The 72089-nt window shown below is 42.8% G+C and overlaps 3 protein-coding genes across 3 annotated transcripts in view; 2 read left to right on the top strand and 1 right to left on the bottom strand.

Moving 5' to 3' along the window:
* Positions 1-645: 645 nt before the first annotated feature.
* On the top strand, positions 646-7493 carry LOC120031446 (NF-kappa-B inhibitor delta-like). Its single transcript, XM_038977210.1, has 11 exons — positions 646-775; positions 3867-4028; positions 4158-4399; positions 4539-4756; positions 4938-5043; positions 5187-5333; positions 5446-5497; positions 5620-5786; positions 6083-6199; positions 6436-6600; positions 6694-7493. The coding sequence occupies exons 1-11, from the start codon at positions 760-762 to the stop codon at positions 6763-6765; spliced, it is 1464 nt and encodes a 487-aa protein (XP_038833138.1). The 5' UTR covers positions 646-759; the 3' UTR covers positions 6766-7493.
* Positions 7494-14258: 6765 nt separating this feature from the next.
* On the bottom strand, positions 14259-40324 carry LOC120031363 (FXYD domain-containing ion transport regulator 6-like). Its single transcript, XM_038977080.1, has 8 exons — positions 40067-40324; positions 28382-28438; positions 25565-25585; positions 25062-25085; positions 24422-24496; positions 22450-22486; positions 14709-14749; positions 14259-14586 (listed from the first exon to the last, which is right to left on the bottom strand). The coding sequence occupies exons 2-8, from the start codon at positions 28431-28433 to the stop codon at positions 14576-14578; spliced, it is 261 nt and encodes an 86-aa protein (XP_038833008.1). The 5' UTR covers positions 28434-28438; positions 40067-40324; the 3' UTR covers positions 14259-14575.
* A 31291-nt stretch (positions 40325-71615) lies between these two features.
* The window catches only part of LOC120031507 (zonadhesin-like), a 758-nt gene continuing 284 nt past the window's right edge, over positions 71616-72089 (top strand). The window contains exons 1-2 of the mRNA XM_038977287.1: positions 71616-71806; positions 72015-72089. The exon at positions 72015-72089 is cut by the window's right edge and continues 284 nt beyond it. Of these exons, the coding sequence (XP_038833215.1) occupies positions 71765-71806; positions 72015-72089 (117 nt within the window). The 5' untranslated portion in view covers positions 71616-71764. The remainder of the gene's footprint in view (positions 71807-72014) is intronic.

Genomic DNA, 72089 nt, shown 5'->3' on the forward strand with positions numbered 1-72089 from the left:
CCATCTTGGATTCAAGTCAGCCATATCATCTATGTTTTTTTAAGGCAGTAAATGAGGCTGAATGGACTGTTTCGCTGCCAAACAAGGCTCCGCTCATAGCCAGTTGTAGCAGTGGGAAGATGTTGGGACTGCTGTTGGGACAGCTTTATGTAGGCCGTTTGTGATCACAGTTTGTCACCGTTAAACGGCAATTAATGTATTGTTTAGTGTTGTGTTGTGTAGTGGCTTTACTGGCATGCATACCACTTTTTGCCCCACCAAGATTCACATGTTAAAATCACCACTGACACACACAAAACACATACAAACAAATTAGAAGGTAACCTGGTAGCCAAAATCATCCCCACACTTTGAATCAGAATATACATTGTTAATTCAGAAAATATTCTGGAAAGTCAGTTGGTTAACATAACAAATATTATCTCTGTCTACACCCTCCTCTTCCCTCCCTCCCTCCCTCACCCTCCATCTCTGAGCAAGTGGAGCGTTGCGCTGCGCTTTGATGTGGTACTCTTGCGCACCCAATGTTCACAGACTATAGTGGGCGTGGTGTTGGAAATGGAGATGGCGTCACCGGCAACGTGTTATGTGTGTACATAGTAGCAAGATTACAACGAGCCTGTGACAGAAGAGACACACAAATCTGACACTTACAGCAGGACCAGGAACCGCTGCGAATTCAAACCCTGAAGAAGAGACATCAAATATTTTGGACCAAGAGGAGCTGACAAGGTGCTACAAAGAAAAAGGGATTCTGACATGCACTGGCAGAAATGTGAGTGTTTGTTATGTTGATGATGAATATGACATTGACTCGCAGGCTACTAATAAGCCTAGATACGAATATTGTGATCATATAGCGGATGTTGTGTCATTGACAATCAAAAGCTATTTTTTACATTCTCTTGCTGCTCAGTTTTGAACATCCATTCCTAATGTCTAAGTTACATCATTGTTTTGATTAATAAGTGGCAAGTAGCCTACAAGTCAGGACTAACATTCAAAAGAAATGAGGGTTGTTATAAAGTGGGTAGGCCTATATCATATCATACAATTGAGTGCATCAAACTAATGTGAGATTGTTAAAAACGTTAATATTAAGAAGTTAAGTCAACATTTACAAGCAATGATGAAAACAATAGCCTACTTTTGCGTATTGAAAACAGACAGCGGGGAAACCCTCTCAACCCTCGCCCATATTCGTAACATCTCAGTTCACCTTTTAACCGTGGGTGTGAAGGGGGAATCCGGATAGGCTATTTTACACACGCAATAATGAACTTGATTTTGCGCAGAGTGCCACTGCCGGCGACGGACATAGTGTAGCATACTAGTCAATCCTATGCAATATATTAGTCTACACAGTGCCACACTCATTGAGGAAGTTCAATTCGTTTTCTCTGCTCGGCACCGTATCATATTGAGCCAGAAAACAGAAAGGTCGTCGGAATCCCCGCCGCCCACGCGCATGACTAAATGGCCAGGGGTTTCCGCGATTTAAATATTACATCGCAACAGCGTTCAGACACGGTATCCCAGGCAGCCCTGTCTCCTTGTCATGGATCGTTTAACTAACGTCCCAACTTTGACAACTGTAAAAATCGACATTTGAAGATGTTTAGTGCAATAGGCTGATGTAAATATCTTTCTACACTGATATAATTATTTGTCTGCCTAATGATGTACTGTAACTCTAGGTTCAAATGGACTTGTAGAGTACTACGTGCATTATTCTATACCCAAACTCAAGTAGCAATATGCTTTATAGAGCACTACATCACTATGTAGGTAATATTACAGACTACAGCTAGGACCTTTGTTGCCTGCTTGGTGACAAAGAACATCTATTGAGGACAGTTCTCCTTCTCTCTGGGTGTTTTAAAATAAATACTGGCTTTGGACATGGACAGTAGACTGCATTTAAGGGTTAATACCCGACTGTAGCCTATCCTGTATCTGTAGGGGGGTTATTCTATCCCCCAAGATGCACTACTAGTCAAATATTTGCATGAGATTATTTTTGGGTAGGCACACCTGCTGTCTACAGTATGCACCACTGGCAATAGCTGCCCTTCCGTGTGTAGATCACCCTTTCTCTCTCACCCCTGTGAGGCATCCCCTCTATTAGTATTCATCCCTCCTACACTGTGGTGAATGTTGAGAAATGACGTAGGGGGATTCACTGACGTAGGGGGATTCACTTTACAGTATCTGATGTATGGTATGAAGATGAACTCATTAGATACATTGGAATAAGGTCTTAAGATGGTCACAACCCATTTTCAGTTTCATTTTACCAATATGTCATAGTTTGGCAGATTGATTCTTATTTGGCCTATAACAGTAGTAGCAATATATTTTTAATAATAATATAATACAATAGGAGTCTCTTACAGTAATGTTTATAATCATTGTTATAAGGTATGAAAATTGCGCATGTAATTGATGTAATGTTTAATTTTAGTTTAGCTACAAGACCTTGGCATCTCCCGTCTTATTTTTAGTTATGCAAGTGCCAGTAGTCTGTCATGTATTCCTTACTCAGCAAGACATTTATCTGAGGAAAGAGAAAATAAATGATGGAAAAAATTGAGAGACAAGTAAAACTCAGGTCCAAGAGAAGAGAGAGACAAGGAACAGAACGTTAATAACTTCTGGAGTTTCCACAATTGCAGAACAAAAAGGCAGTTCCTCCTTTGTATCCATTTGAGTGGCTTCAAGTGATACCAAACTTTCCTCGTTGTGAGAGGGATACGAAAAGTGAAAATGCAACACACCCCTCAACCAGGCATTCACTATACTCTCGCTCTCAAGTCAGCGATTTTGACGTTCTACTAAAACTGTGTTGATGGCACTACAAAAGTGTGTTTTTATCACTCCTTCCTATGTTCACTGAATCCCCTTGAGGAATAGATGAGACTCCTGTAGCATTCAAATATGTTATTGCAACTAGACCAAAAACTCAGGCTCACCCCCCAAAAAGCCCCCTTTCTATGGCTTGATTGTATTCCAAGAAAAAGACAGGTGATGTGAGATATCTGCGAGAAACAATCTACTCCATGACCACATTTATGAATCATCATGCTAATAGTCAGACACTATGTTATGGCTCCCAGACACACAGCAGAGCAGACATGGCCCACGTTTATATGTTCACTCTTCACTTCTGGGTTGTAACGTGCTCTCGGCACACACAGCAGTGACAGGAAGGTGTTGTGGTTTACCACAGCCAGCGTAACGGAGCTAGACAGGAAAGAGTCACAGAAAATGTGTACTGGCAAGCCTCCACATGGTAGTGGTTCTATTGAATCTATCTGTTAGTTCTGACCTCACAGCCTGTTTTCCTAATGGAATAGGTTCCTCAGAGCTTTCTCTCTACCTGTTTATGCTCCTCAGTGGAAATGTCGCTTTGTCTTTCACGTGCGGGGTGATGACTTCGAGGAAAACTACCCTGTTTTGCTGCACACGAGCAATATCAAGCTGGAAACCTCAGATACCTATATTTTTCACCACTATCTCTCTTTCCTCTGGCTGCTGAATGGAACAGAAAGTGATGGGGAAAAAGAGTAAACATGATATCATAGATGAATCATGGGAAATCACAGAGCTGGAGAATGGCCTCTTTTTGCCAATCCTTTCAATCCAAAAACTAAAGAATGAAGCGTTATCCAAAATTACCACATTACTTCATATTATGTCATAACACTATACCAACAGCCTTAGCTGTGTCGCTCTGTAGTAATACATTTCTGATAAGAATAGTAGACCATTGTAGAAAAGCACCCCAATAGAGAAAAAATGTCACGGTCGACTTCATGACTATCCACCAAAGATCTTTCATTGCAACATCATCTTTGTCTCCACAGCACCGAAGGAGAAGCCGTGTTACACTCTTCCCACAGTGAAGAAACTCCTGGAGCAGAAGAGGAAGAGGGAAACCTCCTCGACGGCAACAACCAGTACCGGTGTCTCCACTGCCACTGTCCTCTCCCAACAGGTGTCAACACCAGAGAAGTCTACCTCAACAAGTGAGTACTGCTTGAATCACCCATGTAAGCCCTTTGCAACCCAACCAGACCTGGGTCAAATACATTGTCAAATGATTCAAATACTTTTCCATTGACATTGACAGATGGGTTAACTTGTGACCCTCCCAGGTGTAGCCAGCAGCTACTCAGATATGGCAGTGGGGTATGAGAGATGGGGTCCTATGGATGAGCACCAAGCCCTCTCGGCCATACAGGAAGGTCCATTCTCCCCTATGGGGAACAATTACTTCTCCAGCCCATCCTCCTCAATGGACTACAGCCATACTCCGGCCTACAGCCCTCAGATGGCCTCCAGCTACAACACACAGCAGATTCAGGACTACCCAGACACCAGGATGCCTCAGCATTATGTAAGGAGGACTGGTTTCTCAAACAGAAGCAATTTGACATTACATCATCATTTTGACTACTTGTTGTTCACGTGCTATTAAGTACATGAACAGTATGTGCTATAGCATTTCTGATGATAGCAATATTTTTACTTTACAGACGGAGTGTCCAGTGACCGAGGCTGTGTCTAGTTTGGTTCCTTCTGGGCCCCTGCAGACCGCTGTCTTCCCCTGGTCGTCGGGGGCCCTGGGTCCCACAGAACCTGTCCAGCAGGTGTTTAGTGGCCAGATGGATGTCACTAAGCTGGAGGAAGCCAGGATGTTCCTCAGAGGGATGGACTACAGTAGAACCACCTGGCAGGATGACGACGGAGACACGTAAGTGTGTGTGTATCATCAGCTTGTGACCTGATTTTGAGAAAGTAGACATGACTAAGTTTGAGAAAATGTTAAGAGAAACTTGGCAAATTAAAGTGTCTTATGTCTCATGAGATTTTACAACATTTTCGACTGTAGGTGTCACCTGAAACCAATTTGTCACGTTGTCTCGTCTTGTCAGGATTCTGCATATTTATACAGCCAAGGGCCTGAGGGAGTATGCATTCGCTGCAGCAGAGAGGCTTGCTGAGCTGGGAAGGCTAGACTCCAAGGAACACAAGGGGAAGGTATGCACCAAGAAGACACTTCTTCTTTAGAGAACACAGGATTGAGTTCAACCCAAATATGCTTCCTCTAAAATAAATGTGTGGATGCCATACATATTGAGCCTTAGTTTAATAGCATTAACCCCCCCTATCCTGTATCCCAGACTGCTTTGCTGGTGGCGGTGACTGCTAACCATCCGGAAATCGTCCAGGATCTGTTGTCTTTAGGGGCGGATATAAATGCCTGTGATGTCAAAGGTCAAACAGCACTTCATCTTGCTGCCACCTATGGCTTCCCCAGGGTTATGCAGGTAAACCAGCAGCACTGCTTTCAACCAAAGTGATCATCTGTTAGGGCTCAATCTAGATAAATAACAGAATGATGTGAATAACCATTTTCAATCTTTGGATCTGTATTTGTAGGTTATTCTCTCCATTGGGCCTGGAGTGAACCTGGAGGCTCGCAATTTTGAAGGTAACATCCAGTCAAATGAGAAGAGCACAACCATTACTCAAAAGACATCTGACAAATGATATAGTAAGACAACAGAATAAGTAACAACAATAGAATAAACTATTTTCCCACTCCTGTCTCAGGTCTGACTCCTCTGCACTGTGCAGCCATCTCCCACAGTGGCACCTTGAAGACTCTCTCCTCCCTCTCCTCCACAGGGCTGGGTGATGCCAGCCTCCATGCCCTGGCAGAGGAGAAGCTCTCCTGGCTGCAGATGCTACTCAACACCGGAGCCTCCCTGACCAGCCAGGTACTGAATGCAATACGTAAATGTAACGCACCAGAGTTAGTATTTTAGAGCCAGTGTTCTACAAGAGGTGCCAGTACTCAATAAGTAGAAAACACCATCTATACCTCCGTCCTCCCAAGGGAATGGCATGGTTCATTTTGGTAGAAAATAAATCAAATCTGGAGCTATTAGTCAGCTTTTTGTCTACCCAACCTCACACCTGCAAAAATCTATGATGGGTTTTGAATATTTTCCTCACTTTCGGCGCATTGCGGTTTCCTTTGGAGGCTTCATACAGTGTTTTCCTCTGTTTCCAGGAAATCAAAAGTAACAAGACTGTTCTTCACCTGGCTGTGAAGGAGGGGAACATCCAGCTGGTTCGCCATCTGCTGAAGACCCCCCTAGACAACATGAGGGACTTTGTCAACATGAAGGTCAGTGCTGCTGTGAGATTGTCCGCTCTTCAAAGGTGTAGAGAAACTGACCTGTGTCCTGAGACTCCATGAAAAGAGAAAGGAGAGGTATAACTTCTTCAGCAGTGTGTGAAAAGGTGAAAGGAAAAGAGTGAAAAGAAAGGGAGACTCATCGACAGTGTGTGCATATCTAATTATTGCCTTAGTGTTGGTCAATACTCACAGCTTCATGATTCCCTTTAACTCCTCACCGGCAGGCCCACGGTCATACCGCCCTGCACATGGCTGCTGGTCTCCATGGCAGCCCACACCAGGAGGAGATGCTGAGGCTGCTGCTGAGCAGAGGGGCCGACCCCAGAATCCGCAACCTGGAGAACGACCAGCCTGCACACCTGCTGCAGAGTGGACCCCACGGGGAACAGGTGAGCAGTCATACAGACAGAGAGACTGCAAATGGCCATTTTGTTTCATTCATATAATCTCAGCTCACCTATTCCTGTCCCGTCTGTTTTCAGCTCAAGCTCATCCTGAAGAAGCGAAGTGCTTCCTCTCGTCGACGTGTAATGTCCTTACAGGACCAAGAGTGACCCGGACTAGTTTTTATGTCCCTGTGTATCCCTCCACCTCTTTTCAGAGGAAGTACTGAAGGTCTGTACTGTAGGTTGAATCCAGACATCTGTACTTCCAACAGGGAGGGATTCTAGCGTATCTTCATGTGAGGATTTTCAAACACTGCGAATCTCTAATATATGCTAGAGCATTCACTTTGAAACTATATGTTTGATTGACATGATTTTGGTCCCTATCTGAATTCAGTTAGCAATGACGTTTATGTATTTTTCTAGCTTAATGGGCGGCTATTGTTTTTGTTTAATGGATAGCTAGCAATGAGCAGTGGTAACAGGTGGTATTCCAGTCCCCCCTGACATTACTGTCACTCAGTACAACCTTGATTTCTATGAAATCGTTTACATTATATTCAAAGACTTCCCAGACTCATTGTGTGAGTACCCTCCCAGCCGGGAAGCCCTCCTTAGAGGTATATCTGAGGAGGGTTTCTGGGCTACCACCCCCACTCATTCTCTTGTCAAAACTTCCCACCATGGTCAGAAATCATATTGGTTTGTTGAAAGGTGGTTGTTGTTTCACTAAGCATGTGACACAGTGTACCATTGTGCTCATGCTTTCAATGTCTTTTATAACTTAACTAGGTATTTTCTTTTTATATTTGATATATTCACAGCACTCATTGAATAGCTAATATTTTGTCATTGGTGGAAAAAGTACTCAAAAGTCATACTTGAGTAAAAGTAAAGATACCTTAATAGAAAATGACTCAACTAAAAGTGAAAGTCACCCAGTAAAATATTACTTCAGTAAAAGTGTAAAAGTATTTGGTTTTAAATATACTTAAGTACCATAAGTAAATGGAATTGCTGAAATGTACTTAAGTATCAAAAGTAAAAGTATTCATATTTTCAAATCCTTATATTATGCAAACCAGACAGCACAATATATATATATATATTTTTAATTTACAGATAGCCAGGGGCACACTACAACACTCATTTGTGTTAAGTGAGTCCGCCAGATCAGAGGCAGTAGGGATGACCAGGGATGTTCTTTTGATACGTGCGTGAATTGGACCATTTCCCTGTCAAAATGTAACAAGTACGTTTGGTTGTCAGAGATAATGTATGGAGTAAAAAGTACATTATTTTCTTTAGGAATGTAGTGAAGTAAAAGTAAAAGTAGTCAAAAATATGAATAGTAAAGTAAAGTACAGATACCCCAAAAACATAGTACTTTAAAGTAGTTTTACTTTAAGTACTTTACACCCTGTATATTGTCTCATTCATACTATGACTTATGGAAAGAACATTTTACATTTACTGTGTAAAGGGAATATGTTGATATTGACCACACATGCTATATAATATTATATAACATATCAACAGTGTATACAATGTAGTACCATTAGTATTTATTTCTTAAAGGGCATTATAGGAGGAGTATTTCAGTTATGACTCGTTTCACCTTAAAGTAATCAGGTATTTTCAAACATGACTCATGATTGAAAATACCACAACATGTTTTGTTGTGACAAGAAAACATCCATCACTTACTCATATACCTTTTATGACTGTTTAAAAAAAATAAATCTCCAATGAGGTAGCATGCATGTGCCCTTTGAAATATTGTTGTAGTGAATATGCTACTTCATCATTGTAAGTGGCATAGAAAATACAATAAAATAAAACATCTCATTGTAGATATGACACAACATTTCCCCAGACTTGAATGTGATTTCCTCTAGTTTTGGAACCTGGGCAGTCTAGTAACATACAGAGATGTCTTTATGTGTTCCTAGGTCTAAATCATAGGTGAGTTAACATGAGGGAGAATAACTAATGTTATCGTTCAAAAATGGTACTAGAGAATCTGGTGATTTTGGCTGCTTGGGTCTACTTTGACAGTTTGTAACAGTGTAAAACTGCTGTTACTTTTCACTGAATGTATCCTTCTGATTAACTGAATTGCCTAAACTTTACGCTGGAATTAAATCTGTTCTTCAAAAACTCTATTTGTTATCTATTTTACACTCTATTTTAATCCACATGTATGTATTGATAAAGGTTCAGATCAAAAGATATGGGAAATAACTGTAAACAATAAATCAAATAAGACCATTGTATACAGGGTGATTTTTATTGCAGCAGCTGTCTTATTGGTTAGCTCTGGTGAGAATCACGCCACTGGCTCAGTATCAGGCATTACTAGTGCTGCATACCGGTAAATAAAAATATCTGAAGATAACAGACATTGTACTTGCAGCAAGTTAGAAACAGCTCTAAATAATGATAATACAGACATTTTATTTGCAGGTAGTTACTGTGCCTTCTTATCTTAATGTATTGACCTTTTCATTAAGCTTAAACTCATACACTTTTAAAATGCCCACTCCTTCAACCCAAGGTAATACCTTTTTAGTGCTTTGAATGATTCTACTCGTGCAATCTAATTTAAAATGCAATAGGAGAAAGAAAAAGGCCATTGACATACTGTACTGGTGGCACCCTCTTACAGAACCCAGAGAATGATAGGAGACTTCATTCCTGCTTCTGTTTCAAATTGCTGTAAAATGAACATCTGACATGGGGGTGACATTCTTCTCATTGCCACCTAGAACACAACCACCCACGACAATCCACTTAATGCCATCAGAAATGACAGCAGATAGATCCTGAGCCAACCATCAGTAAAACACAGTGGGATAATGGAGTTGGTTTGATATCTTAATTCATGCTTGAGGTTATTAATACAGGTTCAATGTGAAATCATAAATGTAAAAGACCTCTCTCTCACGACTGGATAATACAGTTGTAGATTTCTAAAGTGCATTGAGAGTACTATACAGTAAAACGAGACATGCAATCAACTTTCTTGGGTGTGCATGAAGTCAAAGCAAGGAACAGAGAGAGCACAGCATTCAGTTCTGTTTCAACACTACCCATATCATGATATAGATTTACAGTGCACCTGAAAGCTGATCTTGGGCCAGGTATGTTTTTTTGCTTTTAGGTGCTTTTGGTGCAGATTGGGGTAAGGATAAACCCCAAATCAGCACTGAAGGCTACTTTACATTCTCTCCTGGGCAAGGTAGATTGATAGCACCTAATACACAAGTCACAAAGACGGTTAAGAGTAACATCTTCATCTTGGCTTGGCTTGATATACATTTTATTTAAATCAAGAATGACAATTCAGTCATTCTTCTGGTCAGCTTGGGCTGGGTGTGCACCATACTTGATGTTCCAATGGGTGCTGGTGTGTGTCAGCCATAAATGTGAGAGTGTGTTATTGTGTGTGTTGGCCTCTCTGCAGCACCTCCCATGGTGACTCTCCCTCGCCTCCATGCACACTTCATCTATACTGTTTGAGGAGGCACTGCAACACAAGATAGAGGACAGAGTGTGTTATTTTTCTCTCTCTCTCCCTCCCTACCTCCCTCCCATGGCGGCTTACCCTCTGTCTTTGGTATTTGGGTGCCTGCTGGATTAGAGCTGAAGACGAGAAGACAAGAAAAGACAATTATTCACTATAACACAAGGAGAGAAAGGGAATTAAAGGAAGCAATCCTGGATAGTTTAAACAGTTCAGTTCACCTCAAAGCTTTGTGGAAACAACCACAACGTAACCAAGATCATGTGTGTTCTGACCAAAGAGAAGGTATTTTAGAGGGATTAGGTCAACTGTATCCATGCACAGAAGGGGCTGGGGCCACAAAGCTTTGACGATCACAGGATTCAATTTGGGGCAAAATGCAGAGATTTGTCAGGATCTTCCCAATCGGTGTCCTCTCTCAAAGGGTAGGGGAGAGGGAGAGACTGGGTCGGCATGCCATTGGCTGTAAACATACACTCTTTGAGGCCATCCACCCACACTGCCAACCCATGCAACAACGGCCCCCATTCTCAACCAGGGGCCCCAAAAAAGTCCTAATGCAGGACATTTCCTTAATATTGTTCGGTTGACAAGAACACTTTATTTTCAAAAATGTCAAAGATGGCACAGAGTTAGACTACTAGACTATCTTGAGACATTTGACTGTAATATGCTGCTCTGTATAAGGGTGATTGCTTAATTAGTTGAATGGCTGGGCAGTGTTGTTGGATTTAGGGAGGGAGGGCGGGACTGTAATATCTTAACCAATAGGCAGCATTCAGACATGGGCTCCACTGTGGGAGAGGAGAGACGGGGAAACAACAGACATGGTAACAGTAAAATAGTATTAGTAAAGCCATCCTGTATTTGGTGGGGACTCCTCTTCCAAAGTCTGATGCATTCCACATGCACAGGCGGAGCAACTGCCAAGCCATGTGCAAACTCTTACTTGGAAGACGATTTTGAGCATGTGAGTTTTTTACCTGTTGAAAGGGATGAAAAGTTACAGTAACCTTCAGAGAGTTACGGGTGAGCATGTGACAGACTAGCCGGTGTGTGTGCAAGTATACTTACTAAGAGCTATTAGGATACCAGACACAAACAAGATCACACCAATGATGACCCCTGTAGTTCGAAGTGTCTCATAATCTGAAACCACAAAAAAAATCTATAATCATGACCATTAGTAGTAGTAACATGGTACAACTCACATGCCATGTATTGGGCCGACTCAAATAACAAATGAATCCATTCTAATGAATTCACTCACCATATTCAAAGTCACTTTGATCATGAAACATCGATTCTGTACAGAAAACACAAATTATTAATCAGAATCATCCACATTAGGCCTAATAACAAGGTTCTAACATTATGTAATGTAAGTTATAAAAGACGGCAGAATCTTGCAGTGCTGGAGAAGTGAACAGCCAAAAACCCGAGTCCAAGCTCATGGGGACGCCCTTTTGGGATGGGAGTCGGTTCAGCACCATGGACAGCAGAACTAGACCGGTTTTGGGAAAACGTCGAAATATGAGTAGCCTAATGTGGACAGATTTTGCTCTCGTATTAATCACTGATTCTAAGTTGGCATACTAATGATAGCGTTGAAAGCAATTGCAATTTGAGTTAGTGCGTTATTTTTGCTTAATGTGATCACACGAATAGACCAACTGGAAATAAAATCAAAGCGCTACACCAACAGGAATATTTTATGCGTAAATCTTCCAGTTTACTAGGCGTTTTCTTAAGACGACCACATATGTCTCAGTGCTGCTTGACTGCGGAGCGCTGATCAATGCAGGGTCTTTGCTCAGCAGAAAAAGACCGCCCACAGCAAGTGGGTTAGAAGCGCACGAGAGGCGTTCAGTGCAACGCGATTTACAAGACAATCAATCAAGTTGCATGTATCGATTATCCATATCGGATGTGTTCAAAAATAGAACAATCCTAATAATTGTTAGTACAATATTTGATTTTATACACTAAATTTCTGTCCACACCGCTGGTGCTGAACTGTTCTCCAATATCTTCAGATGAGAGCTCCCAGCCATAGTTCAAGTAAATATGCTATCTCTTGACTTTAACGAGCAGTAGGCTATAAGATCATCTTGGCAGCACTTATTACACAGAGCGTCGACAATGCGGATTTATGTTGCTGAACCCCCACTTTATGTAATGGCTAAGTTGGCGCTTTCAACTTCTCCCCAACGCACTACCCCTCCCCTCTTGCACCCTGATGGGCAAGCCAACACAACCATTCACAAATGATAAGAAAACTATTAATTTACAAAAAAGACGGTGAGTATTACGTAATTAGAAAAATAATAAGCAATATGTTCATATATTAAATGGAAATGGAGCAAAACATGGGAAAAGTAGCCTAGCCTGTAATGGCGCTCTAGCAGCAATGCACCAATTGTTCATCAATTCCATGAATTAGAAATTGATGGGATGAGTCTAGGAGCAAGCTTAGCCGAAATAATTGATTTGCAAGAACAGCTTGAGCAAAGAACCTGTACCTAAAACACTGAACTGAAGAACAACAAAAACATTATGAAACTCACTATGTAGTTTCAATTGTTTTGTTCTTTTTGAATTTAAAGATGCTCTAGCATAGGCTACATTCAGTAGAAGACAAACCTCCTTCAGTTGCCATGACTGCAGTGTGGATATACTGGGTCTTTGTCTGCTGAGTCTCTCTTGCGCCCCGATGCAGGTTTTCAGGTCAGCGGACAGAAAATGGGAAGACGCGCACTTTTGAGGTGTGTGGAGTAGGATTGGAAGAAAATAAAGAAAACTGCGGCTCAATAAAGTAAATTGCACCAACACTTAGAAGGCATGAGGGGGGTCCTCTGGTGGTGATGCACAGGCACTGCATTCGGTTATAGGCTGTTCAATACTGCAGCCTCAGTCTACTGAGGTATCCCCCAAAGACCGTGTGAAGTTGAAAAAAAATGTGCCTGCCAATGCGGATGGTTTTCTACTGCACTCGAGTAGCCTACTATCAATATGCCCGAGGAGGCTGGGAAACTGCGAGAGGAGGAATGCGCTAACAGGTCTCTCCTGTAATGCGGCAAGAGGGGAGAAGATATTCCTAGCAACAGAGCAACAAAGGAGAGGCTGTGCACAAAGGAATTCCCGTCTTCTCATCTATATAAAAATACACAGAGTAAATGTATAGTAAAGAAAACATCTGCAAGTCCCTGTTGGTGTTATAGGCAGAAAATGCATGTAATCTTTTATGCAATAATTTTACTCTAGTTTAATGAGCTACATTATTTCACAAGGAATGCCTTAGTTAGCCTATATTTGAGTGACCAAGTGAATTTAGGAGAATTCTTATCATTTCAAATGGGAATTATGATTTCAAGTATTTTCCTAATGGGATGATAAAAAGGTTTAACTTATGCAGTAAACCCCCCTCTTCTTTCGATTGTGGCCACTTTCCTAGATGGAGGAAATACATCTGTCACTATTGAAAAGCTGTCTTTGACAGGTCCTCTCCCTCATCCATCCTGCAGCTAGATCCTCTTTGGCCAAGAATATACCAATAACCATAACTGAGTTATTTTCATGCTAAAATTATAGTTTTTTGTTTAACAAAAGTGGCCTATCAGATTAGCATGCAACAATGGTTATAGACAATAGGCTGCAGCATGTTTGATGTTGCTGCACTTGTCAGGAGGTTGAATGAATTCATCTACTATTGCCTGCAGAAAGGTGCAACATCAGCAAAACGGGTGTGCTGAATATCCATTAGAACTGCGCTACTGGGGAAAGACTGTGCCAGTAGCAGTGACTGACATCTATGCCAGTGACTGACAGGGAGACCATCTATGCCAGTGACTGACAGGGAGACCATCTATGCCAGTGACTGACAGGGAGACCATCTATGCCAGTGACTGACAGGGAGACCATCTATGCCTGTGACTGACAGGGAGACCATCTATGCCAGTGACTGACAGGGAGACCATCTATGCCAGTGACTGACAGGGAGACCATCTATGCCAGTGACTGACAGGTAGACCATCTATACCAGTGACTGACAGGGAGACCATCTATGCCAGTGACTGACAGGGAGACCATCTATGCCAGTGACTGATTGTGGGAAAAGTCAGAACACAACAAACAATTACCCATCTACATCACTTTATTTAACAGTGTGGAAATATTACAATTTAAAATAGTCATAAATAGTCAACTTCTAACTTACAAAATCGCGTGTTCATGTGTGTCTATCACATATGACAGAAGGTTTTATAGCCGACCCTACTGCATCAACCAATTATGCCCTCAGAATACATTCATTCATATAGAAAAAAGAGAAAATAAAAAACATGTCAAGAGAACATATCAGCAGATTTAAAAAAGGAGCCTTGTGCTCTCTGGGAGATAGCCATAGTTAGTCCTCCACTGTCCAATGCTGCAGCCTGGTGGCGAGACGTTACATCACTGGGGACCTGAGAGCAGAATGGTAAACATGATGAGATGTATTGGTTTCATAAATAAAATGATACATACAAAATCAGACGTTTGATAAAGACCAATATGCCATTGAAGACAAAGATATAGATGATTTTACCTGTCACAGCCCCTGCCTCTGCCTCAGGTACCCCAGCAGGCCTAAGAGAGGAAAATTGAAAACAAACAGGTAAACCACTAGAGCAAAATCACTACTTGGACAGTGATTAAAAAGTATACAATACCTAACCAAGCCATCTAAACCCTAAAACATAGGGGGAAAATGTATTAAAACTCGAACTGAGTACTGAAGCTTCTGTCTAACTGTTAAGAATATTCTAAAAAGCTCCTCTTACGGGTCTAGAGATTACAGGCCTTACAATGAACTCAGTCAAGGGTTGGGGTCCAAACACTTCAGCCCTCAAATTAAGTGGCCACTTCTGATGAGGTATCATGACGTCTGACGAGTATACACTTGCAGGGCAAGGGGCGAGGGAGGAGAAGGTGCCAAGATGGCGGCTTGAACAGACGCTTTTTTACCGAGCTCCGTACCAAACTTCAGAAAGATTGTGAAAAAAAAAACTAGTTTACAGTCATTACTATTTTTATTTGTTCAAGATATAACACCTTTCCTGTTACTGGAATAATAATTGGATAATTTATTTCGGCATGTCCAAGCAAAGTCGTGACAAAAAAAGAAAGGAAGAAGTTAGCCGTTCTATTGCTAATCAACAAGAGAGAAACGTGCTTATAGACAACTGCCATAACTACGCTTGCCCTATGGATACTATCATGCTTTCGAAAGCTGTTGAAGATGACGAATTCCCCTCTTTACCGGTTACTCTGTGCAAACCTCCACCCTCCAAAAAACCCAACATGAACTCTGACATCGTGGCTACCCTCTCCTTACTCATCAACTCCAGGTCTGACGCCATTGAGAAAATGGTTGGCGCGAACACCATGGTTATCGAAGGCATGAAAAAGACTGGAGTTTGCATGTGGTGAAATCAAGGATGTGAAAACGAGTGGCAAAAGTTGAAAAAAGTGTGGAAAAGAATAACAATGTCTACCATAGACGTCTCACTGATCTGGAACAATACACAAGAAGATGGAACCTGAGACTCTACGGCTTGCCAGAGGTGGAGAATGAAGATGTGCGAGGAGAGGCCATCCGCATCTGCCAAGAAGTTATGCCTGCAGAGAAGAACAAAGTTGGTGATACCATCGACGTTGTGCATCGCCTCGGCAAGAAGCAACAGCAAAACGATTCAAAACCAAGGGGTATCATCATCCTCTTCACTGCCAGATTCTACCGGGATGCTGTCTGGAAAGCTGCTAGGAAGAACGCCTTCCTTCAGAGCCATGGTATGCGTTTCGCCGAGCATCTCAGCCCAGAGGACATAGAAAGAAGGAACAAGTTGTGGCCAAGGATCAAGATAGCACGAAATAAGGGAAAGGCTGCTTACTTCGTCGGAGGACGAGGCTTCATCAACGGTTCAGAAATCCATATTCCTCCCTAAAATCTCACCAGAAGGAACAGGTTGATGGTTTCAGCCATGGTATTCTCATTTTCCTTATGTTGTTTACCTAACAAGCATCAGGTGACTATTTTTCAGGAATACTCAGGTACCTCAATGTATTAGTTTGTTCTTGTATGACCAGAAGGCCTATTTTGTTTACAAACTTACGAAGGATATTGAAAGCTGTATTTATTTTTTATGTATACAGTAATTAAGATACTGTTTTAAAGGGCATACAGTTCTGCTCTGACTTTACACGGTTACTGTCCCATTTAGTTATTAATACTTATTTCCAAAAAAAGATCTTAGGAACGTGTATATATAAAACATTTTTATTCAAGTATTTTATAATCAGTTTTCATATGCACTTAAAATAGTAGGTACCCTTTTATTTAAATTATTATTTTATATTTTATTTCTCAGAATAGTTCCTGATTACACTAAAGAGGGTTTTTTGTCTCTCTTACTACAAGAACCCTTGGTTTGGTCTTGAACATAATTTTCAGTTGAGTTGAATTTCAAAGCCGGATAACTTCTAGTTCAAAGTTTATGGAATAAGATATTTTCACTTTAAATTGACTTATATGGTGCAGATCTCGGTTCCTTATCGTTTATGTTCACTGCTCCTACGTCTTTGACTCATCCTACTACAGTTTATACTTGTATATAATCTTTGTTGTTTTGTCTTTGTCTTTAGTTTCTCTTAATGCTAGAGGGTTACGAAACAATGTGAAGCGCAAGGCCTTATTTTTATTTGCTAAACAATTTCGAACAGATTTTTGCTTTCTTCAAGAGTCTCACTCAATTTCGACTGATGCCAACTTTTGAAGGTCACAGTGGGGCAACGATATTTGGCTTTCCCATGGATCTGAACGGTCCGCTGGCGTCACTACAATGAAAAATACCTTTGGTGGTAATATTCTACACTCGGAATGTGACCACTTGGGTCACTTTATTTGTCTTGTGATCAGTTACAATGACATTACGCTCATTACTGTAAACTTCTACAGGTACAACACCAAACATGAGAATGATGAATTGCTTGAATCTATAGAGAAACATATACTTCATTGGTTATCTAAATTTCCCAATTCGTTATTATTGATTGGAGGGGACTTTAACATTACAATAGATAATTGATAGACGGCCCCCAGGTAGACCAACCAATCAGAATTTGGGTTCAATACTTTTTATGGAAAAGTTTGATCTTATTGATATATGGAGAGAGAGGTTTCCGGCCGACAGATCATTCACTTGGAGTAACAAAACAGGTTCCAGACAATCCAGAATAGATTTTTGGCTTATATCCAAATGTATTGATAGTGAGTGTGTTACTACAAATATCTGTACTACTCCCCTCACAGACCATAGGGCCATTTACATTGATACTAACCTTGGTAGAGCATCCTACTGGAAGCTAAATAGCTCATTATTAAATAATGATATAGTTAAATTTGAGGTTAAAGATCTGCTCTCACACTTTTGGGAAAGGGCTTGTGAAGAAAAATCTTATTGCAAGAACTGGGAGCTCTTTAAATTTGAGGTGTCCAAATACCTTAGAAAATATGGTAGTAATCTTGCTAAGACCAGAAGAGCTGAAGAGGAAAAGGTGATCGTTAAGATAACTTCCCTTTCTCAGAGGTCCCCAGCCGCCCTCTCGGGGGAGGAGAAGATGGAACTAATTGAGTTACAAAATAAACTGGATAATATATATAGATTAAATAAAATAGATAATATATAGATTAAATCAACTGGATAATATATAGAGATTAAATCAACTGGATAATATATATAGATTAAAAGCAGAAGGAGCCTTTATTAGATCTAGGAAAAAATGGATTGAGGAGGGAGAACAGAATTCATCCTATTTCTTTAGACTTGAGAAATTTCACTCTAAAAATAACACTATCCATAAATTAAACATTGATGGTGTTATTACAGATGACCCAAAAATTATCTCTAAATACTGTAGCAATTTTTACAGAAAATTGTATAGCTCTACGTACTGTCAGGAATCCACAGATATGTTTTTTAACTCACTGAATAATGTTCACTCTATCAGTGATATAGAATCTAAACAGTGTGATGAACCCATCAAAGTTGAAGAGATTATAGAGTCTATCAAACATCTATAGAACAATAAATCACCAGGTGTTGATGGAATTACATCAGAATTTTACAAATTATTTCCTGAACAAATAGCTCCCTTCCTATTTGAAGTCTTTTTAGAGAGTATTAAAAACAATGTTCTCCCTCCTACAATGAGTCAGGGGTTAATAACACTGATACCTAAGCCTAAAAAAGAAGTGCTGCTCATCGATAACTGGCGTCCAATTTGTCTTCTTAATAATGACTATAAGATATTAGCCTTACTACTTGCAAAAATAATTAAAGAAGTTCTGCATGCAATCATTGATGAAACACAGTCTGGCTTCATGAGGAACAGACATATTTCTAACAATGTCAGACTAGTATTAGACATACTTGACTACTCAGACCTAATAACTGAGGATAGCTTCATATTATTTTTAGATTTTTATAAGGCATTTGACACAGTAGAGCATCAGTTTCTCTTCCACTCCCTTGAGAGACTTGGCTTTGGGGATTTTTTTCTGTAAGGCTATTAAGACTCTCTATGCAAATGGTAACAGCTCTATCAAATTGAAATATGGCACCTCAACTAGATTTGAGTTAAAGAGAGGAATTAGGCAAGGTTGTCCTATCTCCCCGTATCTGTTTTTATTAATCACCCAACTTCTTACAAATTCTTTAAAAAAAATAGTCCTGTACAAGGTATTTCCATAGCTGGTAAAGAAATTATTATAAGCCAGCTGGCTGATGATACTACACTTTTTCTGAAAGACGCTAACCAAATTCCCATATCGATCAATGTGATACAATCCTTTTCCAAAGCGTCTGGTCTATACCTTAACATTAATAAATGTGAACTCATAGCTGTCAAAGATTGTGTGACACCTTTATATTATGGTATTTCAGTTAAAGAAGAACTTACATATTTAGGCATAACCATTACAAAGGATCAGAAGTCTAGAGGCTTACTAAATTTTAACCCTCTTATTAAAAATACCCAGAAGAAGCTAAATCAATGGCTACAGAGGGACTTATCTTTAAAAGGTAGAGTCCTAATAACCAAGGCCAAAGGTATCTCTAGACTAACATATGGCGCTCTATCTTTATATCTTGACAGTAAAATAAGCAAGGAGATAGACCAGATGCTTTTCAACTTCATTTGGAGAAATATGAGAATGTGGGACTGAATTTTCTGGACTTTACTAAATAATACTTTTAAGATCAATTGGATAAAACAATTCCTAAGAAGACCCACTTCTATCTGGAATTGTATTCCTCATCATGTCTTCTCTACTTTTGGTGGCCTTAACTTCATGTTGTTGTGCAATTATAATATTGACAAAATTCCAGTGAAACTTTCTGCTTTTCATCGGCAGGTTTTCTTGTCATGGTCCTTAATTTATAAACACAATTTTTCTCCACACAGATATTATATATGGAATAATCGGGATATATTGTATAAAAATACTTCTTTGTTTTTAGAATATTGGTTCCGAAATAATATCCTATTGGTGAACCAACTGGTAAATGCAGAGGGTCTTTTACTCAGTTATAAGGAATTCTTATCTCTTTACAAGGTCCCTGTAACACCTAAAGATTTTGCAATTGTTTTAGACGCCATTCCCTCAGGTGTTGCTCTGTTATTCAGGAACGTGTCAAGACCTGACCCTCAGAGCCTATTGACCCTGTTGACTCATCAGTAGGAAAGATTTGTTTCTCTTTTGGCCCATTCAACAACAGAGCGATACGAACCTTGTTTCAGCAGGATGTTGTATCTATACCTTATATGTCATGCCTTATTGGAATGGATTTATTGATAATATCTGTTGGAAAAAAGTTTGGATGTTGCCACACACATACCTACTGGTTAACAAAATTAAGGAGGTTTCCTTTAAAATTATTCATAAATATTACCCTGCCAACCACTATATTAAGAAGTTTAAGGAAAACATAAATTCAAATTGCTCCTTTTGTAATGACCACCCAGAAACAGTGTTGCATCTTTTTTGGCATTGTTTACATGTAAGAAAACTGTGGCAAGACATCAGTAGATTTATAATTGAACACATTTATGAAGATTTTACACTATTGTGGAGAGATGTACTGCTTGGATTCTTTACATACGATAAAAATAAGCTGAAACATTTTTATGTAATTAATTTCATTATTCTTTTGGCCAAATTTCATATACACAAATGTAAATTTACTATAAAAAAAACACACAAAAAAAAGGATAAAAAAAAAAAAAAAAAGGGCGAGGGAGGAAGGAATGGACCATCTTTGGCCAGAAATGCATCACTCGTTCATCCTGTGATGATTGTGTTTTCAGCCACCGGTAGCTTTATATGCGCTACAGTCAATCATGAGTGCATGTCTACTTATATTAAATATATCATTATTAATATACACCTACTGTAAGATTGCTAGCAAATTAATTAGCTAACTAACGTTAGCCTGCCTAACTGGAACTTCTGAAGAAGGAAAATGTTTTATTTCTACAATTGCCAAAAGATAACCAAACAAAAACTAACTTTTTACGAGATGTGTTTGTGCCGTCATGTGCATTAGTAGCACAATTTCTAACTTATTTGCATTCGTTTTTACTTACACTTGTATGTTGACTTCTCCATTGATGTTGTTTTTAAGTTTTCACTGACTTTTCTTAGCGGATGTACAATTGTCGCAAATTTTATTATTTGGAGTTTCAGGCCCCGGAGTGAACATAATTGAACACTCGCAAAGCCGAATAAAAGCGAGGACTGAGGGGCTTATGTTGTAAACTTCCTTTGCTTGGCTAATCATTTGGACCACCCTCCAAGATGGCGACGGAGACTTCCCAAGGGCATTGTTACGTTCCCCAGTTTCTGTGTTGTGGTTTTGTTTGTATGTGTGTGTTTCAGGAAATGGCTTCCTGAAATTCCCCCCAAGCAGCTGATTGGTCGGCCACATCGATGATTGGAGATCTGACCCCGCCCTCTCGTCAGGGGATACAGCCAGTGTTCTGTTGCTCAGAAGAGAGATGATTAGTGTGTCCTGTGTTCGTTGTTAAGAGCTGATGGTTATGTTCTGTGGTTGTTGCTGAGAGAGCTGATTGGTATGTCCTGTATTAATTGTTGCTCAGAGAGAGCTGATGGTTATGTCCTGTGTTTTTTTTTTTTTTTTGTGAAGTAGTTTGTATTATTCTGTTTCATTTGTTCCCAGGGGAGAAGGGGAAGGCACCTAGGGAGTGCGTAGGCAAGAGGCCTGCGGGCATACACAACACGTAGTATTTACTGTCTATGCACACTAGGTAAGACCTGGGCAGATCACCCCCTGTATTTTGGTTAGTGCACCAGGTGGTGCTAAGATAGGTAAGTAGTGGGTAGGCAGGTAAGGTAGGAGAGGGGGCTTTGACATTTACTTTCTTTGCTTTGGTTCCGTTCAGTGTGAATGATGGTTTTGTTCTCTTTTTAACAAAAATATATGCCTTATAGAAATAGGACATGTTAATCACAAAACATAGCGTGACTGCAGAAAAGCTGTTGTTAATCTAGGTGGTCGACTGTGCTAACCAGAAAGTTGAGACAAGATGGAAAAATGCTGAATGATGGAACTGAGCAGTGTAGCCACCGACAAATCAGCTCAAACTTCACAACAAACACTTCCGGATATCTGGATCCTGTGTGCTGTGAGGCTGGGACCAGCCTGGGCACCACCGATAGGCTAGCAAGTTTAAACACGCTAAGCCTCTACTGTGACAGGCCAACTCTAAAGTTGGAACTACATCTGTCACAGTATAAAAGAAGATGTCTGTACTATTTCAGTCAGTTCTCTGCTTTACCCTGCGTGGTGATACAGTGAACCCGTATATACGAAAATTGCATTTACCATTTATCGCTTATGTTAAATAAAAATACTTAAAGTATATTCGGTGACTCTGAATCACATTTTATCCTGATACCAGATTCGATTGACGATTGAACCTTTTACATCAGCCCCTTTCCCCCAAATTTACGGTGTGAAGGAATAAATTCCCAGTAAACGGTAAATTCTCTGCCTTTGTCATCCTTACTCACACCTACAATCCCATACCTCTTTCACTCCACGAGGAGTTGAGTTGTAGCAGGGTGTTGCGTTCCCTCTTCCTAGAGGCGTACATAACAGGCATAAGGCGAGGGTAAGTGGACGAGGGTGTGTCTTAAGTGTTTGGACCGCACAAAGTTCTTTCTATGCCATGTTTAATCAACACTATATTTTCTTTGTCCAACTTACCGTGACTTCGGACTTGATTGGCATGGGCATTTCTGGCCTGCAGAGAGAGAGAAATTGGTGTGAAGAAGAGCTACTATGATGGAAAGATGATATAGCCAGAGTTGACAGGCCTCTCTCCATCCTAGGTGTCAAAGACACATGCCTGGTAAACTAGCACTAGAATGAAGATGCTGCCTGGTAAACTAGCACTAGAATGAAGATGCTGCCTGGTAAACTAGCACTAGAATGAAGATGCTGCCTGGTAAACTAGCACTAGAATGAAGATGCTGCCTGGTAAACTAGCACTAGAATGAAGATGCTGCCTGGTAAACTAGCACTAGAATGAAGATGCTGCCTGGTAAACTAGCACTAGAATGAAGATGCTGCCTGGTAAACTAGCACTAGAATGAAGATGCTGCCTGGTAAACTAGCACTAGAATGAAGATGCTGCCTGGTAAACTAGCACTAGAATGAAGATGCTGCCTGGTAAACTAGCACTAGAATGAAGATGCTGCCTGGTAAACTAGCACTAGAATGAAGATGCTGCCTGGTAAACTAGCACTAGAATGAAGATGCTGCCTGGTAAACTAGCACTAGAATGAAGATGCTGCCTGGTAAACTAGCACTAGAATGAAGATGCTGCCTGGTAAACTAGCACTAGAATGAAGATGCTGCCTGGTAAACTAGCACTAGAATGAAGATGCTGCCTGGTAAACTAGCACTAGAATGAAGATGCTGCCTGGTAAACTAGCACTAGAATGAAGATACTGCCTGGTAAACTAGCACTAGAATGAAGATGCTGCCTGGTAAACTAGCACTAGAATGAAGATGCTGCCTGGTAAACTAGCACTAGAATGAAGATGCTGCCTGGTAAACTAGCACTAGAATGAAGATGCTGCCTGGTAAACTAGCACTAGAATGAAGATGCTGCCTGGTAAACTAGCACTAGAATGAAGATGCTGCCTGGTAAACTAGCACTAGAATGAAGATGCTGCCTGGTAAACTAGCACTAGAATGAAGATGCTGCCTGGTAAACTAGCACTAGAATGAAGATGCTGCCTGGTAAACTAGCACTAGAATGAAGATGCTGCCTGGTAAACTAGCACTAGAATGAAGATGCTGCCTGGTAAACTAGCACTGGAATGAAGATGCTGCCTGGTAAACTAGCACTGGAATGAAGATGCTGCCTGGTAAACTAGCACTAGAATGAAGATGCTGCCTGGTAAACTAGCACTAGAATGAAGATACTGCCTGGTAAACTAGCACTAGAATGAAGATGCTGCCTTGTAAACTAGCACTAGAATGAAGATGCTGCCTGGTAAACTAGCACTAGAATGAAGATGCTGCTTGGTAAACTAACACTAGAATGAAGATACTTCAGCAACTGATCTGTTTGGAAGTTGGAATATTGGGATATTACATATTTTACAAGACCCTATCCAGTAAAAAATACCCAAACTAAGCGCTTGAATGATTGATTTGTACAGCTTGGACAGAACACTAAAGATCCAAAGCCTTCTCTTTGCACATGTGTAGTAGCAGGAGAGGGGGCACTCCCTCTGCCCCCTGTAATGGATGCTTGGAGTAAGAGTTAGGGTGGGTGGGGGGCTGCAGCTATGCCTGGGGTGGATGAGTGCAAGAACATGAGATGAGGGGAAAAGGCTGCATAGTGTCCAGGTCAGTTTTAGTCAGTGCCCTAGATGTGCAGATGTCTACAGGGTAGAGAGGTGTTGGGTTTCCTGGGGGTCTGGGCGTTGTGCAAGGCATGTTGGCCTGCGTCCCAGCCCCCAGCAAGTAACTGATCCCAGGCTTGTTCATAAGGACTGGACTGGTAAAGGGCTGTCCAATGGATCAGCGCAGAAATACAACAATTATGGAATGATTTTGGTACAGTAGAAATAAACTTATGGGACTAATCACATTTTATTTCAATATAAGTGTAATACTTCAAATGGTATTTTAAGTATAACCATAGTTGGGCCGACAGACTTACTGACGATGAGGACAATGCCCATGACAAACAGTACCACAGCGAAGATCAGTCCACCGATCCTCAGAGATTCATAGTCTGAAACAGAAATACATTTTTATCCCTGCACAGTTAGGACCACTTCTACGGAACATGTGCAAGGCACAGTGTAACTTAAAACATATTATTCAGTACATACGTATGCACTGTACCCTCTTTGGGTGTATACAGCATAGCAAAGCTATGTAATTATGACACCATCAATCACATTCCTATGAGATAATTCAAACATACGCTCCTACTGTATATGCCACGATTGATAAATCCATCAGGTTCACATCTATAGGTATCTATATTTTGATTGATATTACTGCCTCAAACATGGAAGGATATTCACTGTAAGAGCTGAATATATCCTATAATGTGTCTGAATGCATAGACCTACTGAAGACAGGATAGAGCAATGTGTTAAGAAATGAGACTACTACAGCAGAGTGGGAGGGACTGTTTGCCAGTTGAACTCCGGAAGCGTGGCCCGAAGGGTCAATGTTTTCTGACGCTCCTGGAAAAATGGAGGGAAAACGCGAGCCCGTCTTGACCTCCCAGATATGTGTCACGTTTACCCCCAGTGGAGTTAGTCCATGTTGATCCATCCCCCACTCACCGTAGTGAAATGCAGAGTCATAGTCTGGAGGGGAGAAGGAGAGGGAATACATGAAAACCAGATACATTTAGTGTGTGACTGCATTTTGTAGAATGTTATTATATCTACATTGAAATTGCAGCTATGGTATTAAAAAGGGCACATTAGACCACTTGTCCCCTCGGCCACTTGTACCCTCGCCAGCCAAAGCAAATAGAAGACAGAGCTGCGCATGACGCCAGATGGAATGCATTGTAAAGGAACCGCTGGGAGACTTATCAAAATGTTGTGGCCCTGCTGGGAATTAAATCTCCTTTAAATCACACATTCATAGTGGTGCCTTTCAATAGAAACTTAAACACCATGTTTGGAGCTAAACTAATTCAAACATCAACTGAGTTTTGAGTGCAACTGGTGTGAAAAGATGGTAAGTGACCAAAAAGTATGTGATTTGCCAACATGCTCTTTAAAGTTAAATACAATCAGTACAGTAATGTTCATTTGAAACAACAAGAAACCTTTACCCTTTTCATCCATCGTCGATGCTGGAAAACAAAAGACAGAAAGCATTAATGATTGACAGAGAATAGCTCTGACTGTGTGCTTGGTGTGAACTACGAAGCTTTCATAACTGGTTTTAGGCTCTGTTTACTTTCAGAACTGTAGTCAAGTGTTCCAGAGGTGTACATTGAATGTAAATAGTGACTACTGTACACATGATAGTAAGACTGGTTGTAGTGTTCTGTGCTTTTTAAAAATATGGTCCACTTGTACTGACGGTTTAGGAATGGTGCATGCACTTACACAGATTACACCACTGGGTGATGCGATACACAGTGCATGCTTTTAAATACAATCTGGCAACAATCAGGTGGCTCTCTCCTCAGAAGAGTAAAGGGGAAGTTGCAAAATGCGGTTGAAATGTAGTGGAAATGCTAAAGCTACAATGATGCAAGACACCACACAGAGTTGCAAGTCCTGACGCATTTATAACCATACCCACTCTGCAGTCATTTCCCAAGGCCAGTGACCCATGTCAGCTCAGGTAGGTGCTGTAATAAAGCAGACTTCACTGTGTGTGTGTGTGCGTACGCATGTTGGCTTGTGCAGTGCGAGTAACCATTTGAGAATCAACCAAATGTCACATCTTCCCTCACAATACCTTTTAGATTAAGAATCTAAATCACATGGATGTCACGTTATCTGGATCACCAAACAGCAAATAAATGACTCCTGCTTCGTTGAGTACAGAGGTAATAGAACCACTTCTTGAAGATTCCAAGGTGTAGTACAATAATCACTGCTCAGCTCTCTAACAATGAAATGCTCCTCTGATTGGCTCATCTCGTATCTGCTGACATTTTCATTTTGTTTTCTTCTTAAGGATGTCAGAGAACGACAACACGAGCCAGCAGGGCTTGGTGCAGTAGATAAGCCTAATGTCCGACAAACACTTTCGTTTGGTGTCATTCCTCTCCATTACCAGGGGAACTCATATCCTGCCCAAATCACCCTGTTGACTGAGGAGAAAAACAACTAATGTAGGGCAATCTGCTCAGGAACAAGTCAGCACAACACAACCAAAAGTGCAGTGTAGGACTGCCTAGCGCCACATGCTACTACAATATGGGAGGCTTAGCTGCACTTCAAATGACCGATTACTAAAATCCCTCACATGAGAAAAAGGCTAATCCTGGCCAGGAAAGCAAAGGCTCTTTCTTACACCAGTCTAGATGAGCCCATTTCAAATGAACTGGATTTAATCATAACTTGAAATCCTTACACAATAGTACTTAATCAATATAGTTGCGCACTATGTAAGTACAGACAAAGCAAAGCTAGTTACTCTACAGAGAGCCATACTCTAGGGCAGGGGTATCAAACTCATTTTATGGAGGACCTAGTGTCTGCTGGTCTTTGCTTTTTCCTTTCAATTAAGACCTAGACAACCAGGTGAGGGGAGTTCTTTACTAATTAGGGTGGAGCGAAAACCCACAGACACTCATTTCACGGAGGGCCGAGTTCAACACGTGCTCTATGGCAGAGTTTCCCAAACTCGGTCCTGCCACCCCGACAAGGAGTTATTTCAATCAGCTGTGTAGTGCTAGGCCAAAAACCAAAATGGGGACCCCAGGACTGAGTTTGATGAAACCTTGCTCTAGGGCAACTGACTAGCCAATAACAAATATGGCTGTGCATTCTCAGTGCCCATTCCAAAACAGACACCGTGTTTCTCATTCCTTTATGACAACACTGAGGCATCCAATAAAACAAACTTACCTGGCATGTCCCTGCCTATAGATGACCCTGTTAGTATAGACAGACCAGAGACCAGCTTATTCTTTAATCACTGGCACTCCTAAGACACTACACAGTTCGCTAAAATATGACACTATACACTTTCCTCTATCACATTGCAGTGTCTCCCCTACATGCATTGGCCGACACTGAAAAAAAAAAAAAAAAAAAATATTTATTAATTTATTATGTTGATGTCTGCCCCAGGAATAATCCAGGTTGACCCCATCCGCCACAACCTCCCCCCACTAACTCTGCCACCACTGCTGAAAAACATCCTAGTGGGAACCACTGCACTGTGAATGACCTTTTCAGTTTCTCTACAGACAGCCATACTCTAGGACAGAGTTTCCCAACCCTCTCCTCTGCCCCCATCCCTCAGACATTTCACACTTTTGTTTTAACCCTAAACGGGCACACCTGGTTCAATTAGTCAACTAATCATCAAGCCTTTGACTAATTGAATCAGGTGTGCCAGTTTAAGGTTAAAACAAAAATGTGAAAAATCTGGGAGGACCGGGCAGTGTTTCCCAACTCCAGTCCCCCCCCTCACCAGCACACATTTTTGTTGTAGCCCCGGACAAAAACACCAAATTCAACTCATGAGGATTCAACAATTAGTTGACAAGTTGAATCAGGTTTGTTTGTCCAGGGCTACCATACAAATGTGTACTGTAAAAAAAGGGGGGTATTCGAGGACTGGAGTTGGGAAACACTGCTCTAGGGCAACTGATAAGCCAACAAAGATGGCCATGCATTCTGTGTCCATTCCAAGGCAGACAGACTGCATTTCTCATTCCTTTGACACAACTGAGACATCCAATGCACTGCAAACTTACCTGGCATCTCCCTGCCAAATCCTGACCCTGTTAGTACAGACAGACCAGAGACCAGCTCATTCTTTAAATCACTGGCACTCTGAATAAAACATTACAGTTCCCGCAACCACACTGTGAATGCTCCTCAGTCACCATTCATGTGCTGGAGTCAAGTATTTTGAAAGAGAAGCTCAAACAAAAAAAGAGTGAAAGGAAAAAGCTCACCCAAAGCAGGAGGAACACAGGAGCAGAATGCCACCAACAGAGAGAGATCCATGTCACCTGGAGACAAAGGGAAACAACCACCAGAAACATGAAGGACCTCCCAAAGACAACGACTGAAAGTGTAGGAGAAAAATGGAAAAACAGAAAGCAAATACTTTATTGGAGAACCAAGTTCAAATCCCCTAGGGGGACTCAATTGTCATGATACATGACAATTACATATTTCAAGCATAACGTAATGGAAAGACTGCTATGCTCATAATGAGGAAACATAACAGGCTTACAGTTGTCCTGACCAGAGGAGTGTTGAAGAGCTCCCACCACCAGTGTCTGACAGGTCTGGTTGTGAGGGGAGTCACAACACCCTGCAACTTTAACACTTCACTATCAAAGAAAGGACTGTTCTTGAAATCACACCAATCTCTCTCAAGAAATGAAACTACAGGGAATAGGTACATCTACAGAATTAGCACTTATTCTTGACTTCACATTCCTTGTTTGTGCCCCTGACCAGCGGGGAGGAATTAAACATTGAGGTGATGCATTCGAATAACCCTAACATCTTGTGATCTTATAGCTGACCCGTTATGGAGGCCAGAGTCTGTTGCTGCTAGACTCAAACAGTTCCCCCATGATCTCTTTATGTTATTAGCTCCTGACTCGGGGTAAGGGTAGAGGGGGCTATTTCAGTGTCTGCACCATAGAACACAGGTATCCTGTCCTGGCAGTATCGAGATGTAGGGAGGAGAGACCCGGGTTGAGTTGCACTTGATATTTGGTCAGGGGGTTAAAGAGATACATTGCCTTCAGAAAATATTCACGCCCCTTTACTTTTTCTACATTTTGTTGAGTTACAAAGTGGGGTTAAAATTGATTTAATTGTAATTTGTTGTCAACGATCTACACAAAACACCATGTAATGTCAAAGTGTAAGAAAAATTCTAACATTCGTAAAAAATATATATATTATATATAGTGAAATAAATTACTAATACATCTTGATTAGGTCAGTATTCAATCCCCTAAGTCAATAAATGTTAGAATCACCTTCGAAGCAATTACGGCTGAGTGTCTTTCTGGGTAAGTTTCTAAGAGCTTTCCACACCTGGATTGTACAACAATTGCCCATTATTCTTTTCCAAATTCTTCAAGCTCTGTCCAATTGGTTGTTGATCATGGCTAGACAACCATTTTCAGGTCTTGCCATAGATTTTCAAGTAGATTTAAGTCAACACTGTAACTTGGCCACTCAGGAACATTCACTTTCTTCTTGGTAAGCAACTCCAGTGTAGATGTGGCTTGTGTTTTAGGTTACTCTCTTGCTGAAAGCTGAATTCATCTCCCAGTGTCTGGTGTAAAGCAGACAACCAGGGTTTTCATCTAGAATTTCGCCGGTGCTTAGCTCCATTCCATTTATTTTTTATCCTGAAAAGCTCCCTAGTCCTAAACGATTACAAGCATACTCATAACATGATGCAGCCACCACTATGCTTGAAAATATGGAGAGCGGTACTCAGTAATGTGCTGTATTGGATTTGCCCCAAACAAAACACATTGTATTCAGCACAAAAAGTGAATTGCTTCGAAACATTTTTTGCAGTATTACTTTAGTGCCTTGTTGCAAACAGGGTTATGTTTTGGAATATGTTTATTCTGTACAGGCTTCCTTCTTTTCACTGTTAATTAGGTTAATATTGTGAAATAACTACAATGTTGCTGATCCATCCCCAGTTCCCTCCCATCACAGCCATTAAGCTCAGTAACAGTTAAAATCACCACTGGCCTCATGGTGAAATCTCTGAGCGGTTTCCTTCCTTTCCGGCAACTGAGTTAGGAACGACGCCTATATCTTTGTAGTGACTGGGTGTATTGATACATCATCCAAAGTGTAATAAATAACTTCACCATGCTCAAAGGGATATTCAATGTGTGCTTTTAAAAAAATATATACATTTTTTGACCCATCTACCAGTAGGTGCCCTTCTTTGCGAGGCATTGGAAAACTTCCCTGGTCTTTGTGTTTGAATCCGTGTTTGAAATTCACTCTTCTACTGAGGGACCTTACAGATAATTGTATGTGTGGGGTACAGATAAGGTTGTCATTCAAAAAAATCATGTTAAACACTTTTATTGCACACAGAGTGAGTCCATGCAACTTGTTAAGGGACTTGTTAAGCACATTTTTTCCTCCTGAACTTATTTAGGCTTGCCATAACAAAGGAGTTGAATAATTATTGATTCAAGAAATTTCCACTTTTCATTTTTAATTCATTTGTAAAAAAAAAAATATTAAAAAAACATAATTCCACTTTGACATTATGGGGTATTGTGTGTAAGCCAGTGACAAACAAATCTAAGTTTCATCCATTTGAAATTCAGTATGTAACAAAAGAAATTGGAAAATGTCAAGGGTTGTGAATACTTTTTAAAGGCACTGTAACTCATCTTTTTTTCTCAGCTGGAATGTGCAGTCCACTGCTCACGACGGCATGCCGCACACCGCTACCGTCTGCACACCGCTACCGTCTGCGCATGCCGCACACCGCTACCGTCTGTTTTTCACACATAGACCATTCTTTCTACAGATGTTTGTCCAAGCCCTTCTAGATTTTCCCCATCATGTGTTTACCGGTTGTGGCTCTTAAACCAAAACTCCCACACTGGAGTGTTGTTTGTGGAGGCATTGGCACCCTAGGCAGAAAGTGTCCTGAGTTTTGTTACAGACAGCAGATACAGTTGAAGTCGGAAGTGTACATACACTTTAGCCAAATACATTTAAACTCAGTTTCTCACAATTCCTGACATTTAATCCTAGTAAAATGTCCCTGTTTTAGGTCAGCTAGGATCACCACTTTATTTTACGAATGTGAAATGTCAGAATAACAGTAGAAATAATGATTTATGTCAGCTTTTATTTCTTTCATCACATTCCCAGTGGGTCAGAAGTTTACATACACTCAATTAGTATTCGGTGGCATTGCCTTTAAATTGTTTAACTTGGGTCAAACGTTTTGGGTAGCCTTCCACAAGCTTCCCACAATAAGTTGGGGGAATTTTGGCCCATTCTTCCTGACAGAGCTGGTGTAAACTGAGTCAGGTTTGTAAGCCTCCTTGCTCGCACACGCTTTTTCAGTTCTGCCCACAGATTTTCTATAGGATTGAGGTCAGGGCTTTGTGACGGCCACTCCAATACCTTGACCTTGTTGTCCTAAAGACATTTTTCCACAACTTTGGAAGTATGGTCATTGTCCATTTGGAAGACCCATTTGTGACCAAGCTTTAACTTCCTGACTGATGTCTTGAGATGTTGCTTCAATATATCCACATACTTTTCCTTCCTCATGATGCAATCTATTTTGTGAAGTGCACCAGTCCCTCCTGCAGCAAAGCACCCCCACAACATGATGCTGCCACCCCCATGCTTCACGGCTGGGATGGTGTTCTTCGGCTTGTAAGCCTCCCCCTTTTTTATCCAAACATAACGATGGTCATTATGGCCAAACACTTCTATTTTTGTTTCATCAGACCAGAGGACATTTCTCCAAAAAGTACGATCTTTGTCCACATGTGCAGTTGCAAACTAGTAGTCTGGCTTTTTCCTTGCTGAGCGGCCATTCAGGTTATGTCAATATAGGTACTTTTGTAGCCGTTTCCTCCAACATCTTCACAAGGTCCTTTTTACTGTTATTCTGGGATTTGTTTGCACTTTTCGCACCAAAGTACGTTCATCTCTAGGAGACAGAAGGCGTCTCCTTCCTGAGCGGTATGACGGCTGCGTGGTCCCATGTTGTTTATACTTGCATACTATTGTTTGTACAGATGAACGTGGTACCTTCAGGTGTTTGGAAATTGCTGAAAGGATGCACCAGACTTGTGGAGGTCTACAATTTTTTTTCTGAGGTCTTGTCTGATTTCTTTTGATTTTCCCCATGAATGTCAAGCAAAGAGGAACTGAGTTTGAAGGTAGTCCTTGAAATACATCCACAGGTACACCTCCAATTGACTCAAATGATGTCAATTAGCCTATCAGAAGCTTCTAAAGCCATGACAATTTTCTGGAATTTTCCAAGCTGTTTAAAGGCACAGTCAACTTAGTGTATATAAACTTCTGACCCACTGGAATTGTGATACAGTGAATTATAAGTTAAATAATCTGTCTGTAAACAATTGTTGGAAAAATGACTTGTGTCATGCACAAAGTAGATATCCTAACCGACTTGCCCAAACTATAGTTTGTTAACAAGAAATTTGTGGAGTGGTTGAAAAATGAGTTTTAATGACTCCAACCTAACTGTGTGTAAACTTTCAACTTCAACTGTAAGCCTAAATGTTTCTTTAAACAAAATCTTGTTTGTTGGAGTGCTGCAGAAGAATGTACTCACCTGACACTAATCTCTAGGGAACTGTGAGCATATTTGATTCATGTGCAGAACATGAATGTGGGATTTTGGGAGAATTGAACGGTGAACATACAAATTAGCCATATTATATATCTAATTATGTTTTCATTGCATCACCTGTCAGATTAAGTCACTGTCCTCAGGACTTCTGTCCAACTTCTGTACAACTGAAATATGATAATTAAGAACTACTCTGGCAGCAGATGAGGTGGCAGAACTCATACTATACATTATGTACATTTCCATATGAAGGAATACCATACTGTGATGGGCATCAGATGGCCGTCACTGTAGTTAATATAATAATATGACAAACGATTAGCCCCACTGACTCTGATCAGAGCTCATCTTTTGGCACAGACCCAGGCATAGAGAAGCTGTTTCATAAGGTGACTATAACTACTCATACTTAAGGTTTCTGAGTTGGAGCAGTGTGGCATGGTTTAGAGAGAAACAGGGATTTAAACACTCAAACCAGGGATAAGAACAGGATTAACAACAAAGGACTGCCAATCAATATCTTAATCTACCAAATGCTGCAAGAGTTATAACAAAGGCCAATAATCGTGTTTGTTACAGCATTCTACTTTAAAGAAGACTAGGCTCACCCTCAAGTAAACAAAGTTTAAACTAAGTTATTCTTAGAAAATACTATTAACCTCAGTCATGGTTTCCATCTAGCCCATTAGGCTATAGATAGCTACTTCCCATGCCTAGAGAGTTGAGGTTATTGCATTTTGCCTGAACTGAAAAGGACAAATAAAAAGTAAGAAAAGCAGACTAGGCTACTACAAGCACCGAAACTGTTAACCCAGTCAGTTTTGAACATTTATGGTACAGCAGGTCTATGCCAACTGGTGGCTTGGGGCCGAATGTGGCTCCCGGGTGATTTAATTTGGCTACCTAAGTTTTCTAAGCAAAAAAAAAAGTTAAAAAAAAAAGGACTTTTATTGTTGGACATAAAATACTGTAAAAACTAAAGCAAGTGATTTTCATTTTGTAAATCTGTTCCAAAGTATTCCCACGCATAATAGAGAGATATGTGACCATATACAAGTTTAAGCAAGGTTTGAACAGATTATGTTTTACTCAAATATTATACACTACATGACCAAAGGTATGTGCACACCTGCTCGTTGAACATCTCAGTCAAAAATCATGGGCATTAATATAGAGTTGGTCCCCCCTTCGCTGCTACAACAGCCTACACTCTTCTGGGAAGGCTTTCCACTACATGTTGGAACATTGCTGCAGGGACTTGCTTCCATTCAGCCACAAAAGCATTAGTGAAGTCGGGCACTGATGTTGGGCAATTAGGCCTGGCTCGCAGTCTGCGTTTCAAATCATCCCAAAGGTGTTTGATGGGGTTGAGGTCAGGGGTCTGTGCAGGCCAGTCAAGTTCTTCCACACCGATCTCGACAGACAATTTCTGTATGGACTTCGCTTTGTGCACGGGGGGGATTGTCATGCTGAAACAGGAAAGGGCCTTCCCCAAACTGCTGCCACAAAGGAAGCACAGAATCGTCTAGAATGTCAGTGTTAAGATCCCCCTTCACTGGAACTACGGGGCCTAGCCCAATTAATGAAAAACAGCCCCAGACCGTTATTCCTCCTCCACCAAATTTTACAGTTGGCACTATGCATTCGGGCAGGTGGCGTTCTCCTGGCATCTCCCAAACCCAAGTTTGTCCGTCGGACTGCCAGATGGTGATGTGTGAGTCATCACTCCAGAGAACTGCCAACTAGCAAGTGTATTCACTGACATTGTCAAGCTCTCACTGACAAAGTCTGTAATACCTACATGTTTGCTCTTTATTTAACCATCTTACATATAAAACCTTATTTGTTCATCGAAAATTGTGAATAACTCACCACAGGTTAATGAGAAGGGTGTGCTTGAAAGGATGCACATAATTCTGCAATGTTGGGTTGTATTGGAGAGAGTCTCAGTCTTAAATCATTTTTCACACAGTCTGTGCCTGTATTTAGTGTTCATGCTAGTGAGGGCCGAGAATCCACTCTCACATAGGTATGTGTTTGCAAAGGGCATCAGTGTCCAAAAATCCCAAAATTTGGCAGTGGCTTCTGATTAAATTCAATTTTCACAGAACCGCTTGTTGCAACTTCGATGAGGCTCTCCTATTCAGATATCGGTGAGTGGACTGAAGCCAGGGCAAGAAAGAGATAACAAATCCAGTTGTTTGTGTCATCCGTTTTGGGAAAGTACCTGCGTAATTGCGCACCCAACTCACTCAGGTGCTTCGCAATATCACATTTGACATTATCCGTAAGCTTGAGTTAATTTGCACACAAAAAATCATACAATTATGGAAAGACCCGTGTGTTGTTCTTGTTAATGCAGACAGAGAAGCGCTCCAACTTAATCATAGCCTCAATTTTTGTCCCGTACATTGAATATAGTTGCGGAGAGTCCCTGTAATCCTAGATTCAGATCATTCAGGCGAGAAAAACAACACCCAGATAGGCCAGTCGTGTGAGAAACCCGCAATCATGCAAACGGTCAGACAAGAGAAAATGACGGTCAGTAAAGAAAACATTAAGCTCGTGTCAATATATTGCCCCTTGATAACCAGCACACTTCTGTATGTTGTAAAAGCATTACATGGTCACTGCCCATATCATTGCATATTGCAGAAAAAACACGAGAGTTCAGGGGCTTTGCCCAAACTACATTTTCACTGTAGTGTGCAAAACGTCTTTCAAGCTGTCAGGCATTCCCTTGGCAGCAAGTGCCTCTCAGTGGATGCTGCAGTGTACCCAAGTGGCGTTGGGAGAAACTGCTTGCACTCCACTACGTCTCCCTGTCATGGCTTTTGCGCCATCAGTACAGATACCAACACATCTTGACCACCAAAGTCCATTTGATGTCACAAAGCTGTCCAGTACTTAAAAAATATCCTCTCCTGTTGTCCTTGTTTGCAGAAGAGGATGTCCTCCTTAATTGACCCCCCATATACATAACGGACATATACCAGGAGCTGTGCCAGGCCCGCCACATCTGTTGACTCATCCAGCTGTAACGCATAGAATTCACTGGCTTGTATGCGAAGCAGTAATTGTTTCAAAACATGTCCTGCCATGTCACTGATGCGTCGTGAAACAGTGTTGTTTGATGAAGGCATTGTCTGTATAGTTTTTTGGGCATTTTCCCCCAGCAGCTGGAAGAATTAAGTCCTCCAAAATAGTATGGGGCTTGCCTGTTCTAGCCACTCGGTAGCTCACCATATAAGACGCTTTTAGCCCCTTCTTATTAATGGTATCTGTTGCTTTTATATGTCTTACTAATCTAAAGTCGTCTTAATTCTCGCATAAAAAAACATTTTTCAGGCATGTTTTGGCATGTTTTGCTTCTAAATGTCTGCGCCAGAGTGAAGGTTTCATTGAGTTGTGAGATTGTTATATGTGCAAAAGTACTCACTGTGGCTGATGAAAGGCACTACTCCTAATATAAGTGAACCCCAAATCAATGTAGTTCTCATCATATTTGCGCCTCTTCGATGGTCCAATGTCCCCATCTGCTGTTCGGTGCTTTCCCGGGTAAGGGGGCAGTAGCTCTTCGGCTGCATCAGATTCACAACTGTCAGTGTCCATGCTAGCTGGGCTAACAGCAAATGTAGAAATACTTATGCTAGCATTGGATGGGCTCGTGGAAGCAGAACAAGTTGTGTCGTTGACAGGTACAGGTGTAGTACTGCTGGTAGTAGCAGTACTACCATAGAGCTGGTATGTGTCTCTATGGACGCAGGCCTTTTTTTTAACCATTCACCAATTTTCGAGCAAACGGAATGAGCAGCAGCTACGTTTGGCCACATATGGACCATTTCTGGAATTCCCGCGAGAGAGTAACGGTTAATGTGATTGGATGTTAATTATTTGACTAGGCTAGCTGTATTTGACATTGCGTTGTTATTTCGCTGAACACTAGATGGTTTAATTTTATTTTTGGCAGTGAAATGAGGCTACTCAGGCGAAAATAAAACCTCACCCAAATGTATAGCCACGTTGGAAAATATAAAACGGACTGCTTGAAAATGTGAAGAATTATATATATATATTTTTATTCACATACCACCCCAACAAATCGACAGATGACACAATCTCAATCCACACTGCCCTTTCCCACCTGGGCAAAAGGAACACCTATGTGAGAATGCTGTTCATTAACTACAGCTCAGCATTCAACACCATAGTGCCCACAAAGCTCATCACTAATCTAAGGACCCTGGGACTAAACACCTCCCTGCCACTGGATCCTGGAATTCCCCTTCTGTACTCCCTGTTCAAACACGACTCCAACACCATCATTAAGTTTGCTGACGACACAACAGTGGTAGGCCTGATCACCGACAACGATGAGACAGCCTATAGGGAGGTCAGAGACCAGGCAGTGTGGTGCCAAGACAAGAACTTCTCCCTCAGTGTGAGCAAGACAAAGGAGCTGATTGTGGACTACAGGAAAAGGCTGGCCCGAACAGGCCGCCATTAAAATCGACAGGGTTGTAGTGGAGCGGGTGGAGAGTTAAGTTCCTTGGTTGTCCACAAACACACCAATACAGTCGTGAAGAGGGCACGACAACACCTTCCCCCCCTCAGGAGACGGAAAATATTTGGCATGGGTCCCGTGATCCTCAAAAAGTTCTACAGCTGCACCAGAGAGAGCACCCTAACCAGGTAGTGTGTACGGCACTGGGGCAAAGCTTCCTGCCATCCAGGACCTATATACCAGGCGGTGTCAGAGGAAAGCCCAGAGACCAAAGTCATAGACGGTTCTCTCTGCTACTGCATGGCAAGCGGTACCGGAGCGCCAAGTCTAGGACCAAAAGGCTCCTTAACAGCTTCTACCCCCAAGCCATAAGACTGCGGAGCAATTAATCAAATGGCCACCCGGACTATTTACATTGACATCCCCCACCCCCATTTGTTTTTACACTGCTGCTACTCGCTGGTTATTATCTATGCATAGTCACTTCACCCCTACCTACAAGTACACCCCTACCTACATTACCTCGACTAACCTGTACCCCTGCACATTCACTCGGTACCGGTATTCCCTGTATATAGCCTCGTTATTTTATTGTGTTAGTTTATTATTTTTTTTACTTTAGTTTATTTTGTAAATACTTTAACTCTTTCTTGAACTGCACTGCTGGTTAAGGGCCTGTAAGTAAGCATTTCACAGCCAGGTCTACACCTGTTGCATTCGACGCATGTGACAAATAAAGTTTGATTTGAACGTGTTTCCACTTCTCCAAAGTCCAATGGCAGCAAACTTTACACCAATCTAGCTGACGCATGGCATTGCGCATGGTGATCTCAGGCTTGTGAAGCTCCCGACGAACAGTTATTGTGCTGACGTTGCTTCCAGAGGCTGTTTGTAACTCAGTAGTGAGTGTTGCAACCGATGAGATGATTTTTACACGCTTTAGCACTCAGCGGTCCCATTCTGTGAGCTTGTGTAGCCTACCACTTCGCAGCTGAGCCGTTGTTGCTCCTAGACATTTCCACTTCACAATAACAGCACTTACAGTTGGCCGGGAAGCTCTAGCAGGGCATAAATCTGACAAACTGAATTGTTGGAAAGGTGGCATCCTATGATGATGCTACGTTGAAAGTCACTGAGCTCTTCAGTAAGGCCATTCAACTGACAATGTTTGTCTATGGAGACTGCATGGCTGTGTGCTCGATTTTATACACCTGTCAGCAACGGGTGTGGCTGAAATAGCCAAATCCACTAATTTGAAGGGATGTCCACATACACTATATATACAAAAGTATCTGTTTGGGCTTCTTGCGGTCTACAAATTATTTATAATTACTTATCCGGCCCACTGACCATACGCTCAAGTAAAAATCGGCCCGCAGCTGAATCTAGTTGATGATCGCTGCCATACAGTCATTGGCTTATGTCATGTATGCTATTTCTAAACGGTCTTGCCTAGCTAAAATATTTGAACCCTTGATTAATTCTCAGCTAAGATCTTTCTTACCTTTTTAAATGTACATCAATCGTGTTTTAGACCAGGTCATAGCATTACCTCTGCTGCATCCCTAGTTATGTGGTTTACTGTATGAGTCTTTAAAGAGGCATAGTTGTAAAGGATGTGGTTAACTGTATGGATAAAAGTCAACATTGTGCTGCCCTCTTCATTGACCTGTCAAAGGCTTTTGATACTGTTGATCACTCACTGCTAATTCAGTCTTTCTTCAATTGGCCCGAGTCCAGGCTGCATGTAACCCCTTTAATAATCACTTGACCGATATAACTCAATGTGTATCTACTGATGGTGTTAAATCAGGTTACCTGTATATTACGAGAGGTGTCCCGCATGGGTCGATTCTGGGCCCTGTACTTTTTACAATAACAATATTGTCTGTAAAACATGTTATCCTGCACTTGTATGCTGATGATACTGTTGTGTATGCCATTGCCCCCACGGTTGACCAGGCTCTATCTGACCTACAGTCTACCTTCATTGTCTTACAGAAAAACCTTATTGACCTGAAATTAGTATTGAATGCAGGTAAAACTAAGCATATGTTGTTCTCTAGTGCGCATAAATATAACTGATGATATGTACTTTGGATGGTGTCCAAATTGATCCATGTCCCTGTTAACAAATATCTGGGCTTCTGGATAGATGAAAAGCTGTATTTTAAAAAGCATTTTGATGAGTTAACTAAAAGTTGATTTACTTTTCTTGCACCTTATTTGTGGAACAAGCTTAAATGTTCTTAAACTAGATGTTCTTAAACTAAACTCTCAGGCAATCCTGAAAGAAGATTGATGACCTTATTGCTGTTGAATGTGTTTGTTTTTATGACCATGTTTTTCCTTTCTATGTGCATTTTGCATTTTTATGCGTGTATTTTCTGTAATTCAGGACTCATCTGTAAAATATACCTTGGTTTCAGTAGGACTCCCTGATAAAATAAAGGTGAAATAAATAAATTACAAAATGGTCAAGTGCTCTCAAAGATATTTACAAATCGTTGTAAATGTAATGATATGGGGAACATTCTGTAGTCTAAATGTTCTTAAAACCAACGAAAAAATTGGCTTACTCGCAAGGCTATTTAAATAAGTTTAGCAATTTATACACAAACTTTAAAGCTGTGCGCACAGGTCAATAACAGCTTTCTTCCCCAAAGCACATGTATAACAGCCTGTCAGAGCAGTCACGTTGTTGTAGCCTAGTTGTAATTTTCCCCGTCAAAACATGTGAACCTTTTGGTAAAAGAAGTATGGCAAATGAAAACAAATTACCTGTCACAAGTCCAATTAATGGAAAAGAGGTGCCTGTGGAGATTAGATGAATAACAAAAAGGCTTGGGGTCGCTGCCTTGCCTCTGCCCAGTGCGCTCCTTCAGAAACAATGTTTCTAGTGTTCTAATTTACCGACACAAAAAGTCCCCTTTGTAAAACACGATTTAATGAGCGTACTTAGTGTACATACATTTATTAAAAATAATTAAAATCTGGTCCTGAAATGTTTCTCCTGAAACATCCAGCAAAGTTTTCGTAGTCTAGTATATCTGAGCGTCTGGCGAGGAAAGAGGGGGGAGGGGGTTAGGGGTTGGTCTGAGAAGAAACGCAATCGGCCCTCGAAAACTACCCAGCTACTGAGAGGTAACAACCTAACCACCAACTCTATTTTGATGTTTGTTTTCCCCAAACAAACGCAGATTCAGTCACCGAATTGCTATAGTGTTGGAAAACGTGTGTAACATTTTAAATGCATGAACTGTGTGCAGACTGAGGGAGCACACCCCTGAATCTATCCTAGGCAGCCGATAGTGGCGCTAGATATGCACTATCATCGAGGTTTAATGTGCATTGCCGGTAATACACTCGTGTCCCCTGTGGACCGGCTCGTAAATAGAGCATCCTCCATTCCTACTGCAAAGGCATAATCAACATCATTAACCATCTTTAATGTTGAGCTGCTTAAAAACGGGGTAAATGTGTACTAATTAAACACAATTTTCCACCACCATTTTCATATTTTCGGACAATTTGTTGTACACCGTGTTCAGTCAAGGGTGTGCACCATCCTAAATCGAAAATACATGATAGAACGCTTGCTTGTTCTGCCCACTATGATTCATTTGCTCCCATTGGAAACGACAGCCCGTGGTCTATCTTGGGTTAGTTATACAAATCTTTGATGATGCCTTTGCAGCTGAATCGGGGTTGCGTTATATACAACTACGAGCCACTCCATGGGGGGACACGAGGGTATTACCGGGAAGGCACATCAATCCTTGACAGTAGTGCAGATATAGCGCCAACTATTGGCTGCTTAGGCTGCCCTGAAATCGGTTTTAGGCTGTTTAATAACATAACAATTGTGTGCACTTATTTGGCATTTTGAGACTATTTTCCATAATTATTTCACAGTTCAAAACAAGTTTAGCACTGTATGTTAAGTCTGAGTGAGGTAACATTCAGTGGGAGTAAAATTATTTCCTAAGCATGCCAGAAAGTGGGCTATAGCCTATTCTATCTCTAAGGTTGGCCCAGCAGTTTCAAACAGAGGCAACAGAAGAGAGTCAGTTCCAGGTTAGAACAAAACAAGAAAATTACAAACCTTGGGGAAAAAAACAAAAGGCTACGCTTGGTTATAGGTTACGCCAACTTGGCTTGGGCCCTACAAAGTTAGCTACATGCTATCCCACACATCAAGACTTTTCCACGTAGGCCTACTACTGTGAGTAGCCTGCCTAGCCCTCGAGTCATTGAGTATTAGCCTCAAGTGGATGTTGAACTAGAGGCGGTAGTCCCGCATCCAGTTCAACATCCACTCGAGGGCTCCCCCTGGCAGGCTGTCCAGGTGAGCTATACAGTCCATTTTGGAGCCCTCGAGTGGATGTTGAGGGGGACTCAAGGATGTCTCCGTCAGGGAGAGCCACTGCTCAACTGGATGTGGAAGTGTAACCAGATAGACAGATTCTGTAGTGGTTCGCATTTTGCCTGTACATTTCATAATATAATTTTTATCTAACAGGCTTATAATGTTGTTCTGGACTGTTAAGACATTCATTAAGATTAAACTTGACTGTTATTGTTGCATGTAGCAGTCAAGATAGCTTGCATGCTAGCTATCAATCATAATGGGTTTGGTTAGCTAGCTAACTAGGGTCGTCAACCAGATTAGCATCTGAATTCTAATTATTTTGAGTGTAATGCAGTTGTTTGGTGACACTAACCACATTTTCATTCAGTTAATGGGAGTAAAGTCATACCTTATTAAAATAAATCATGACAGCTGTCATGGAAACAGTTACGGTACAATTTTACAAATGCCAACACATAATTTGTTGTTTGACATGGTGGTATCTGTTTGTGTCAATAAAATGAATTATGCGAGAAATGACAGTGGAAACACCTTTATGCGCAAATATTGAAAGAATAATCAAAGTAAATTTGGAGTCACGCGATGACATGGTGTGTGGTCCTCCCACTACGACTCTGGAAAGCATGTCGTTTATTAGGCTACAGATTAAATAAATGATGAACTTCACAGGGTGGTGAAAGTGCACGGTATGAACTTTATGCTCCTTTCCTGGTGACATGATGATCGATGCTTGACTGCTGTTTGACAAATAAAAATATCAATAAATGGTTAGCAGATGTTAATGCGAGAGTAGCGAAATGCTTGAGCTTCTAGTTCCGGCAGTGCAGTAATATCTAACAAGTAATCTAACAAATTCATATTTACTACCTTATACACACAAATGTAAAGGGATGAATAAGAATATGTACATATAAATATATGGATGAGCGATCGCCGTGCGGCACAGGCAAGATGCAGATGGTATATACACTGCTCAAAAAAATAAAGGGAACACTTAAACAACACAATGTAACTCCAAGTCAATCACACTTCTGTGAAATCAAACGGTACACTTAGGAAGCAACACTGATTGACAATAAATTTCACATGCTGTTGTGCAAATGGAATAGACAAAAGGTGGAAATTATAGGCAATTAGCAAGACACCCCCAAAAAAGGAGTGATTCTGCAGGTGGTGACCACAGACCACTTCTCAGTTCCTATGCTTCCTGGCTGATGTTTTGGTCACTTTTGAATGCTGGCGGTGCTCTCACTCTAGTGGTAGCATGAGACGGAGTCTACAACCCACACAAGTGGCTCAGGTAGTGCAGTTCATCCAGGATGGCACATCAATGCGAGCTGTGGCAAAAAGGTTTGCTGTGTCTGTCAGCGTAGTGTCCAGAGCATGGAGGCGCTACCAGGAGACAGGCCAGTACATCAGGAGACGTGGAGGAGGCCGTAGGAGGGCAACAACCCAGCAGCAGGACCGCTACCTCCGCCTTTGTGCAAGGAGGTGCACTGCCAGCGCCCTGCAAAATGACCTCCAGCAGGCCACAAATGTGCATGTGTCTGCTCAAACGGTCAGAAACAGACTCCATGAGGGTGGTATGAGGGCCCGACGTCCACAGGTGGGGGTTGTGCTTACAGCCCAACACCGTGCAGGACGTTTGGCATTTGCCAGAGAACACCAAGATTGGCAAATTCGCCACTGGCGCCCTGTGCTCTTCACAGATGAAAGCAGGTTCACACTGAGCACATGTGACAGACGTGACAGAGTCTGGCGACGCCGTGGAGAACGTTCTGCTGCCTGCAACATCCTCCAGCATGACCGGTTTGGCGATGGGTCAGTCATGGTGTGGGGTGGCATTTCTTTGTGGGGCCGCACAGCCCTCCATGTGCTCGCCAGAGGTAGCCTGACTGCCATTAGGTACCGAGATGAGATCCTCAGACCCCTTGTGAGACCATATGCTGACACATGCACATTTGTGGCCTGCTGGAGGTCATTTTGCAGGGCGCTGGCAGTGCACCTCCTTGCACAAAGGCGGAGGTAGCGGTCCTGCTGCTGGGTTGTTGCCCTCCTACGGCCTCCTCCACGTCTCCTGATGTACTGGCCTGTCTCCTGGTAGCGCCTCCATGCTCTGGACACTACGCTGACAGACACAGCAAACCTTTTTGCCACAGCTCGCATTGATGTGCCATCCTGGATGAACTGCACTACCTGAGCCACTTGTGTGGGTTGTAGACTCCGTCTCATGCTACCACTAGAGTGAGAGCACCGCCAGCATTCAAAAGTGACCAAAACATCAGCCAGGAAGCATAGGAACTGAGAAGTGGTCTGTGGTCACCACCTGCAGAATCACTCCTTTTTTGGGGGTGTCTTGCTAATTGCCTATAATTTCCACCTTTTGTCTATTCCATTTGCACAACAGCATGTGAAATTTATTGTCAATCAGTGTTGCTTCCTAAGTGTACAGTTTGATTTCACAGAAGTGTGATTGACTTGGAGTTACATTGTGTTGTTTAAGTGTTCCCTTTATTTTTTTGAGCAGTGTACATATGAGTAATGTAGGATATGTAGACATTATTAAAGTGGCATTATTTAAAGTGACGAGTGATAACTTTATTAAATCCATTTATTAAAGTGGCAAGAGATTTGAGTCTGTCTATCCATAATAATCTCATGTAGACTAACCTACCCGCACTGTGTCTGCCAGCTGTTGGCTAGAGTGCACATGCAAAGAGTAAGCACGTTTGCTATTTAATGCAACAGTTTGTGACAAAACTATTGGTAGAGTTAAAAATGCAATGGAAACACATTTAACATTCAATTTTTATTTGGTACATGAAAACCAAGTGTGCGCACCATGTCATCACGCACTGACTTTTATCCTCAACATGTCAGTTTGGTGGAAACACCACTGGCGGGAAAATGTGAACATTTTCTTTGAGGATTTTAGAATATTCCCATGAAAATCTGTCGCCAGATTTTAGATGGAAACCTAGCTAGTGTCCGACTTTTGGCTATCAGATGCACCTCCCCTACTTCCGTCTACAGCTTCGTTAGGCTTACCGATTGAACACACCCCTTTTCTATCTATTCCTTCCATAGAGATAGATAGGGAACTCATTTTTGAATCTGTGCCATTATAGCATATATGACAACCTGGGAAGCGCCATTGAGCAGTCAATTGTCTTCACATTCGGCTGATGACCCGGGTTGGACATAATAATGGCGCCAAAGGAGATGGCCGCCATTTTATGATCCTGTAACCAATTGTGCATGTTTTTTCACGTTATTTGTAACTTATTTTGTACATGTTTCTGCCACCGTGTCTTATGACCAGAAAGAGCTTCTTGATATCAGGGCAGCGATTACTCACCCAATACTGGAGGAATTCTTCTTTGAGTCTGACCGGAAGGATTTACTCCAGACACCCGACAAGGCCCTCAACATAATTCGCAGGAGGAAAAGACGGAGGTATCGTGGCCGACGGTCCGGATGCCTTGTAAGTATCCGTCACCGAGAGGGTAATCTACCTTTACCATCAGTCCTATTAGCCAACGTACAATCAATCGATAATACAATAGACGAACTACGAGCATGTATATCCTACCAACGGGACATTAAACTGTAATATCTTGTGTTTTCACCGAGTCGTGGCTGAACAACGACATGATTAACATACAGATGGCGGGTTTTAAGCTTTTTTGGTAGGATAGAACAGCGGCCTCTGGTAAGACAAGGGGCGGCGGCCTATGCATGTTTGTAAACAACTGGTGCACGAAATCAAGGAAGTCTCGAGGTTTTGCTCGCCTGAGGTAGAGTATCTCATGATAAGCTGTACACCACACTATTTACCAAGAGAGTTTACAACTACACAGCTCAAAAAAATAAAGGGAACACTAAAATAACACATCCTAGATCTGAATGAATGAAATATTCTTATTAAATACTTTCTTTACATAGTTGAATGTGCTGACAACAAAAATCACAAAAATTATCAATGAAATCAAATTTATCAACCCATGGAGGTCTGGATTGGGAGTCACACTCAAAATTAAAGTGGAAAACCACACTACAGGCTGATCCAACTTTGATGTAATGTCCTTAAAACAAGTCAAAATGAGGCTCAGTAGTGTGTGTGGCCTCCACGTGCCTGTATGACCTCCCTACAATGCCTGGGCATGTTCCTGATGAGGTGGCGGATGGTCTCCTGAGGGATCTCCTCCCAGACCTGGACTAAAGCATCCGCCAACTCCTGGACAGTCTGTGGTGCAACGTGGCGTTGGTGGATGGAGCGAGACATGATGTCCCAGATGTGCTCAATTGGATTCAGGTCTGGGGAACGGGCGGGCCAGTCCATAGCATCAATGCCTTCCTCTTGCAGGAACTGCTGACACACTCCAGCCACATGAGGTCTAGCATTGTCTTGCATTAGGAGGAACCCAGGGCCAACCGCACCAGCATATGGTCTCACAAGGGGTCTGAGGATCTCATCTCGGTACCTAATGGCAGTCAGGCTACCTCTGGCGAGCACATGGAGGGCTGTGCGGCCCCCCAAAGAAATGCCACCCCACACCATGACTGACCCACCGCCAAACCGGTCATGCTGGAGGATGTTGCAGGCAGCAGAACGTTCTCCACGGTGTCTCCAGACTCTGTCACGTCTGTCACATGTGCTCAGTGTGAACCTGCTTTCATCTGTGAAGAGCACAGGGCGCCAGTGGTGAATTTGCCAATCTTGGTGTTCTCTGGCAAATGCCAAACGTCCTGCACGGTGTTGGGCTGTAAGCACAACCCCCACCTGTGGACGTCAGGCCCTCATAGCACCCTCATGGAGTCTGTTTCTGACCGTTTGAGCAGACACATGCACATTTGTGGCCTGCTGGAGGTCATTTTGCAGGGCTCTGGCAGTGCTCCTCCTGCTCCTCCTTGCACAAAGGCGGAGGTAGCGGTCCTGCTGTTGGGTTGTTGCCCTCCTACGGCCTCCTCCACGTCTCCTGATGTACTGGCCTGTCTCCTGATAGCGCCTCCATGCTCTGGACACTACGCTGACAGACACAGCAAACCTTCTTGCCACAGCTCGCATTGATGTGCCATCCTGGATGAGCTGCACTACCTGAGCCACTTGTGTGGGTTGTAGACTCGTCTCATGCTACCACTAGAGTGAAAGCACCGCCAGCCAGTGGTGGGCCGTCAGGGCCAGCAAGGCCTTCTCTGCTGGCCTAAACATCATCAGAATCAAAAAAAAAATTAAAATATTTTCCCACAAATTATTAATTATACAATTATACAAATTATACAAATTATACAAATAAATTATTCCCCAGAGTAAGAGTTATACTCTTCATTTCATAGCTTTCCTCTCGGTTGCACTGCTTCCAGCCCCAGGTTGAGATTTGGAGGGCTGGTCTTTATGTTAGATCTTTTATCCAATCATATTCAGCCATCATGTGTTGCCAGGGGTCTAAAATCTGCCCTCAGGCCTTCAGAATCAACAGTGCGGGCGCTTGTAGCTTAAAGTGAATGGAAATGAAAATTTAGTGTCAACCAATCAGCTTTAGAGTTGGCTATTGTACGCCTGCTGGCTGGCTCCAGTGTTACACAGGAGCCAGCTAGCAGGCGTACTGCGTGCACGTCTTTTGATTGGATTACCAATATTGAGAGGCAGGTCCTATGGGCAGGTCTATGCAGAACTAGGAAACTGAATTTGATAAATGAATTAATTTGCGTACTACTAAGCTGTTTTTTCAACCCACAATGGTGGAAGGAGGAGAAGATATCGATTTGGTCGAGGATATAATTATAAAGCCATTCTCAAGACGAACTTTAAGAAAAGTTAGACATTGTGAGGAGAGGTCGCCCGACGCCGACGCTACAAAGCCTGTCACAGGCGGGAAAGGGGTTCGTTCGCCACTTTCAAAGTTCCAACTACGAGCGCTATCAATGGCTCACAGGCTCCGAGAAGCACTGCAAACTGTACTGCTGGGAATGCCTATTATTTGCAAGTGATCGATTTGGTGTTTGGAGCCACACTGGCTTTGCAAACTTGAGTTGTCTAACCAAGGCAGCAACGAGACACCAAAGTACGGCTGGGCACTTACAAGCAATGGTGCTTTTGAAAACTTTTGGGGACACCCGAGTGGATCTACAGCTCAACGAACAAGCGTGCAGGGCAACGGAGCTGCACAATGAAAAGGTGAAGAAAAATAGGGAAATATTGAAAACACTCATTGATTGTGTCATGTTTTTGGGTAAACACTGTTTACCCAAAAATGTCAATTTTTGTCAATTTCAAGGTGACGCAACGTCATACTGGTTATACTGCGTTTCTGTCTAAATGTATAGTGTCTAGAGCCATGGCATCATAATGGTAATATTAAGAGGCGGATTAATTCGGGTGGGACTGTGTAGGACCTCACTGAAGGCCCAGGCCCCAGGCCCACGGCACGCCACTGCCGGCAGCATTCAAAAGTGACCAAAACATCAGCCAGGAAGCATAGGAACTGAGAAGTGGTCTGTGGTCACCACCTGCAGAACCACTCCTTTATTGGGGGTGTCTTGCTAATTGCCTATAATTTCCACCTGTTGTCTATTCCATTTGCACAACAGCATGTGAAATTTATTGTCAATCAGTGTTGCTTCCTAAGTGGACAGTTTGATTTCAGAAGTGTGATTGACTTGGAGTTACATTGTGTTGTTTAAGTGTTCCCTTTATTTTTTTGAGCAGTGTATATATATATATATATATATATATATATAAATAATTTATATACACACAGTGGGGCAAAAAAGTATTTAGTCAGCCACCAATTGTGCAAGTTCTCCCACTTAAAAAGATGAGAGGCCTGTAATTGTCATCATAGGTACACTTCAACTATGACAGACAAAATGAGAAGAAAAAAATCCAGAAAATCACATTGTAGGATTTTTAATGAATTTATTTGCAAATTATGGTGGAAAATAAGTATTTGGTCACCTACCAACAAGATTTCTGGCTCTCACAGACCTGTAACTTCTTTAAGAGGCTCCTCTGTCCTCCACTCGTTACCTGTATTAAATGGCACCTGTTTGAACTTGTTATCAGTATAAAAGACACCTGTCCACAACCTCAAACAGTCACACTCCAAACTCCACTATGGCCAAGACCAAAGAGCTGTCAAAGGACACCAGAAACAAAATTGTAGACCTGCACCAGGCTGGGAAGACTGAATCTGCAATAGGTAAGCAGCTTGGTTTGAAGAAATCAACTGTGGGAGCAATTATTAGGAAATAGAAGACATACAAGACCACTGATAATCTCCCTCGATCTGGGGCTCCACGCAAGATCTCACCCCGTGGGGTCAAAATGATCACAAGAACGGTGAGCAAAAATCCCAGAACCACACGGGGGGGACCTAGTGAATGACCTGCAGAGAGCTGGGACCAAAGTAACAAAGCCTACCATCAGTAACACACTCCCCTGCCAGGGACTCAAATCCTGCAGTGCCAGACGTGTCCCCCTGCTTAAGCCAGTACATGTCCAGGTCCATCTGAAGTTTGCTAGAGAGCATTTGGATGATCCAGAAGAAGATTGGGAGAATGTCATATGGTCAGCTGAAACCAAAATATAACTTTTTGGTAAAAACTCAACTCGTCGTGTTTGGAGGACAAAGAATGCTGAGTTGCATCCAAAGAACACCATACCTACTGTGAAGCATGGGGGTGGAAACATCATGCTTTGGGGCTGTTTTTCTGCAAAGGGACCAGGACGACTGATCCGTGTAAAGGAAAGAATGAATGGGGCCATGTATCGTGAGATTGAGTGAAAACCTCCTTCCATCAGCAAGGGCATTGAAGATGAAACGTGGCTGGATCTTTCAGCATGACAATGATCCCAAACACACCACCCGGGCAACGGAGGAGTGGCTTCATAAGAAGCATTTCAAGGTCCTGGTTTGGCCTAGCCAGTCTCCAGATCTCAACCCCATAGAAAATCTTTGGAGGGAGTTGAAAGTCCGTGTTGCCCAGCAACAGCCCCAAAACATCACTGCTCTCGAGGAGATCTGCATAGAGGAATGGGCCAAAATACCAGCAACAGTGTGAAAACCTTGTGAAGACTTACAGAAAACGTTTGACCTCTGTCATTGCCAACAAAGGATTGAGATAACTTTTGTTATTGACCAAATACTTATTTTTCCACCATAATTTGCAAATAAATTCATTAAAAATCCAGTGATTTTCTGGATTTTTTTTCTCATTTTGTCTGTCATAGTTGAAGTGTACCTATGATGAAAATTACAGGCCTCATCTTTTTAAGTGGGAGAACTTGCACAATTGGTGGCTGACTAAATACTTTTTTGCCCCACTGTATATATAACTTTCTTTTTGCATTATTTATTAGTTGAAGTGGAAAGTACTACTTTATAGTAAGATTTGACAAATGTAAAATGGTTAGTCAAATTCATTTTTGCAAATCACTGATAAACCAAAGTTGAGTGACCTCACTTGTTACGATTGCTCTAAGCAAGTGGAAATGCAGGATTTCTTCAAAGATTCAGGAGGAAATATCAGTCCTTCATTGTAGAGTTGATGGACACGGCATTCTTTACAGGCCACTGCAATTAAAGAGAAAATTAGACAATTCCAAGTTCCAGGCCACTGGCAGTGAGCCAGAAAACAACCATCCACATTGCGTTGAAAACAAACACGTAATAAGGAGAACACTCAGGGGACTGAAGTTTAGAGAAGAGCCAGCCTAATGCAGGCACTCAAGAGAAACAGCGCAGGACAATATTCTGCTGCGTAGTCTTAGGCATGTCTTTTATAATGGAGATGCTATCCACAGTGGGCAATCAGGGCCAGCTCACAAAGTAGCATAACAGAGGAACAGCACATTGAAGCAGAGCTACAAGAAGCCCCACCACCAACCCAAGTGCCACACAACATTGAAGATGGAAGGCTCAAACTAGGATGTTTTAAGTGGCCTTGGGATGACGAGCAGTGAAGCGTTTTGATGGCCCAGCCTGTTTAGTAATCAGGTTGTTTAATTAAATAGGAACAAATGCAAATAATAAAACATAAAAAAACACTTTCATTCCCTTTAAAGGATTCGTCAGGCTCCTTGTTTGATACTTGTTTAAGAGACCAAGCGGTTGAATGGTCTTGCGTTGCTGCATACCTATCTCTTCACGCAACGGTCAAATTACATTTGCGCTTAGCATAATAAAGAGGCAAGATGGAGTTCAAGATTGATCATTTAACGAGACAATAAGGACAAGTAGAGGCTCTCAGCAAATAGTTTACAGTATTGTAGAGAAAGAAGTCACTACTAGGTATAGGATTAAAGGAAATATTATGATTGGACACTGAAGGAATACTGTAGTGATGTTCTATGTACATCACCACGTTATACTACTGCTCTATAAGAGTAACAATACACTCCACAGGCCAACCACTCACCAGCTAGAGAAGTCCCCAGCCCTCCAGGAGCCAACGATCAGTCACATCTGTGGAGGATTTCCTGTCGGCTGTCATGTCATCCTTGACAATACCGTTGTAGTTGCCGCAGGCGCCGCACACCTTGCCCGCCAGGTGGTTGTCGATAGTAATGAATAACTCCTGGGAGACGGAGTAGGTGACACGCACACCAGAATCCCTCTCGATGACCACTGTCCTGTCGGCAATGCTGACAGACAGCTGTTTGGCTGGAGTGCTGGGAAGGGACACATTCTGACCATTCACCTGGGAGATAAAGGAAGAGGACAAAGACAGTCATGTCCATTACAGAATGATGTCAAAAATATATCTACATTTCTTTGCGCAAACTGCTACAGTAAATGTGCTCTGTGGAGGAGGTCTCATCCCTCACCCAGGTGTTGTGCTGGCTGTTGACGGTGACATCCTTGAAGACACAGACTGTAGCCACATTGGGATAGACTCCGTTACTGCAGACGCGTACGTCCACCACCATCCTGAACCACTGGGCAGAGGTCTGGTCACACAGAGAGGCTACCTCAAAGACCCCCAGCCCCATAAACCCCTTCATGCCATCAAAGGTGGTGAAGTGGGCACCAGGGTGAACCATGCAGTGCCCCCGTTTGAGTTGGCATCCTCTGAACCCGTCCTTCATCCCACAGACACGTTTCTCATACCTCACCAGCCCTGAGGCCTGGCACACGCACTTAGTGTCACAGCCTTTGGTTACCACCACTTGGCCAATCTGGAAATATAGAACAGTGCTAGGCATGTACAATAGACAATGTAGGGTGATCTAGCATGAATAAGGGGTTTCAAAGAAACGTAGCGCCTCACCATCAGATACTAGCCTTCGTAGACGCATCCATGGAGGCACACTTGTCACCGTCAGAGACGAAGCCCACGTCGCACTGGCAGCCCTCAAAGCAGGTGGAGTCCACCAGGCTGGCACAGCTAGTACCACAGGTGTCAGCACACAGCTCGTAGTGGCTGTTAGCTGGGCAGGAGACAGCTGCGGGGGGATACCATGAGAGAGTTGACAGTGGATTTTTTCCTAGCCACTGTGCTTGCTGTTTGGGGTTTTAGGCTGGGTTTCTGTACAGCACTTTGTGTCATCGGCTGATGTAAAAAGGGCTTCATAAATAAATGCGATTTGATTTAAATATGCAAGACTAATGGTTCAGACTCACGGCAGAAGGAGCTGCTCCTCCGGGGCTGTATCTGAGCCCCAGCGTGCTGATAAGCGATGGCGTAAGCCTGGATGCTCTTACACAGGGTCCTTCTGTCCTCATACATGGCACACACGTCAAACAGTGGGCCATGTATGCTGCCAGGTTCACCTTATTGTGGCAGGCCTGGAAGGGCATGTTGTCTGCTGCCATGATGCCACAGGAGTCTAGCCTGCCATACTGGGATGCCTTGGCATGATCACATACTGGGCACTGCCCACCAGTCTCCACACACTGCCCCAGGGAGGTCCAGCACCCACGCCTGCCCAAACTCATCCACGCTGCCCGTTTGGTAGGCGGAAGTCGTCATCTGGCTTGGTGTTGTAGTTGCCACAGAGGCCACACATCCTGCTCTGTAAGTGGAGGGAACAATGACTTCGACGTAGTACACGGTGTCATAGAGCACCCGCAGGCCGAAGTCTGTCTGGAGGATAATGTTTCAACCCTCCTGGGTCACCATGACCCGGCCAGCACAGAGAGAGAGGTTCACCAGCTCCTCATCCACCTGTGTTGGATAGGACAAGGTCAAACAGGATCGCAGAAAGGACTACAAGTTCTAAAAGCTGTTCACTTACAATCACTCTCCAGCTCATCCCCTGCACAACGCTGATGACATGGCTGTAGACAGACAGTGATGACGTTAGTGACCGCCACCTTCCCATTTCATTCCCTTGAGTCACGGTGAAGTCGGTCAGTCTGCCTTTATAGTCTTCACACACCTTGGCCAGCGTATAGACACAGGTGCCCTGGAAGTCAAACCTGTGGCCGTCGAATGACATGTAGTGAAGGGCACCTGTAGCCAAACATGTGGCCTCTCCAATTGGGTGGCACCCCAACTACCACCTTGCAGGCCTCCCCGACACCACACTTGGCCTTCTGGCAGGAGATTGCCCAGTTCTCCCCACAGGTACACTGTTCTAGACACTGACCCTGGGGGTAGAAGGTCTCCCTCTTCCTGTAGTAGCGCCCCCCATAAGAGCAGCCGCACTGGGCCACGGGTACACATGCGTCACCACTCAGCAGGTAGCCTTCGTCACACTGGCAGCCCTCAAAACAGGACTGGCGACATGTGGAGAGGCTTGCACAGGTGGCAGGGCAGCCTGGGGCACAGAGGCTATAGTGGTTGTTGGCTGGACAGGACAGAGCTGTGGGACAATGAAGGTTGAGTTGTTGATTGGAAATTATGCAAACATTTCTAGAAGCCACAACCTGGATTATAAAAGCTGATCCACCCCCCAAACCAGGATTGTGGGTTTGATTCCTGGGACCAGCCATACAAAAAATGTATGCATGCATGACTAAGTAACCTTTATTGAACCAGGAAGAGACCCTCGAGGTTAGAAACTTCTTTAGCGAGGGGGACATGGCTTTGGATAAAAATTTATGCTAAATGGCATATATGATGTAAGGTAACGCCGACTCACGACAGAAGCCGTCACTCCTCCAGGAATGGACTGTCACCCCCTTGCTCTGACAGGCAGAGACGTAGGCCTCTACCACAAATCACACACCGACCCCTGGTAACCATGATTATAACAGGCATCGACAACAGTCCTCCAGGTACGGAGCAGGGTCCACGGCGCCATGGCACTCTTTGAAGGGGCCGGCCTTGTCTGCTATGATGCCACAGCAGGAGCTGTACGTGTTCTTCTCTGCGTCCGAGCAGGACTGGCATTGTGTCCCCTGCAACCAGGCACAAGGGCCACCCGCCAGCTCGCACCCAGCCAGGTGGCGTTGGGCGTGGGATGACCGTCACGCATAGTGAGGTTGACCTGAGGCATGGCGTTGTAGTTGCCACACAGGCCGAAGACTGCCCCCTGGTAGGTGCTGGGGAGTTTGACGTGCACCGTGCTGTGCCAGTCAAAGGTCAGCGTGATGCCCGCAGCAGTCTCCACCACCGCCCTTCGGCCACTGCGGAACACCATCAGCTCCAGGGGCAGGGACGCAAGCTGTCCATCCAACTAGGACGAAAGAGGAAGGACAATTATATGGAAGCCTATAGATTTAATATTTTGTCCATTGTAATTCCCAGTTAAACGTTAATTTCATTAAATCCGCAAGGATTCAGGACTAGACCGCTTAATTAAAATAGCTGTAACAGCATCATGAGTGGTAGAATAAACTACCAGTGTTAAATAACATAATTCTAGTGCCTGTAAATATACTAACCCCCCTCTATACATCTGTCCCTATCCAGCAAAACTCCCCAGGATCTTGAAGGGGTCGTCCCTGCTGATGGTGAGGGAGATGCCGTGGATGACAATCTTCGTGTAGGCCACAGTCTTGCGGTGGTCATTCTGCACTGTCACATTGAATGGCACCAGGCCCAGCTTCTGGGTGCACACCGCCACCAGCTGGTACACACAAGTACCCTGGTAGTCAAACCGGTGCCTGTCGAAGGTATGGTAATGAGTCACCTGCAGCGGTGCAAGTGGCGTGGCTGAGTGGTAGGCAGGAGCATTCCCCATCCACCAGACTGCACTTCACATTGGCCGAACAGGAGGCCTCGAAGTAGTTCACCATGCCCAGAGAGGTGTTACACTCACACAGGCACCCACAGACATGGTCTGCCCAGAAGCGCTGACCAGCCTTGTAGTAGCGACCCTGGTAGGAGCTGCCGCAGGGTTTGGCAGGCACAGACCCCCAACGCTGAGGACGTAACCCTCGTCACACACACAGGATTCCGTGCAGACACTCGCACATAGCGGGCCCTCATTTGATAAGGGGCAGGTAAGCGGGCAAGGGTTGGCACACGCTTTGTAGTGACTGTGGGGCTGGCAGTTTATGGCTGAGGGAAAAGTCAGAAATGTCATTCTCATCTCACTTTTCAAGTTTACACCAGGTATTTCAGCACAGTGATGCTGAAGTGCATAATTCAGTACGCTGGTCTCCTAATGTGCATAGAGATTATGCTGAGCCTTTATCCCTGTCAGTTACTTACGGCAGCCAAACTTGGTCCTCGACCACAACACCCTCCTGCCGACACAGATCGGCATAAGTGGCCAAGGCCTGGCACAGCATCCTCCTGTCCCACTTGTTAACACATGTCGTACACACAGCACTCTTGGCCATGAGGGCCCCGCAGAAGGCCGCTGACTCATACTGCTTCGTCTGGGTCATGTCACACGGCAAACAGTCCTTCCCCTGGCAGCTGTCAAAGCAGGGGGTGTACTTATACTCAGGCAGGCCCCTCACCCTCCAGACATTGGCCCACTGCACCACCGTCGTCACTGCCTTTCCGGCCTGGTCCAGCAGGTCATCTCTGGGGTTGTCGTTGAAGTTGCCGCACACATTGCCGTTGTAACTGCTGGGAAGTTGGATGACCAGTTTCGAGTTCCAGTCATGGGAGACCTGCAGGCCAAAGTCTGTCTGCAGAACAGCCATGTTTCCAAGCTGGGAGACAGTCACCTGACCTTGGCCCAGGTTGAGAGGCAGGTTCACTACCTCCCCGTCCACCTGAGGACAGCGGTTGCATTAAAGTGAGTCATGAGGTCTCCCCCAATATAAGCTAAATGAATGAATCTTGGCGTGCATTATGAAAAACACATTGCAGTACAGCAAGTATGTGTTCACCATGACGCGGCCCACTTGACTCTTGAGTACAATGATGTTAAAACCGTACACCGCCAATACTACCTCCCTCGCATACAACACTGCCTTGTTGCCACAGTTATCGTTCTGCTCGGCGACAGAGATAGGCACCAGTCCTGCTAGATCCCCACAGGTCGTGGAGATGGCGTACTTGCATGTTCCCTGAAAGTCGTAGTTGTAGCCGTCGAAGGTTTGGTAGTGGAGATCACCCCAGGCCCAACAGGTCCCTATGTACCGGGGAAGGCACACTGCCTGCCCCTTCGCCGTCTCCTTCATACGGCAGTTAGCAGCTTTACACGAATCTACACAGGATAAGGGTGCAGTAACAATCCACTAAATGTAGCAATTGAATATGGAGTTTACTGCAGTGTTCTCTCTAGTATTCAGAATGTATTCCCCTGCTCAGAGATGTTTTTGGGCCTTACCAGTGTCGTTTCATGCCTTGACTTCTTTCCTGACCAGACACTTGGTGTCCTTAGGGCAGGAGTGGTCAACACACACCAGGCCCTTGACTGGGTCACAGGAACACTTCCTGCCACAGTCTCCCTCGAACGACACCTCACCAGGCTGGGCAGAAATTAATTACGTCAGGGGACACACAATGCATCATGCCACTTTCAAATTGAGAACAGTTCCAAACCAGGTCTAACTCCTTCAGATAAATCCTAGACCACAAACCTCTACCTTATAGGACCGTCCATCTTCATAGCAGCCGCACTGGTGCTGCTCGATGAATGTTTGTCGGTTGAAGAAGAAGCCTGCGTCACACTCACAGCCTTCAGAGCAACTGGTGGAACACTGGACTATTTCTGCGAGGCCTGAGCAGGCATCCACATACACCTCGCAGTGACTATTGGCTGAGGTAGAAAGAACAGTAGAGAAAGTAAGCCACACACATGATTGCAACACTAAGCAAGAGTAGACTAGAGGCTTGTGTTGGAAATTTGGATTCAGCAGCATTCTTCAGAAGCACATCATATATAGAGTAACCTAAGTAGCAGTCTCAGGGAACAGTAGTAACTCTTAGAGGGCACTTACGACAGAATGACGCCGTCCTCCAGTTCTTGACGTCAACCCCTGCCATGTGACAGTTGAAGGCATAGGCCGTCACACAGGACCTTTCCATCACTCTCCAAGGCACACACGTCAAATATGAAGTTGTTGAAGTAGGGCTTGGGGTCCAGCTTGCTATGGCAGGTGGCAAAGGGGCCGTGATGACCCCGCAGTAGTGGGGCTTCTCAAACACAGCCCTCTGTGCCGGGTCACGCTTGGGACAGGTGTTCTGGGTGCAAGCATCACACAACTTGCCCGGGATCACAAGTACAAAAAAGTATGTACTTGTAAGTCGCTCTGGATAAGAGCGTCTGCTAAATGACTTAAATGTAAATGTAAATATCACCAACTTCCCGAAGGTGGTGACGTCTTTCAACAGCTTGCCGTTGGGCAGGAGTAAGTCATCACCAGGGTTACGATTGAAATTGCCACATTGGCTGCTGGTCTTGCCCCGATAGTTTCCAGGCACAGTGACCGTAACGTGGTAGACGAGGTCGTAGGTGACGTGCAGGCCGAAGGCCGTTGTGATGATATAGTGGAAGCCCTCCTGGAAGACCTGCACCGCCACTCAGACTCAGGGGCAGGTGGTTGAACATTCTATTCACCTGGTTGGAGAATAAACAGTCTTGTGGTCAAACCTTTCCAAAACTGTGCTAAAGAATAAATGCTCCATCCCGATTTGCTCCAATGATCACAAACACAGAAAACGGCTTGTGAAGGCAGATGTTTCATTAATTCAAAGTAAGAAACCAACAAGCCCCCTCCTACTTACCAGAACTCCAATAACATTCTTATTGAGGACCAGGGTGTAGTTGTACACATGGTGACAGACAACTGTTTGTTCCACTTCTCGTTCTCCACCTGTACAGAGAAGCCCACCAGGTGGATCCTCTCCAGACCACTGCCCTTGGCCAGGGTGTAGGTACACATGCCCTGGAAGTCATACGCCAGCCTGTCGAAAGACGTGTAGTGGGTGCCACCGGACACACCCCTTTCCCCACAGGATGGCAATTGAGGACTCCGTTCGCCACCTCACACATCCCGTTGGGGCCGCAGGAGAAGTTCTTGCATTCCACCTACAGATGATCAGATATTCTGAATCACTGAAAATACAAGTGCAAGGGAATTTCTGTACAGCCATCCATCCATACAGCAAGGTAATATCTCAATACAAATACTCCTATTAAAAGTTCTGTTATTTATACTTCTCCATCCTGGGTGCACTTGCACCACTCCTCACACTTCCCGTTGGGGTAGAACATCTGGTCGGTGTTGTAGTAGCGGCCACTATGAACACAGCCACACTGGGCGAAGGGGACACAGTGATCACCGCTAAGGATGTGTACTTCGTTACAGGAGAAGCCCTTGTTACACTGGGCGAGGCAACCTGAGGGAGGGGACAGGCTCTGGCAAGTGGCAGGACAGCCAGATACACACCTCAGTGGCTGTGGGCTGGTCACTTCACCACTGAAGACACAGGAAGGAGTTCAGTAACGAAAATAGAGCTACTCATGGTCATGAGTCTACATACTAATGTACAATTTATTGCCAAGAACACGATTACGGTGACATGTAGGCAATTCAATGGTTGTAAAAATGTCTCAGCACTTTCTACAGAACCCTTACTCCACCAGTGTGTCAATCACTTCAAACACTCACAGCAGAAATCAGACATTTTACAATGCAACAGTGTGGACTACTCACCACAAAACTAAGCAGTCCTCCAGCTGTACACCTTAACCCCGGTTACCTGACAGGCTGATGTGTAGGCTGTGATGGCCTGACAGAGCACATCCCTCCTGCCCTTATACAAACACACGTCATACACGCAGTCCTCAAAGTATCCCACCGGGTTCACTACGGCAAAGCAGTCCCGGAAAGGCCCCTTGGGGTCCCTCAGGAGCCCACAGAACCGCCTCTTCTGGTTGACTTCAGTTGGGACAGCCCCCCTTACAGCCGTGGACACGGCCAGGGATCTGCTTCACGCGCCAACTGGCCCCGAAGTCCTCTGGCCTGGCAGGGGTTGTCTCGTTTCTGGGTACAAGGTCATCTTGAGGCCGGGTGTTGTAGTTGCCACAGGTAGCGCCCTGTAGGTGGAGGGTAGGGTGAAAAACACTGCGCTGTTCCAGTCAAAGGAGACCTTAAGGCCAAAGCTGGTGGTGACCACAGCATACCAGCCACTCCTATAGACAGACACCTGACCGTTGTTCAGGTACATAGGCAGGTTGACCAACTCATTGTCCACCTGGAAGAACACAATATAAATCATGGACTAATGATTCAAATGCAGTTAGAAGAGACTTCATGACCTCATGCATTGTACAATGAGGACATTAGACAATGAGCTACATCAACATGCTATCAGTCTTTCAGGGTGAAAACAGTCATCCTACAGTTGCACATAAGTTAAATCGATGAACAATGCAGTCACCACCTCTGTCCATTGTGATATGCAATCTCATCATATAAATCAGAGAGATCTCCTCACTGTGATCTGGCCCTTGTTCTCCATACTGATGACAATGCTCTGGCTGAAGACCCTGACCTCCACCAGCTTGGTATAGGAAACCACCCTTCTGCCCCGGAAGTCATTTTGCACCCGCACCTCGAAGGGCACCAGGCCCGGGTCTGTGAAGCACAGGCCTGCCAGCTGGTAAACACAGGTGCACTGGAAGTTAAACCTCTGCCCATCAAAGGTCAGGTAGTGGAGATCCCCTGTGGCATGGCAGGTGCTGTGGGACACAGGGTGGCAGTCCCTGATGCCATCTACCACCTGGCATGCCTGCCCCACCTGGCAACATACATCCTTGGCAGTCAACCTTGCCACTCAGGGATACAGGAGCAGCGTCGTCGGCAGACCTGATCAGCCCAGAAGGAGTCACCGACTGGCACGCACCGGCCCTGGTAGCTGCAGCTGGGAACACACTGGCCCCCACTTAGGACGACGCCAGGGTTGCATGTGCAGGTTTCCACACAGGGGATTTCACATTTGGAGGGGGCACTGGGGTCAGAGCAGGTGGCAGGACAGGCAGAGCCACACAGCGGCTGTTGGTTGGACATCTGGCAGCTATAGAAGGAGGGGTTAGAGTAAAGACTCAATAGGTTGTAATTTTATTTACTGGATAGAAGCATGGCATACAAACATAGGTTACTCACAGCATTGTGCCACTTTCTGCCGGTCGTGTATCTGGATGCCCTCTCTCTGGCAGGCTTCAGTGTAGGCCTCCAGGGCACAGCAGAGGGATTGTCTGAGGCCTCCTCCCATACACACATCATATTTACAGTTGTAAAAGTAGGCCTGGGGGTTGATGACAGTGTCATTGCTTGAACGGTCCATCCAGCACACGGGTGACCAGCCCACAGAACAACTCTCCAGCAGGTTGTGTTCACAGCGCACACTCCCACCCACATATTGGTCTACGGCGACGCCGTAATTCTTCCAAGTTCTGTCAAATTAGTTTGAGCATTGCTATAAAACCCATTTGCAGGTTTTGCCATAGGTTTAAGTCAAAACACAGCCACCTTCTCCAGTGTAGATTTTGCCTTGTGTTTAGGTAATGGTCCTGCTAAAAGTTCATTCATCTCCTAGTGTCTGGTGGAATGCAGACAACCAGATTTCTCTCAGATGTTCCTAGTGCTTAGCTCCATTCCTTAACAATTACAAGCATACCCATAACAGGATGCAGCCACCACTGCTTGAAAATATAGAGTGGTACTCAGTAATAGTATGTAAGGACAAAAAGTGAATTGCTTCACAGTATTACTTTAGTGCCTTCTTCTGTACAAAATTCCTTCTTTTCACTGTCATTTAGTATAGTGGAATAAATATAACGTTCTCTCCCATCACAGCCATTAAACTCTAACTGCTTAAACATTTTTTTTTTTTAAATCACCATTGGCCTCATGGTGAAATACCCGTGCGGTTTCCTTCCTCTGGCAACTGAGTTAGGCAGGACGCCAGCATCTTTGTAGTGACACGCCATCCAAAGTGTAATGAATACCATGCTCAAAGGGATATTTTTTTACCCATAGGTGCTCTTTGCAAGGATTGGAAACATCCCTAGTCTTTTTTTGGTTGAATCTGTGCTTGAAATGCACTGCTCGATTGAGAGACCCATGCATGTGGGTAGTCATTAAACCATGTTAAACACTATTGCACAGTGACTCCAAGCAACTTGAGCAAACGTATCCTCAACTTATTTAGGGGTTGAGTACTTGACGCAAGACATTTCAGCTTTTTAAATCATTTGCAAAAACGATTCCACTTTGACATTATGTGGTGTGTATATATAAGTGGCAATCTACATTTAAATCAGTTTCAAATTCAGGCTGCAACACAAAATGTGGAAAAAGTCAAGGGCTGTAAATACTTTGAAGGCACACAGCCACTGATTGTAGGTTACACTACATTTAGAAATGTAAAATATATTTAGTATTTGAAACATTCATTTCCCAGCTGCTTGTAATATAATCCTATATCTTTCAACATACCTTCTATTCCAATGCATCCACCATGGTATTCGGCAGCTGCTATTTAATAACAACGTTTCTGGTTCAGAAGTAATGCCATGTGCATTGGCTAATATGCAGCCGTCATTTTTAAACCACCATTCTAGCATGCATGACACACCTATCTACATTCTTTTGAGTTGCTGCAAAGTATTTGATTGAATGTGTTTTTAAGCCTGCAGATAGTTAATTGAAAAGAGACAATCATGCCAACATGATTCAAAAATGAAATCCATAGAGTAAACTTACAGTAGCTGGCTAGCTTTCAATACATTGGCTAAAATGGTCAGCGTTAGGTCTTAATATGACAATTTGTATGGCATGCTGCATATTCCAAGTGCACTCAAAAAACAGATATCTTATTTCAGTCTGGGAGCAAGCTATATCTGTTCACCAGACAGCAGCTTGCGATTTCACAAGAGGCTGTGTTTACATAGAAGCAGGCCATTGGCTGCCTTCATCACAATGCACAAGAGTTCTGATTGGTTCCATGTTTAATAGATCGGCACATTTCCCAGAGCTGCCGAGTGTTGAAACAATTAGTCAGAATGTTTTACTGTTGTATACACAAAAACAAATCTGCTCCACCATCGACGGGGCTCAAGCAACTTCACGTTACGGCGTTGGACCACCATTCGAGGCACTGTAACTAGTTTGCAATGAGTGAGTTTTGCAGAAAGAAATACACCTAAGATAACAATTTTCACTGAGGCATTTGTATGTTATGAATTATAAGTAAACTCTCATGTGGGGGTGCCCTTTGCCATTTTTGGCACCTGCCCCTGAAAGGTCTGTACACACGGCCCTGTCCAGATGCCAATTGTGTCATTTCCCCCGGTCATTGTTGTAAATTACATTTAAAAAAATAAGAAATTGGCTGCTATGACAAATCGTCTCGCTCGTAACATAGAAACCTCACTGGCAACATTGTGTGCGCACACTGCAAAATCAATGTACACACACGTTATTCAATAATTTACCCCACACCACTTGCGCTTGTGAAGGCTGGTCTGCGGAGCCAAGCGTTAATAGAACTTGGTCTATTTAAAGAACCAACCTGGACTCCATGGGAAACGTAACCTTGTAAAGCTGAGCTACTCCAATTAGTATGTTAAGTTGTGTAACAAGTTGGGGATGTCCATTATCCATTTCATACAATAAGTTACGAGTTGCAATTTGTTGTGAATAGGTGACTAACATTAGCTACTATGCTGCACCACATGGGCCAAGCAATTAGGATTTCAGCACGTCGCCATTTGAGTGAGAGACAGTAGCGAGAGAACTATGACAGTCGGGAACCTACTGTAGTACACATTTCTCAAGACCACTTTTGGGTTGTGGGTGTAACCTTAGAAACTACTGGATAATCTTTAAGGGGCATACAACTCAGTATTGGCCACCAAGACAAGACCTACAACCTTTGTCTTGCATAATCAAACAAATGGGGTGATATTTCACTGGAGTCACAATGACATTGAGTGGCACACCTTGTAGCAGTCAAAGGCAGCGTGAGGGAACCGAGTACAGAGAAACACCCCGAAGGCTCCCGTCAATCTATTTCGAGAGTGTTCCCAATGACCATGCACACACACATACAGTATGGAAAAATGCAACAGGCTTGCTAAACCATAAGAGGGATGCAGCAGGCTAGCATACTTACCAATATCTAAGAGGAAGTATACATGGACCAGCAACATAAACTTCATTGCTGGGGACAAAAACAGTTGTTTAATTGGATGAAATGAACAAAAAATAAATAAACTTGATTTAGGTTGTCATATTGTTTGTACTAGAAATACTTATGTGGACAAACAGACACTGCTAACAGTTTGGCCTAATTGCCCTAGAGTAGCACTGGAACTGTGTTTAGGATGAACATGTGTTTGGTGGGCCTTTCTGGGCTCCCAGATTCACACACCCGAGCATCATTAATCTAATTGAAGATTAGGGCTTATTGACGTCGACTCAATTGCAGTCAGTGACTGATCTACAAATCACCTTGCAGTATAAATAACTATTCATGATCATTTAGAGATCAGTCAGTCAGTCACCCACAATGCATCACAGCGTTGATGGGCCGTGTTCAAGAATATCAAAACCGCAAGGTATCATGGGTAAATTGTTTACCGACTGACTGATCTACAAATATGAATGAGTCTTTATTTATGATGTAAGGTGATTTGTAGATCAGTTAGCCTGCAGTCGTTTTGATGCTCTCGAACAATAGGAAGAGCTCAATTGCAACGCCACGGGTCCTCTCTCCTCGGCTCCTTCTCAAAACCCATTGGATAAGAAAGCCAAAGGTCCTTCCCCCTGACTTTCTCCTTCAATGGTTTTTGAGAAGGAAACGAGGAGAGAGCAATTGAGATCTTCCCACGGGCAAGTTGTTGACGCTTGACAGCTGGCCCTAATTAGCATGTTAGCGACTCCGATTGACAGTTAAGTTTGAACGTGGAAGTTGAGGAAAAAGTTGGTGAAGCAACCGCTGTACTGGATCGCAAAGAATATTGGTGTCAGTTCTGATGGTATGGAGTGGGAGGATGAGGGTCAAGGACTGGAATGGCCTGTAGTGGAAAGACAAAGGAAGAAGAGAGATCATGATACTGAAAGCAGTGGAGAGTCTAGTAAAGAAAGCCAAGGTAAGAAGCAAGAGTAATAATGTGTTGGAGTGGAAAGTCGCGATGGTGTTTGAGAACACATGGCCTCATTTACACCTTATCCGACTTTCTAATTAATGTCGTAGAGAAAGAGGTAGGTGAGGTCAAATTAGCTCGGTTCATTAGAAGTGGTAGATTGTTAATATTTTGTCGTAACCAAGCTCAGCAAGAGAAGATTCTGAAGATTAAAATACATGTTCCTGGTACTTATGCAAGATTGAGGGGAGTCGTCAATGGGGTCCCAATATGTATGTCCATAGACGATATTAAAGAAAATGTGAAGGGAGGAAGAGTGATCGAGGCCAAAAGTTTTATTAGTAGGAAAGCTGGTCAAAGAAGTGAAAGCCTATCAGTACTGCGTAAGTTTGAGAAAGTCATGCCTGGGAAAGTACAGATAAGATTCATTAGTTTCAATGTCAGAGAATTTGTCCCATCTCCATTTCCGTCTTATCAAACTTTGTCACCGAATACAACAAGTGTAGACCTTAGAGTGAAATGCTTACTTACAAGCCCTTAACCAACAGTGCAGTTTAAAACCTCTCTGGATCACCCATCCCGGATCCGGGATCATTCTCATCAGAAACGCTGACTAGCATAGCCTAGCCTAGCGCCACAGGGATATCATAATATAATTTCATGAAATCACAAGTCCAATACAGCAAATGAAAGATAAACATCTTGTGAATCCAGCCAACATGTCCGATTTTTTTAAATGTTTTACAGCGAAAACACAACCTTTATGTTAGCACACCACCATATCCCAAAGAACACAGCCATTTTTTCACTGCAAAGATAGCTTTCACAAAACCCACAAATAGAGAAAATTAATCACTAACCTTTGAACAACTTCATCAGATGACAGTCTTATGACATCATGTTATACAATACATTTATGTTTTGTTCGATTATGTGCATATTTATAGCCAGAAATCGTGGTTTTACATTGGCGCCATGTTCAGAAATGGCTCCAAAATAGCGAAAGTAATTACAGATAGCAACGTGAAATACAGAAATACTCATCATAAACTTTGATGAAAGATACATGTTTAACATATAATTAAAGATACACTGGTTCTTAATGCAACCGCTGTGTTAGATTTAAAAAATAACTTTAGTAAAAAGCACAGCATGCAATAATCTGAGACAGCGCTCAGCCATTCTCCGCCATGTTGGAGTCAACAGAGTCAACAGAAATACGAAATAACATCATACATTTTCCCTTACCTTTGAACTTTCCTCAGAATGCAATGCCAGGAATCCTAGTTCCACAATAAATCGTTGTTTTGTTTTATAATGCCCATTACGTCTGTCGAATTAGCAACTTTGGCTAGCATGTGTAGCTCACGTGTCCATAAACATTTGCGCAATGAACAAAAACTTCAAAAAGTGATATTAAAAGTCGAATAAACTGGTCAAACTCAGTTGAGAATCAATCTTCAGGATGTTTTTCTCATATATATCCAATAACGTCCCAGACTGAGAATTTCTTCATGTCTATCTAACACATTGCAGACAAAGAAATGAGATTCCCAATGTGCGCGGCCAAGTACTGGCAATCTGCCTGACCTGTCACTCCAAAGGCTCTCATTCGGTCCCACATCAGGCTAGACGCTTCATTCCACGTTCTACTGCCTGTTGACATCTAGTGGAAGGCGTATGAAGTGCAGACAGATCCATAAATATAATGCAATTGAATAGGCGATGCCTTTCACAGCGACCCAATTCAGAATTTTCACTTCCTTGTTTGGAAGTTTGCCTGCCATATGAGTTCTGTTTTACTCACAGATATAATTCAAACAGTTTTAGAAACTTCAGAGTGTTTTCTATCCAATAGTAATAATAATATGCATATCATATGATCTAGGACAGAGTACGAGGCCGTACTTAAATTCATCCAAAAGTGAAAATGTTGCCCCCTATACCTAAGAAGCGTTTAGAAAATATTTACCAAGTAAACTATAGTTGAAAGAAAAAATAAATAATAATAAAAAGTAACACAATAATGAGGCTATATACAGGAGGTACCAGTACTGAGGTAGTGTGTGGGGGTACAGGTTAGTTGAGGTAATTTGTACATGTAGGTAGGGGTGAAGTGACTATGTATAGATAATAAACAGTGAGTAGTAGCAGTGTACAAAATAAATGGAGGGGGTCAATGTAATAGTCCGGTGGCCATTTAATTAATTGTTAATCAGTTTTATGGCTTGGGGGTAGAAGTTGTTAACCTGTTTGGGCTGCAGGGGCAGTATTGAGTAGCCAGATAAAAGGTGCCCATTTCAAACGGCCTCGTACTCAATTCTTGCTCGTACAATATGCATATTATTATTACTATTGGATAGAAAACACTCTCTAGTTTCTAAAACCGTTTGAATTATATCTGTGAGTCAAACAGAACTCATTTGGCACAAACTTCCTGACCAGGAAGTGGAAAGTCTGAAATCGAGGCTCTGTTCTACTTCCTGCCTATAAATGGGCATGATACGTATTAGTATACATGCACTTCATAGACCTTCCCCTGGATGTCAAGAGGCGGTGAGAGAAGAAATTTAGTGTTTATCTTGGTCTGAAGTGGAATACAAGCTCTTTGTATGACGTGTCCCCCCATTTCCTGTTTTCTGGAGAGCGCGAGGAGGTACCTGGATTTGCCTTCTGTTTAGCTGCCGTTATAGGCGACTACTATCTCCGGCTTTGATTTTATTTGATACATGTGACCATATCATCGTAAAGTATGTTTTTTCAATATAGTTTAATCAGATTATTGAAATTTTTTCGGGAGTTTTGCCGTGTTCCGTTCTCTGACTTTGTTGACGATGGAGAGATTCGCGCCACTTGGCTAGTGCGCTTGCTAATTCAAGAGGGAAAATGGACGTTCTAAATCCAAACAACGATTGTTCCCGACAAAGGACCCCTTGTCCAACATTCTGATTGAAGATCAGCAAAAGTAAGAAACATTTTATGATGCTATTTCATATATCTGTCGTACATGTGAACTAGTCGTCGGCGCCCAACTTTTGGGTACTCTAGCTATACCGAAGCTGGATGTCGTAATGAAGTTATTTTTTAGAATTCTAACACTGCGATTTCATTAAGAACTAATGGATCTATCATTTCCTATACAACATGTATTTTTTAGTTATGTTTATGAATAGCTATTTGGTCAGAATATGTGTGTCAGAAAAAGTGTCAGAAAAATATCCGAACGTTGTGGGAAATAGTAGCTACGTTAGCAGAATGTATAACCACTGATTTCAGCTCTAAATATGCACATTTTCGAACAAAACGTAAGTGTATGTATAACCTGATGTTATAGGACTGTCATCTGATGAAGAATATCAAGGTTAGTCAAAAATTATATATCTTTTACTGGTTTGTTACGACCGCTAACCTTTTGCTACTGGGAAATGGCATGTGTTTCTGGCTATTGTGGTAAGCTAATATAACGCTATATTGTGTTTTCGTTGTAAAACACTTAATAAATCGGAAATATTGGCTGGAATCACAAGATGCCTGTCTTTCATTTGCTGTACACTATGTATTTTTCAGAAATGTTTTATGATGAGTAATTAGGTATTTGACGTTGGTGTCTGTAATTATTATGGCTGCTTTCGGTGCAATTTCTGATTGTAGCTGCAATGTAAACTATGATTTATACCTGAAATATGCACATTTTTCGAACAAAACATAGATTTATTGTATAACATGTTATAAGACTGTCATCTGATGAAGTTGTTTCTTGGTTAGTTAGGTTGGCTTTGTGCATGCTACCTGTGCTGTGAAAAATGTCTGTCCTTTTTTGTATTTGGTGGTGAGCTAACATAAATATATGTGCTGTTTTCGCTGTAAAACATTTTAAAAATCGGACATGTTGGCTGGATTCACAAGATGTGTACCTTTCATTTGCTGTATTGGACTTGTTAATGTGTGAAAGTTAAATATTAAAAAAAAATATCTTTTGAATTTCGCGCCCTGCACTTGAGCTGGCTGTTGTCATATTGTGGGCGGCCTCGGGCTGCAGCCATAAGAAGTTAAGGAGCCTTTTGGTCCTGGACTTGGCACTCCGGTACCGCTTGCCGTGCGGTAGCAGAGAGAACAGTGTATAACGTGGGTGACTGGAGTCTTTCCTCTGACACCGCCTATTATATAGGTCCTGGATGGCAGGAAGCTTGGCCCCAGTGACGTACTGGGCCTTACGCACTACCCCCTGTAGCGCCTTATGGTCAGATGCCGAGCAGTTGCCATACTTTTAAATGCAAAAGAATTGGACATGTCGCTGTTCAATGTAAAGGAAGGAAATGATATGCTAAGTGTGGAGGGGAACACGATTATGGTGAATGTGGGCGCAATGTGAAGGTTAAGTGTTGTAATTGTGGGGGGGACATAGTTTAGCATTTGGTGGATGCCAGGTGCAGAGAGGGGCTCGGAGATATAGAATTTGTCATGATGTATCATATGTAAAGGCTATAAGACCGATTGATGGAACTACAGTATGGAATGATGGAGCTTCCAATGCTGCTCCGGTACTAAGTGGACCTAATGTCGGGGCTGGTGTTTCTGCTGGTTCTGGCATGGTTTTGCGGCCTGTTCAGAAATCTTGCGCTCATGAATGTGCGGCGTCAAAGGACACTTAGATAATTGTCATGATGTGGCCCTTTCTGGGTATAGATCGTGGCTTACTCCCCTCACTCTCTCCTACACCCAGGTTCTGTTATCTCAGGTCGTAAATTCCTGGTGGAGACTCTCTCCCCCAGGCCATGCAGTATAGAGAGAGTGAGTTTCACAGTAGAACAAAGGAACTTCTCCTACATCACAGAATTTGAGAACTGAACAATATCCATGTTTTGGAGAATGTGTAAATGGTCGGTAGAGAAGCCAGCTACGACCCGGTCCGTTTTGTTTCATGTTTGTGACCTCATGAAAAACAATACAGCCACATTTCCATAACTCTGTTTACACAGGTGCCTCCGTTATGAGATTTGTATCTAATTATTGTATAAAATGAATGAGTAAAGATGAAACTATTTGTGAAATGATGTGATGTTAAACCTTTAATGTGAGAGAATTGTATTCCCTTTAAAGTTTAACTAAGTCATTGGCCCGTCCCCGTGAGCACAGACATGATCTGGCGTCATAGAACCACCTTTTCAATTGTTACGAATAAAAACCCCTCCTGAGGAAATCCTCTTCAGACCACGCATACCTCGGTGTAAGCTGGAGCATTGGCTACACAGCTGTAAATGGTTCAACTTTGAGACTATCGGTCCCAACAGAATAAGAGCAAATCTTTATGAGAACATTTCTGAATGGTACTCTGAAGTATCCATTCTAACCACGAAAGACTTTGATCTTCAGGGAAACGGAAAGAGAGCGAGAGGGAGACTCGGATGAACTCTCCAGCAGATGGACTGGATTTCAACAGAAAAGATCATGACACATGGGCGTAAATATATATTGATTACAATTATTCCCGAATGAGTTAGCGTTCATGAGCAAAGGATTAGCATTTCAATTAATATAGTTATCAATAGTGATCCCTTTTGTCTTTCCCGCACTTTCTCAGTCCACACCCACTTTCCTTTGTCCAGCAAGCCGTCATATCAGCTTAGCCCATTAGGGAATCTTCCCTAACATTTGTTAGTAACATATCTACTGTTTGTTTGTTTATTCATTTTTGTTAGTTAGTAAATAAATGATTAAGCCAATTTGGTGTATGGATAATTCATAGTAAAAGCTGGGTTCGTGCAGATAACCAACAATTTACAACGTTTGGAATGAGACTGACGTGAGGTAAGGAATAATTCATTAATAGAAGACTAATTTATCAGATATTAAAATATTTGAAAAGTTATATTCTGAAAATTATAACATGGTAATCTGAAGATTTTCCGTGGTGCCCTGACTTCCTAGTTAATTACATTTACATGATTAGTTTAATTCCGTAATAATAATTACAGAGAATTTATTTGATAAAATAAGTCTTCACTTTTAATTATGCCAAAGACACGACATAATGAATAAAGTTATCAATACGACTCAGGTTGTCGAAAGCAGAAATGGCAAAAGAGATATTTGGGGTAGCGGATTTTACTGTTAAATGTTGTTGACATGCTGAACAAACCTAAGGGTGGAGCATTTCAGTATGTTATAGATCAAGTTTAAATGGGTAGGGGTGTTGGAGGGTTTTTTGTGGTAGAAGTTAGTGTGGATTTATTTGGCTGTTATTTTCATGGTAGTACAGAATCGGGCAGATCATGATGGATCGTACATTCCTGCGCAGTAGGTGGCGGCATGCACTTAAGCGATTGTTTGTGGATCTCAATGATATCATAGAGTGAGCGAGTTCATCATAAGCACAGTTCAGGTGCTGGTTGTATTGTTGGGACATCTTTTGCTCTTAGCTTGCGCCACTGCAGGGCAATTAAGCTAATGGCTAGCAACGTCCCATTGTCCACACAAGTAAGTATGTCTACAACAAACAATATGACAACCTACATCAAGTTGTATTTCGGTCACCAGCAATAAAGCTTCTGTTGCTGCTCCAAGTGTACTAACTCCTTGGTATTGGTAAGTAGGCCTATTAGACTACTCAACCCCTTTTAGCCTGTGGTCAGCACACCTTGCAAGGTCATTGGAAAACTATTGAAATAGATTGATGGGATCCTTAAGGGTGTTTCTGTGTTCCCTCTAGCTACAGATTGTAACACCAGATAATGTGATTTAACCCCCCAAAATAGGACCGTTATACTGGTAGTTACAGGTGTGGCTATACAAAACGTCACCAGAGATGTTTCAACTGACCTGATATTGGTGATACTATCTTGTGTAAACGGGAGTCTCATAAAATGTCAGTGTCCGGGCGAGGTTATGGATAACTTCCGGGTCTCCCGTAATCCCATCCAAGGCTGTGGTCGCACCGTGAACCTGGCGCTTGGAGAAAGGGCCCTTTGGCTAAACTTAACAAAGAAAAAGTGGGCCTCCTGGAAGCCCCTGTGACACCCAATGGAAACGCTCTCAGTATAGAAATGCTGGATTTTAGGTGTTCTACACATGAAATTGTCATTCCAAACTTTACCTGCAACTGTACAGTATATTCCATTTTGTTGCGACTCAAGCGATACCTCTCTGTTCTAGCAGCAGGCTACATGGAGAATGTACCACATCTAAAGACCTGCAAAAGCTATACTGAGAGCTTTTCCGTTTCTAAAAGGACATATTTGGGTGTTTTTGGAGCATTTGATCATGTTTTTACAGAGCTCCCTTACTGCACAACAAGGATGAGGAAGTTAATATCTAGTTGGGGAAGTTTCTAAAACACAAGTGAAGTCACACCAAAAAGAATTGTCTGCGCCCTTCTAGAACATGCCATTTACATAAGAAATGTAGATTTGGTTTTAAAAAGCAAAGTTCTTCTTTAACTACCCTTTGCATAAATGGTGATGTAGAAGTTATATACTGTAGTAGTTTTGCAAATTTAAATCCACTGTCAACTCTATTCCTTCATGGTATCCCACTATGAGCTGTGAGCCGATACCTGTGGTACTAGCTGTGCCAGCCTGGTGGACTCCTTCACCTGCTCTGCTTTGAGGGCTGCCAGTGCAACGTGGGCTTCGTCTCTGATGGCGACAAATGTGTCTCCATGGATACGTGCGGATGCATCTACGAAGGCCACTATCTGATGGTGAGGCTCTACCTTTTATTCAACACCGTTATTAATGCTAGGTCACCCTACATAATGTTTTATTGTATTCTACATTACTAGCACTGAAGTACCAGGATTCACTTAAATTGCCAATTCAACCAGTATACCTGAGAATCTACACTTAAGTTTCCCATACCACAGTAGATGGATGATCCCTTGGTTCAGCAAATATGCTCTATATTTTCAGGTTGGCCAAGTGGTGTTAACAAAAGTCTGTGACTCGAAGTGTGTTTGCCCCGCCTCTCAGGCGGTGTGGTGTGAG

The sequence above is a fragment of the Salvelinus namaycush genome, chromosome 37 (genome assembly GCF_016432855.1).
Source record: "Salvelinus namaycush isolate Seneca chromosome 37, SaNama_1.0, whole genome shotgun sequence".
NCBI lineage: Eukaryota > Metazoa > Chordata > Actinopteri > Salmoniformes > Salmonidae > Salvelinus > Salvelinus namaycush.

Bases quoted from the DNA above. Each gene is read 5' to 3' on its own strand.
- LOC120031446 (XM_038977210.1), top strand. The intron at 5,787-6,082 runs GTACTGAATGCA...CTCTGTTTCCAG, and splicing joins GAGCCTCCCTGACCAGCCAG to GAAATCAAAAGTAACAAGAC. The intron at 6,200-6,435 runs GTCAGTGCTGCT...CCTCACCGGCAG, and splicing joins GGGACTTTGTCAACATGAAG to GCCCACGGTCATACCGCCCT.
- LOC120031363 (XM_038977080.1), bottom strand. From the start codon at position 28,433: ATGGATCTCTCTCTGTTGGTGGCATTCTGCTCCTGTGTTCCTCCTGCT. The intron at 25,586-28,381 runs GTGAGCTTTTTC...TTTGTTTTCCAG, and splicing joins CTGTGTTCCTCCTGCTTTGG to CATCGACGATGGATGAAAAG. The intron at 22,487-24,421 runs GTAAGTCTGTCG...CTCTCTCTGCAG, and splicing joins GGGCATTGTCCTCATCGTCA to GCCAGAAATGCCCATGCCAA.